Source organism: Mesoplodon mirus, assembly GCF_964341445.2.
Source record: "Mesoplodon mirus genome assembly, chromosome: 3".
Taxonomy (NCBI): domain Eukaryota; kingdom Metazoa; phylum Chordata; class Mammalia; order Artiodactyla; family Ziphiidae; genus Mesoplodon; species Mesoplodon mirus.
This window is the reverse complement of record NC_138978.1, coordinates 7,265,913-7,327,747: the sequence shown is the minus strand read 5'-3', so window position 1 is coordinate 7,327,747 and position 61,835 is coordinate 7,265,913. Positions and strand designations below refer to the sequence as shown.

Sequence of the window (61,835 nt, the reverse complement as noted above, 5' to 3'; positions counted from 1 at the left end):
GGGTGGGATCTTGGAATAGAAAAAGGACATTATGTAAAAACTAAGGTAGTCTGGATGAAGTATGAACTTTAGTTAATAGTCACGTACTTGTGACGAAAGTACCATCACAGTGTAAGATGTTAGCAATGGAGAAACTAGGTGTGGAATATATGAGAACTCCCTATACTATCTTTGCAACTTCTCTGTATATCTGAAACTATTCTAAAATTTAAAGTTTATTTATGGGACTTCCCTGGAGGTCCAGTGGTTAAGACTCCACACTTCCGATGCATGGGGCGTGGGTTTGATCCCTGGTTGGGGAACTGAGATCCCACATGCCACGTGCCACGGCCAAAAAAATAAATAAATTTGCAAATTTTGATTTAAAGAAAAAATATTAGAATGATGCTGGGGGGATGTGGGGAAGGACCAGGCTGAATGCCTTGGGGCCAGGAAGGATGTGCAGAAAGCAGGGGCATCGTGTTAAAAGCCTGGAGTACAATGATTTAGGCAGTTAGCCAGAGTCACAGAATGGGAGGGGTTGCAGCGCAGAAGGTTCAGAGGCAAGGCCTTTATTCTCTGGCCCTGGAGACTCAGCCTGTGGAGTCTGATGGGGCTGGGGGATGGGTATTCTGGAACCTTCTCTTCTGGGAGCCCTGAGACCCAGCCCTGCTCCCACATCGTCCAGTCTGTCTCCTCCTCTGTAAAATGATAATAAAAAGTTGTGATGCCAACCTCAGAGAGCTTGCGAGACTAAAAAGACGTGTTTCAGTGAAAGTGGTCTGGAGACAGACAACGCTTTGCAAATAGGGTGCAGAAGAGGCAGTGCTGGATGGAGCTGGGCCTTGCTCTCCCCCGACTACATCCCGGTACACACTTTACCCCCTGCTCTAAAAGCTTCTATCTGCCTAGAAAATGCGCCTCTAGATAGCTATCTTTAAAGGCGCCCACTCTGAGGAGAACTGCCACGTGAAACGCTAAAAACCTCAATGAGAAAACAACCAACTGGGTTCTTTTCCCACAGGCAGAAAAAGCATCAGTAAGAGAAGGACAGAGGAAGATTCGAGACAGACAAGCAGAGGACCCAGAGACGGGAATGGGAGAGGGCCACGTGAAGACGGAGGCAGAGACTGGAAGGATGTGGCCACCAGCCGAAGACCTCCTGCAGCCACCAGATGCTGGAAGAGGCCAGGAAGGACTCTCTCCTAGAGTCTACGGAGGGGGCGGCCCTGCTGACACTTTGAGTTTGAACTTCTGGAAGGAAGAAACTGAGGCAGTGCCTTGGGTAACTGGCCAAGGTCACCCAGTTGGCAGGTGGGATTAGCGGACCCGGTGTGCCTAGGTCAATAGCTTCACCACTAGGTGGCAGCCTTCCTATGACCCTGAAGTCAGATGACCCGGAGGGTGTGGAGTCTATCAGACAAGCAGCAGCAGTGAGTTGGCCCATGAACCAAAAATGAGAGGAAGAAAATGTGTCACCTCAGCATTGTGGAGGGTCTTCCCCTTGGCCAGAGCTGTCCGGAGGAAGGCATGGGCCATCCACTGAATGGAATAGTATGCAGCCACTGAAAATAGTGATTCTGAAGACCTGGGGCATCATGGGAAGTGATCCCATCAGGAAGTGAAAAGGGCTCAAGGCAGAATTGCCTCTGTGCTGGGTCACCACAGCATAAGTACCCCATACACGCACGTGCATAACAGGAGGTGACTTAGAACAGTGAAAGCTGTGTGGGAGGAGGGTGACAGATGTTTTTCTTTCTGTTTCATTTTCCGGTCACACTTTGCCGAATGTGTAATAAAAATGCAAAAACGTAAAACTTGATTTCCTCTCCCCAAGTCAGAGCTAATCCCTCTAACGGCTCTTTACATCAGGACATTAGATGAGCCATTGTTCCATCCTGCCTGGGCTCCACTCATATTGCACTGCAGCCAGATGGTCACATGTCTGCAAATGAGGAACAGGGGTGACCCTGTACAGGGATGAGCACCCAGGAGAAGGACTCCTTTGGGAATACAGGTGGCATCCGGGAACTCTGTCAGTGGATAGCAGGTCCTCAGCCAATGGGAGCTCCAATCCGGGGAGGCACCAGATGGCAAGGGCACCACGCTCTTCGGGTGCGTGTCCAGCTCCTTTCTCTAGAAGCACTCCCCGCCCAGTGCATCCCCGTGGCCATATCACAGTCTTGGTCAGGTGTGCTTGCCTTTGAGCCTGCCCAGGTTGATGGAACCAGGGGCGGTCGCCTGGTGCCAGGTTTGCCAAGCAGTGATCTTCCCCAGAATATGGGATTAGAACTAGGAGAATAGTGCTTCTTCAGGTACGTGGAGCCTGGGCGCTGTAACATGTGAGCTGGGGAGCTGTGGGGCCTCTTATGCCCATCGAAAGGACGCAAGAGGGAAATTCTTTAGTGGTCCCGTGGTTAAGACTCCGCACTTCCAACGCACGGGACGAAGGTTCGATCCCTGGTCGGGGAGCTAAGATCCCACATGCTGCACGACATGGCCCCCCACCCCCCGCCAAAAAAGAACTAAAGAAATCAGAGAGTCTGCTGTGCAGAGCAACGGAGGTTGAGAGAAGATTGTGAGGCAGGTGCATGGAGGGCAAGAGAGGATCACAGACAAGAGACAAGATTCGGGGCAACTTTTCAGCTCTCGGTCCGTGCATCTTTTTCAGGTCCCGTTGCATTCTTACCCTTGGGTTCTTCTGAAAGCCCCCTGCACCCTTAAGCCTTCCTCCCATATGCTGCTCAAAATCTGGACCCGTTTCCTAGAGCTGCTGTAACAAATTACCACAATCTGGGCAGTTTAAAACAACAGAAATTTATTCTTTCACAGTTCCAGAGGCTAGAAGTTCGAAATCAAGGTGTTGGCAGGGTGGATTCTCTCCAGAGGTTCTGAGGGAGAATCTATTCCAGGCCTCTCTCTTATCACCTGGGGGCTGCCTGCAATCCTTAGCATCCAACAGCTGGTACATGCATCACTCTAATCTCTACCCCTATCTTCAAAGGGTATTCTCCCTACGCATCTGTGTCTTTGTCCGAATTTCCCTCTTCTTATAAAGACACCCTCGTCCAGCATGACCTCATCTTAACTCATTAGATCTGCAAAAACCTATTACCAATTAAGGTCACATTCTGAGGTTCCAGGTGGGCATGAGTTTTAGGAGGACAATAGTCCACCCAGGACAAACTCTCTTGATTTAGGTTCTGTCATTTGAAACAAACAAACAAATCCCAAGTAATATAGAAATTGGTATCAGAAGGGGGGTGTCGAAAGAAACAGCTTTTCAAAGGAAGTATTGAAACTAGATATCTTTTTTAAAATTTTTATTGAAGTGTTGATTTACAATGTTGTGTTAATTTCATCTGTGCAGCAGAGAGACTCTAATATATATATTATATATAATATATATATATAATATGTATATATTCTTTTTCATATTCTTTTCCGTTATGGTTTGTCACAGGATTTTTTTAATAGATCTTTTTTGGAGTATAATTGCTTCACAATACTGCGTTAGTTTCTGTTGCACAGCAAAGCGAATCAGCCATATGCATACACGTCCCCATATCCCCTTCCCTCTTGAGCCTCCCTTCCACCTCCCTATCCCACCCCTCTAGGTCGTCGCAAAGCACCAAGCTGATCTCCCTGTGCTATGCTGCCACTTCCTACTAGCTATCTATTTTACATTTGGTAGTGTATATATGTCCATGCCACTCTCACTTCGCCCCAGCGTCCCCTCCCCGCCCCATGTCCTCAAGGCCATTCTCTGTGTCTGCGACTTTATTCCTGCCCTGCCACTAGGTTCATCAGTACCATTTTTTTAGATTCCATATATATGCGTTAGCATATGGTACTTGTTTTTCTCTTTCTGACTTACTTCACTCTGTATGACAAACTCTAGGTCCATACAAATAACTCAGTTTTATTTCTTTTTATGGCTGAGTAATATTCCATTGTATATATGTGTCACATCTTCTTTATCCATTCATCTGTCGATGGACACTTAGGTTGCTTCCATGTCCTGGCTATTGTAAATAGAGCTGCAATGAACATTGGGGTACATGACTCTTTTTGAATTATGGTTTTCTCAGGGTATATGCCCAGTAGTGGGATTGCTGGGTCATATGGTAGTTCTAGTTTTAGTTTTTTAAGGAACCTCCATACTGTTCTCCATAGTGGTTGTATCAATTTACATTCCCACCAACAGTGCAAGAGGGCTCCCTTTTCACCACACCCTTTCGAGCATTTATTGTTTCTAGATTTTTTGATAATGGGCATTCTGACCAACGTGAGGTGATCCCTCATTGTAGTTTTGATTTGCATTTCTCTAATAATTAGTGATGTTGAGCATCTTTTCATGTGCCTCTTGGCCATCTGTATGTCTTCCTTGGTGAAATGTCTATTTAGGTCTTCTGCCCATTTCTTAACTGGATTGTTTGTTTTTTTGATATTGAGCTCCATGAGCTGTTTGTATATTTTGGAGATTAATCCCCTGTCTGTTGTTTCATTTACAAATATCTTCTCCCATTCTGAGATTTGTCTCTTTGTCTTGTTTATGGTTTCCTTTGCTGTGCAAAACGTTTTAAGTTTAATTAAGTCCCATTTGTTTATTTTTGGTTTTATTTCCATTACTCTAGGAGGTGGGTCAAAAAAGATCTTGCTGTGGCTTATGTTAAAGAGTGTTTTTCCTATGTTTTCCTCTAAGAGCTTTAGAGTGTCTGCTCTTACCTTTAAGTCTTTAATCCATTTGGAGTTTATTTTTGTGTATGGTGTTGGGGAGTGTTCTAATTTCATTCTTTTACATGTAGCTGTCCAGTTTTCCCAGCACCACTTATTGAAGAGGCTGTCTTTTCTGCACTGTATGTTCTTGCCTCCTTTGTTGTAACTTAGGTGCCCATATGTGTGTGGGTTTATCTCTGGGCATTCTGTCTTGTACCATTGATCTATATTTCTGTTTTTGTCTTGATTATTGTAGCTTAGTGGTATAGTTTGAAGTCGGGGAGACTGATTTCTCCAACTCCGTTTTTCTTTCTCAAGATTGCTTTGGCTATTCGGGGTCTTTTGCATTTCCATACGAATTGTAAAATTTTTTGTTCTAATTCTGTGAAGAATGCCATTGGTAGTTTGATAGGGATTGCGTTGAATCTGTAGATTGCTTTGGGTAGTATGGTCATTTTCACAATATTGATTCTTCCAATCCAAGAACATGGTATATTTCTCCATCTGTTTATGTCATCTTTGATTTCTTTCATCAGTGTTTTATAGTTTTCTGAGTACAAGTCTTTCGCCTCCTTAGGCAGGGTTATTCCTAGGTATTTTATTCTTTTTGTTGCAGTGGTAAATGGGAGTGTTTCCTTAATTTCTCTTTCTGATTTTTCATTGTTGGTGTATAGGACTGCCAGAGATTTCTGTGCATTAATTTTGTATCCTGCAACTTTACCAAATTCATTGATTAGTTCTAGTAGTTTTCTGGTGGCATCTTTAGGATTTTCTATGTATAGTATCATGTCATCAGCAAACAGTGACAGTTTTACTCTTCTTTTCCAATTTGTATTCCTTCTATTTCCTTTTCTTCTCTGATTGCCGTGGCTAGGACTTCCAAAACTATGTTGAATAAGAGTGGTGAGAGTGGACATCCTTGTCTTGTTCCTGATCTTAGTGGAAATGCTTTCAGTTTTTCATCGTTGAGTATGATGTTTGCTGTGGATTTGTCATATATGACCTTTATTATGTTGAGGTAGGTTCCCTCTATGCCCATTTTCTGGAGAGTTTTTATCATAAATGGGTGTTGAATTTTGTCAAAAGCCTTTTCTGCATCTATTGAGATGATCATATTGTTTTTATTCTTCAACTTGTTGATATGGTGTATCACATTGATTGATTTGCGTATATTGAAGAATACTTCCATCCCTGGGATAAACCCCACTTGATCATGGTGTATGATCCTTTTAATGTGCTGTTGGATTCTGTTTGCTAGTATTTTGTTCAGGATTTTTTCATCTATGTTCATCAGTGATATCGGTCTATAATTTTCTTTTTTTGTGATATCTTTTTCTGGTTTTGGTATCAGGGTGATGGTGGCTTCATAGAATGAATTTGGGAGTGTTTCTCCCTCTGCAATTTTTTGAAAGAGTTTGAGAAGGATTGGTGTTAAGTCCTCTCTAAATGTTTGATAGAATTTTTGGTAGAACCTGTGAAGCCGTCTGGTCCTGAACTTCTGTTTGTTGGAAGATTTTTAATCACAGTTTCAATATCATTACTTGTGATTGGTCTGTTCATATTTTCTCTTTCTTCCTTGTTCAGTCTTGGAAGGTTATACCTTTCTAAGAACTTGTCCATTTCTTCCAGGTTGTCCATTTTATTGGCATAGAGTTGCTTGTCTCTTAGGATCCTTTGTATTTCTGCGGTGTCTGTTGTAACTTCTCCGTTTTCATTTCTAATTTTATTGATTTGCGTCCTCTCCCTTTTTTTCTTGATGAGTCTGTCTAAGGGTTTATCAATTTTCTTTATCTTCTCAGAGAACCAGCTTTTAGTTTTATGATCTTTGCTATTGTTTTCTAGGTTTCTATTTCATTTATTTCTGCTCTGATCTTTATGATTTCTTTCCTTCTACTAACTTTGGGTTTTCTTTGTTCTTCTTTCTTGAGTTGTTTTAAATGTAGGGTTAGACTGTTTATTTGAGATTTTTCTTGTTTCTTGACGTGAGATTGTGTTGCTCTAAACTTCCCTCTTAGAACTGCTTTTGCTGTGTCCCATAGGTTTTGGGTCATCGTGTTTTTGTTGTCATTTGTTTCTATGTATTTTTTTATTTCCTCTGATTTCTTCAGTGATCTCTTGGTTATTTAGTAGTGCACTGTTTAGCCTCCATGTATTTGTGTTTTTTACAGTCTTTTTCCTGTAATTGATTTCCAGTCTCATAGCGTTGTGTTCAGAAAAGATGCTTGATATGATTTCAATTTTCTTAAATTTACTGAGGCTTGATTTGTGACCCAAGGTGTGATCTATGCTGGAGAATGTTCCATGTGCACTTGAGAAGAAAGTGTATTCTGCCACTTTTGGGTGGAATGTTCTATAAATATCAATTAGATCTATCTGGTCTATTGTGTCATTTAAAGCTTGTGTTTCCTTATTTATTTTCTGTTTGGATGATGTGTCCATTGGTGTAAGTGGGGTGTTAAAGTCCCCTACTATTATTGTGTTACTGTTGATTTCTCCTTTCACGGTTGTTAGCATTTGCCTTATGTATTGAGGTGCTCCTATGTTGGGTGCATGAACATTTATAATTGTTATAGCTTCTTCTTGGATTGATCCTTTGATCATTATGTAGTGTCCTTCCTTATCTCTTATAACATTCTTTATTTTAAAGTCTATTTTATCTGATACAAGTATTGCTACCCCAGCTTTCTTTTGATTTCCATTTGCATGGAATTTCTTTTTCCATCCCTTCACTTTCAGTCTGTATGTGTCCCTAGGTTTGAAGTGGGTCTCTTGTAGACAGCATATATATGGGTCTTGTTTTTGTATCCATTCAGCCAGTCTGTGTCTTTTGGTTGGGGCATTTAATCCATTTACATTCAAGGTTATTATTGGTATGTATGTTCCTATTACCATTTTCTTAATTGTTTTGGGTTTGTTTTTGTGGGTCTTTTTCTTCTCTTGTGTTTCCTGCTTAGAGAAGTTTCTTTAGCATTTGTCGTAAAGCTGGTTTGGTGGTGCTGAAGTCTCTTAGCTTTTGCTTGTCTGAAAAGCTTTTGACTTGTCCATTGAATCTGTATGAGATCCTTGTTGCTGGGTAGAGTAACCTTGGTTGTAGGTTTCTCTCTTTCATCACTTTAAGTATATCCTGCCACTCCTTTCTGGCCTGCAGAGTTTCCACTGAAAAATCAGCTGATAACACTATGGGGATTCCTTTGTATGTTATTTTTTGTTTTTCCCTTGCTGTTTTTAATATTTTTTCTTTGAATTTAATTTTTGTTAGTTTGATTAATATGTGTCTTGGTGTGTTTTTCCTAGGGTTTATCCTGTATGGGACTCTCTGTGCTTCCTGGACTTGGGTGACTATTTCCTTTCCCATGTTAGGGAACTTTTCCATTATAATCTCTTCAAATATTTTCTCAGACCCTTTCGTTTTCTCTTCTTCTTCTGGGACCCCTATAATTCGAATGTTTGTGCGTTTAGTGTTGTCCCAGAGGTCTCTGAGATTGTCTTCAATTCTTTTCATTCTTTTTTCTTTATTCTGCTCCTTGGCAGTTATTTCCACCATTTTGTCTTCCAGCTCACTTATTCGTTCTTCTGCCTCAGTTATTCTCTTATTGATTCCTTCTAACGTATTTTTCATTCCAGTTATTGTGTTGTTCATCTCTGTTTGTTTGTTCTTTAGTTCTTCTAGATCTTTGTTAAACATTTCTTGTATTTTCTCAATCCATGCCTCCATTCTACTTCTGAGATTCTGGATCATCTTTACTATCATTACTCTGATTTCTTTTTCAGGTAGATTGCCTATTTCCTCTTCATTTATTTGGTCTTGTAGGTTTTTGCCTTGCTCCTTCATCTGTGACGTATTTTTTTGCCATCTCATTATTTTTTTGATGAGTTGGATTGTGTTCCTGTCTTACTGGTTGTTTGACCTGAGGCTTCCAACACCAGGGTTTGTAGCCTATTGGGTAGAGCTGGATCTTGTTGCTGAAATGAGGAGCTCCATGAGACCTCACTCCAATGAATATTCTCTGGAGTCTGAGGTTCTCTGTTAGTCCAGTGGTTCGGACTCAGAGCTCCCACTGCAGGAGCTTCGGCCAGACCCAGGGCTCATGAACCAAGATCCCGCAAGCCGCTGGTTCACTTTGGGGCTCCTTCCATCTCCTTGGGCGTCCAAGTCCCCCACCAGCGGCCAGCAGGTGCCCTAATTGTAGGGAGACACTAACTCTGCGTCTTCCCACACCACCATCTTGACTCTGCCTCCAGGATATTTTTTTAAACATTTTTTGGGGGGCCATGCCTCACAGCTTGTGGAATCTTAGTTCCCCGACCAGGGATCGAACCCAGGCTCCCAGCAGTGGAAGCACAGAGTCCTAACCACTGGACTGCCAGGGAAGTTCCCTGTCACAGGATACTGAATATTGAAACTAGGTGACCTGAGGTAGAGTGAGGGGCATTGAGGGTTCCCTATCCTGGGACAGGACACCGGCAGGTCTAGCTACATGGTAACAGATCAGTTAAATTACTTTCAATGGGACTTCCCCGATGGTGCAGTGGTTAAGAATCCACCTGCCAATACAGGGGACACAGGCTCGAGCCCTGGTCTGGGAAGATCCCACATGCCTTGGAGCAACTAAGCCCATGTGCCACAACTACTGAGCCTGTGCTCTAGAGCCTGAGAGCCACAACTACTGAGCCCGCATGTCACAACTACTGAGCCTGTGCTATACAGCCCACGAGCCACAACTACCGAGCCCAGGCACTGTAACTACTGAAGCCCGCACGCTATAGGGCCTGTGCTCCACAACAAGAGAAGCCACCGCAATGAGAAGCCCATGCACTGCAACAAGGAGTCGCCCCCGCTCGCCGCAACTAGAGAAAGCCCGTGTGCAGCAACAAAGACCTGACACAGCCATAAATAATTAAATAAATACATAAATACATAAATTTATTTTAAAAAATTACTTTCAATGGTCTCATGCGGCCCAGAACATGTACCAATCAAGGCTGATACTTCAGGAAATTTGGTAGCAAAATGTCCATGTGCGTTACTTCTAGCTGTCTTCAGAAGGTGCTACAAGATGAGTTCAATTCTGTTCAGTTCTGCTCAAGATCAGGAAAAAGCAGGGCAAATATTTAAGTCTGTCAAGGGAAATTCTTTTTTCCTATAGCTGGTGACTACCCAGGGTCTGCTAATCATGCACCTGCTCTAAGCGGCAGCCACATTCTCTGTCTCACCCTGTTTCTAACGCTCAGGGAGCACTGAACAGAAAAGTCTGTGAGCTTAGTGGTTGGAATGGGGATATCTGGGAAGAGCCACAGGAGTGAACAACCCTTAACCTCTGGTCCGTCTAAAGCCTCCTATTGTCAAGTGGCCGGAGGGCAGGCAGGGGTAACGTCCCAAGAGAATTTAGAGAAAAAGTCTTCCTTCCACCCCAAGTCAGATGATGATTCCTCTTCTCATCTTTAGGCTAAAAGAAGAAACTGGCCACCATGCTTGCTGCTAAGAAACCCCAGCCCTGGGGCACGGCCCAGCCTAAGGCTGAGTATTGAACTGGGCAGGATTTCATGGAATTGGATATTAGTAAATGATGCGACCCAAAATAAAATTGACAGGCAACCAACTAGGGTTTTATGGGAGTTGAAACTCCAGGAAACCCTAAAACTTGGAAGTTGGGGCTTGTGATGTCTTACCCTCTGGGCGACTCCCAGGCCCAAGTACTGGCACCAACAAGAAGCAGGCTGCCGGGGCAGCTGCATCCTCTTCTAGAAAAAGCCTTCCCAAGAACCTCTCAAGGACAGGCCTGAAAGACTGTAGATAAGGTGTCTCTTCCCAGTGGGCAGAACCTGGGGCAGCCACACTTGCCAACAGAGGAGCCGAGGTAGGTAACCAGCAGAGCAAACCCCACGTGATAGGTTTTTCCTAAAGTTTCACTTACTGTGCCCGTCTAGAAGGCCATGCTGTGTGCTCTGTACAGTGCTTCCCTTTTTTGCTCTATAGATCAAGTATGGTAGGGGAGGTTAAATTGATCATTTAGTCTATCAATCGAGGGGGATCCTGAGGGGACACCGTAGAGGAGATTCAGCAGAAATAGAGGTGGGTGGGGATCAGCTGGAGATGGCAGCTCTGAGGATGGAGCCCTGGGCACAATCGTTTGACAGGGCTTGGATTGCCTCACATTTGGTGTGGGGAGCGAAGCATCTGTGGTTGAGTTTGTGGTGTCAAGGTTAAGCAAAGGCAACTGGAACGGAGATGTCTGGGGAAAGCCGAAGGAGAACAGCAAGGCTGTGGGTACTGGGCAGGACAGACTGTCTATCCGGCCCCCTTTTCTGGTCACTCTCCCTTGTGTGGTCATGAGGACAGGCAACTCGGAGCAGAAACTTGACCACTAGCCATAGCTCTCTGGGCCAGAAGGGAGGCCTTGATCCAAGAGAGGATAGTCAACTCCTTCTCCGGAAATGGGCTTGGGACCTGGAAATGGTTCTCTTTGGGTGAAGGGATCCAGGATCCATCAGCTTGGCAGGTGCGATGCAGGTGGGCAAATGGGCACGAGCCAGCAGTGCTGAGAGAGTGTCCAGGGCTGTCTGGTCCCATCACCCCAAAGCTGGGCTGCGTCTCTGGGTCCCATGGGCACATCCTATACATCGGCCATGGAGTCCCCTTTCCTCTTGGAGCTAACGGCGCTGATTTCTGATTCTCGGAACCACACACATGGTGGGACAGTGGCCTATACTGGGGTATTTGGTGAGGCTGAGGATCAAGAACACAGTAGACATGGATAACCAGGGGAGCTGACACAGCTAGGCCCCCAGCGTTGCGGGCTGCCCTCCATGCTGTACCATGAGCTGTGACTTGCAGCTCCAGAGCAGCCCGGGCTTTCTCTCTGACTCTGGGCCTTTGCTCGTGCCGTTCCCCTCGCCTGGAGCATCTTCCCAGCTCCCCCTCCTGCCCCTACCCCATACTTTATATGCCTGGCTACTCAGCACAGGTGTTACCCACCTGGCTCCCTTGCCCAGAGGGGGTCCCCATCTTTACTCCAGGCTGTGCCATCCCCATTGCAGACTTGGTCTGCTCGACTGTGACTGCCTGTGTGCACGGCTGGTCCCTGGGATCAGGGGCTCTGCATGGATGTGGCCTGGCTCCCTGGCCCTGAGCTCCGTGTCGGGCACCCAGAGACTGTTGCAAGTGAGTCTGTAGAAATGCTGAATGAATCGGATGAATGAATGGCACAGTCACGGCTGGACAAGTCAGGCTTTGCCCGGGAGAAGGGTCAGGGGACTGTAGCCAAGGGAGAGGAAAGTTCTGGTCCCAGCCAGTATGGAAACAGCTCCTTCATTTCCTTCCAGCAGGAACCTGACACCCAGTGACACTGAAACTGGATGCTCAGAGGCCGGACAGCCTCAGGGAGGCAGGGAGGCTGGACTCACCTTTCAGAGTGGCCCCTCCGCCCCTCCTATCACCAGAGATGTGGCTTCAGCCTGGATCGGTCCATCCCTAGGTCCTGCCCCAAGCGTAGGAACAAATGCTGTTTCCCGATGGAGGATGAGGAGTAGGAACCCCTGCTCCTCCCGTCAGGCGGGCTCCTAGCCTCCCCCCACCAGCCTCCCAGGTTCTAGCATCCTTGTCTACGTGGAGCTGGAGCCCCCAGAGTCCAGAGCGTGTAGCTGGGTGGCAGGGTACGCCCCGCGCACCCCTCTCTCTGGCTTCCCCAGGTTGACTTCCCAGGCAGGCCTCCGCCTTCACCCCACCACCCACCAGCTCGCCCTGATGAAAGAGCAATGGTGCAAAATTCGTTGGGGAGAAAAACAGGAAGTGGAGCTGGAGAGCAAGGCTGCAGAAGCGCTACCAGTGGGGCCTGCGGCAGCCCCCTTCCACCCGCAGTCTTACAGGAAAGTGGTGAGCGGGCAGCCCCCGCCTGAGCATGGGGGTGAGGTCGGGGAGAATCCAGAAAGAGCCCTTTGCCCAGGAGGGGCTTTTTTTTAGACCAAACATCACACCTGCGTCCCGCATTTTACATCTTCTCTCACCATTTTTTTTTTTTTTTTTGCGGTACGCGTGCCTCTCACTGCTGTGGCCTCTCCCGTTGCGGAGCACAGGCTCCGGACGCGCAGGCCCAGTGGCCATGGCTCACGGGCCCAGCTGCTCCGCGGCATGTGGGATCTTCCCGGACCGGGGCACGAACCCGTGTCCCCTGCATTGGCAGGCGGACTCTCAACCACTGCGCCACCAGGGAAGCCCCTTCTCTCACTTTCTGATAACAACTCCTCGAGGAGGGTAACTTGACCCCATTTTACAGGTAAGCAAATAAACCCAGAGAAGTTAAGTGACTTGGTGGAGGCCACACAGCCTTTCCCACGGCTGGGTCATGGCTCCTTGATTCTTTCTCAGACTTCGATTTCTATTTGTGGTGTGTTTTTGTTCTGGGCCTGTGAGTGCGCAGTGGGTGAGGGGAGGGTGGGAGGGGGAGGGCTGTTTCTGGCTCCTGCATCTCAGCACATCTGAGCTGGTGGGAAGAATGGGGGCGGGGCCAGCAGCTGAGGGCCTAACCCTTGAGGTTCTGGTTCCTGGAATGTCTGAGCTGGGAGGACCAGAAGAGAAGAGGGGCGTCAGGGAGGGGAAGGCACCCAAACGACAGCCTCAGAGGGAGGGCACCGCCCCCCCAAATCCAAAATCAGGTGTTTATGACCTCAGCGGGCCCACGGTCCAAAGGACTCAGAACTTCAGGTGAGTTCAGAACTCGCTTTCCCTCGCAGGCCTGGAACTTGGGGTAGCCCCAATCCTCTCTCTCTATGTGTCTGAGAAGCATCATCAGAATGGGGCCCCAGGGAAAAGAGGCGGGACTCCAGGTGGCCTGAGCAGCGAGGTGATGGGGTGGGGAGGGCACCCCGCAAAGGCTGCTCCCCATCCGGGCCCTAGGCCTCACCTTGACCCCAGCTCTCCCCAACCCCAGGGTCGTGAAGCCCACCTCACCCTGCTTGCCCCACCCCAGGACAGACCCTGGCGGGAAAATGGGGGCTTCTGGGGACCCTCCCGACTGAGTCCCCACCCCCAAGCCTCTCCCTGGCCAAGCCCCCCGAGATCTTGACCCACGGGGTCTCCCCTGTGCTTCAGCCCCCTGTGCCGCACCCACCTGCTTCCTGGCCACCCCCTTACCTCCAGCTGCTGCTGGGCTTCCCCCCACCATTCCACAGAGCTCTCCCGCCCCTGCGGAAGGCACTGCTGCCCCGTGGTCCCTGAAGTGGGGACCGTGGCGTCGTGCTGTGGCCTTCGCTCACTGCCACACGCCACCGAGCGACCTCTGCCACGACAGGGGCCCCTTTCCCAGAGCCTCTGTGGCTGTGAGACCACACGGAGCCGGGTGCTCTCCCCGTGGGCAAGCAAGACGGGCTCCCGCCCTCAGCATCAAAGGCGGCCCCTCCTCTCCCTGCCCCCTGGGGGTAGCCGCCCCCCTCAGCAGCACCCAGGGGCCTCCTTTCCTCTGTGCAGGAGCCTCGGCCTCTGGTCCCCAGCCACTCCCGTGTAAGAGGGTGCTGTGAGAATGGGCTAGTTCAGGAGAGTGCTTAGAACAGTGCCGGGCCCTTAGGGAGTCTGCAGTAGATATTTATTATCATCACCCTCTCGTTTAATCCCACAACACGCCCCTGAAGTCTCAGCATTATGATCCTATTTAACAGGTGAGAAAACCGAGGCAGAGAGAGGAGAAGCCACATGCAGCACGAAGGGGCTGATCAGGGGTTTGAACCTAAGTCTGTTGGAAGCTGTGCTCTCAGTCACTGTACCTGGGGTTTTCCAGTCTCCTCTGGTTTAGGGGCCAGCTTTGGATGTACACACACTGCACACACACCCTGCACCCAAACACACCACTCTCGTGCCGCTCCCACCCCCACAGGAGGGCTGGATGGGATGCGATGCTGCACCCCGACAAAGAGGCTAAGGTGGCCCGGAGCGGAGCCTTCCGGTTGCCCACCGCCTTTTCCCCTGGCTCCCGCCGCCCCAGCCTCTGGGCCTCCTGTTTGGGCTCCAGGGGAGCACAGGCGCCACCTGGTGGCAATTTGGGGTAAACGCCACCTCTGTCCCAGCCGCGCCTCGCTGCGCTCAGCCCGCGCTCCCTGCGGCCGCTCCGGTTAAGTGCGTGGTGATTCTGCTAAGCTAATAAATTATAAGACAGGGAATTCACCTTCCTTTCTACCCAGCTCCCTCCAGGGATAGGAAAATGAGCACCCTCTGTGTTGCTGTGCCTGGGCTGCTGGTGGTTTGGGGCAGATATTTTGCGCCCCAATACATTGTGTACTTCCCCAAACTGCTTATTCTTTTCTCAATTCCTGTACGCAAGTGGCAGATTATTCCAGAGGCGCTTTCCCGGTTTAGCTTGGAGCCGGCGGCTCAGCCCAGCTCTTGCCTCTTCCCGTTGCTCAGCTCCTGTGCCTGGGGCGCCCGGCTGCAGCTCCTTCCCGGCTTTCCTCCCAAGTTCCCCGCTGGCTCTGCAGCAGCCTGGTGGCCTCTCCACCTGGGCACGCGGCAGTCGCCTCCAAGGAATCTGCCCCCAGCCCGACTTCCCATCAACCTGCCCTCATCCTGCATTTCCTTCCTGCTTTGGTGAAAGTTGTCCCACCCTAACCGCCCCGCAGTGGCCTAAGCAGAAACCTGCCTCACCGTCCACTTCTCTCTCTTCTCTGCCACATGCGGGTGTCACCTTCGAGGGCCAGGGGGCTACAGGTTTCACTCACTCATTTGACACGTTGTCAGATGCCACCAAACATGGTCCTATGCCCTGAGGATACAGGGTGATCAGCGTCCCCACCCTTGAGGACATTCTAAAGGTGGGCGGTTTGGGGGGAGGGGAGGGGCAGATGTTACAGGAAAAATACAAGAAACAGGCACATTCATAATACCTTGCAAGGCAGTATGCGCTATGCAAAAGAAAGCAGGGTAGGGGGCCGCCATCGACAGACCCCCAGGTGCCCTCCTCACCCTGCTTGGGCTCCACACCCCACATCAGGAGGCTGCTGCCCTGCCCGGCCTCCCTCCCTCACCGTGAAGCTCCCCAGCCTCTGGGACTGGGGAAGGGAGGAGTGTGAAGCTGGAGGCAAAGCAGGCCGGCTCCCACCTCCCCCTGGCCCAGGCCTCTTGGCTGAAGCTGGTTTGAGCCAGTTTCTTTCACTTTATCACCTTGAACATTTCACTGGAACCTTCTAAATGCAGCTTCTTATTAAAAATAGATTTATTTATTTATTTATTAACTTTGGCTGCATTGGGTCTTCGTTGCTGCACGCGGGCTTTCTCTAGTTGCGGCGAGCGGGGGCTACTCTTCGTTGCGGTGCGCAGGCTTCTCTTGTTGCGGAGCACGGGCTCTAGGCGCACGGGCTTCAGTAGTTGGGGCACGCGGGCTCGGTAGTTGTGGCTCGGGGGCTCTAGAGCGCAGGCTCAGTAGTTTTGGCGCATGGGCTTAGTTGCTCCGCGGCATGTAGGATCTTCCCAGACCCGGGCTCGAACCCGTGTTCCCTGCATTGGCAGGCAGATTCTTAACCACTGTGCCACTAGGGAAGCCCATAACTGCAGCTTCTTTCCTCTAATCCGTCTGCCCTCCTGTCCCAGCCAGATCCTATTTCCAGAAGAGTTCATTGCTCTACAGGCTAACTAGGCAAAGACAAAGTTCTGGAAAGTTCCAGGGTCCTGAGTGGGAGTGACCATAACCAGTGCTTACCAAGTACCAGGCACTGTTCTAAGCAATCCTCACCCAGTTAACTCATTCAGGTCTCACAGTGGTCCTTCACGCAGCCTCTACTGGGATTTCCACAGCACAGGGGAAAGGTGGGTGGGCAGACAGGGGGCTAAGGTGATGGACAGGCTGGGATCCAGACCCCCTGGGCCTGACTTGGTCCAGAAGCTGAAGGGCCCCGTGTTGCTGGATGGCACAGGAGGACGGGTGCTGGCAGGATCCGTGCGTAACGTGCAAAGGGGAAACGTACAAAGGGAAACCAAGAATTTCCAGATGGCTTTTCAAGCAGGGCATTAAACTGAACATCGGGCTTCTGATCACACTGGTCAGACACCCAGGAAGAGGGCGTGGTGGTAAAAAGAGACAGGAGGACCTTGGCTCAGGCCCTTAAGAAAGGGAGGTCCAGGGTGGGTTGTAGTAGGTGATGCTCGCGCTGCTGCCTTTGCCTTCCCACGGGGACCCCCCTCCCCAACTTTCCAGGGGCCCCTTGTTGAGACTAGAAAGGTCCTCTGGGTCCTGGACCCAGAAAGCAGGGGCAGGGGTGCAGCCCCGCATGAGAGGGGGGGGTTAGGGGTTTCCCGCTGGCTTTGACATGATCCTTCCTCCCTGTCCAAATCCCCTTCTCTGAACTCAAAATCACCAGAACCCAGGGGGAGTATGGTATCAGGACCAGCAGCTTCCTCCCACCCACACCTTCTCCCCACCCTAGGTCATTGGGGAGGGACATTTAAAATGTGCAGGGGTAGGACTTCCCTGGTGGCGCAGTGGTTGAGAGTCCGCCTGCCGACGCAGGGGACGCGGGCTCGTGCCCCGGTCCGGGAAGATCCCACATGCCGTGGAGCGGCTGGGCCCGTGAGCCATGGCCGCTGAGCCTGCGCGTCTGGAGCCTGTGCTCCGCAATGGAAGAGGCCACAGCAGTGAGAGGCACGCGTACCGCAAAAAAAAAAAAAAAAAAACGTGCAGGGGAAACTAAAGATCCCTCAAGCGGCAACGAAGACCTCATGTCCCTGCATGCCGCAACGAAGACCCGGCACAACCAAATACATACATACATACATACATACATACATACATACATACATACATACATAAATAGGGACTTCCCTGGTGGTGCAGTGGTTAAGAATCCGCCTGCCCATGCAGGGGACATGGGTTCGAGCCCTGGTCCGGGAAGATCCCACACGACGCGGAGCAGCTAAGCCCCTGTGCCACGACTACTGAAGTCCTCGGGCTCAAGGGCCCGCCTGCCGCAACTACTGAGCCCGCGTGCTGCCACTGCTGAAGCCTGCACGCCTAGAGCCCGTGCCCCGCAAGAAGAGAAGCTACCGCAATGAGATAGCCCGCGAGCGGCAACGAAGACCCAACACAGCCATAAATAAATAAATAAATATTTTTAAAAAACGTGCAGGAGATGTGTTCTGAGCATCCTTTACACACATAGGACTCGCTCTAACTCATCTTCCATTTAGCGAAGCTGCTTACTTTAATGAAGCCTGACGCTCAACAGCAGGGGATTGCTTTGAAAAAGTTAGGGTACCAAAGATGAAAAAGTGTGCTACCATCAGAATCGTGTAGAAGAATATTTAATGAAAAGGGAAAATGCTCAAGATGTGAGACATTTTTTTAAAAGCTGTCTTAAAAAAACAAAACCAGCATGCCCAGCATGATCTCAATTTTGTTAAACAAATATACACATTTTCACTCATTTATTCCTTCAACCAACATCTATCGAAAGAGGAGCCTCCTGTGAGCCAAGCCGACCCTGCAGGTGTGGGGGTGGGGGACGAGTGTGAGGAAACCGAGCTGCTCCAGCCTCACAGGTGAGCCGCAGTCTTGGCTGCCAGAAGAAAGTCCCAGGGGCTATGGGAAGGGTTGAAGGCTTCCTGGAGGATGTGGCACTGGAAGGAAAAGCTGCAGGACTGAGAGCTGGGCAGAAAAGGTGAGGGAGACCCAGAGGCTGCAGAGAGCTCACCAGTTTGGGAACGAGCCAGATAGATCCAAGCAGTGCTCGGGGCTGAATCGGGGATGCTGACCAGGACAGATGGGGCCCCGTGAGCCACCAGAACGGGAGTCACCCAAGGGCCTGGGTCCATCCAGCACCCGCCCATGACACACAGTCTTGCAAAGGAAATAAAAATGGGTGGGAATAGCGGGAATGGTCAGGGAAGGCCCCTCTGAGGAGGTGATGTCTGAGCAGAGACCTATAGGAAGAGTGTGGGGAGGGTTGTCCAGGCAGGAAGTGCCACGTGTCTGCGGGTGGAGGCCTGGAGGTGGGAGGGGCCTGAGATATTCCAGGAGCTGCAGAAAAATCACTGCACTGGAGCAGGGCTGCCCCCCGGTGTGCAGGGACCCCAGCAAGTGTTTACGGGGCTCCTGTCTGTATAAACAATTCTGAGGAATCCAGAATCAGCGTGGCGTCAGCATCCTTGCAGCCCAATCTCATGCAATCTCCCGAAGCAATGCCCTGCTGGCCAGTGGGAGCCACCCTTTACCAGGCTCCCTCCTGGGCTGACTGCATAGGTGTGAAGACCTGAACTCCTGGAAGCATCTGGGTGGTTAAGTGCCCCACCTAAATGACAATTCTGGCCGCTGTTGGTCTCGGGCACCCAGGAAGATGCTCTTTGAGGAAGCGGATCCAAAGTTTTGGGCACCCCTGAGGCACGGGGCCTGCGGTCCCCATACCCCCTTGTCTGGGCCTAAGGGTGGTACTGAGGTGGAGGGTGGGTGGAGAGCCAGGGAGCCAGGGACGGGGCAGGGGGAGGGAGGCAGGGTCGAAGGGGCTGGGCCTGCAGGGACTTGAAGCTAAGAACCCAGGGAAGCCAGCCCTGAGTGTCCACCACACCCTCTGGGTCCCAGGCATCGTGGAGCCATGAACAAGCCCGTCCCCACCCCTCTCTCCAAGAGCCGAAGTCCAGTCCCTCGTTGCACAAGCAGGACCAGTGAATGCAATGAAGTCCTGCCCCTGGGTTTTCAGGGTCTCCTAAGCAGCTGTCGCCAGGTTCCAGCGTGGGCCGTGTGGGGTCTTAGTGCAGGGCAGGAGGGGAGCCCCTCCTCACCTCTTCCCTCCTGGGAGTTAGCGGAGCAGCCCTCTCCTCAAACCTCTCCCTGGCGTGGGCCCCTCTGAAGGCAAAGGCCCCGAGGTGCCCTCTCTGCAGCCCCCGCTTGCCTGCCTGACCTTCTAGTGCGCTCAGCACCCAATGAACAAGCAAACAAATGTGGCCGCCTTGACGGAGTGTCTGCTCCTCCCTGGTCCCCCCGGGCTCCTGCCCACCCCGATGAAACACCGTGATGTGGCATCAACGCCCACACATTAGGAGACCCAGAGACCTTGTGCACGTTGCCCAAGCCCACCCAGATGATAAGGGGCAGAGAGGAGATTTGAGCCCAAATTCATCTGGTGACACCAAGTAACAGCACCAACCAACCTTCCTCGTGGGTCAACCCCATGCACCTAGCACTGCGTGGCTTCTGACCCACTGCAAGGTGTCTAAGCCTCGCCCTAGCTCTGGGGGGTCCAGATTCACCATCTCACAGCCACAGGGGTGTCCAGAGAGCCCTCCATTATCAAACCCATGAGTCATTCTGCAGGAGAATGTGTGGCTTGCAGGCAAAGCGTGAGGGGGACGGGCAGTGGGTGGGGAATCCAGATCATAGCCTCATCTCAGTTCAGGTCAGAGATTTAGCCAAGTGAGTTTGTACCAGACGTCAACACTTACCGTTTTCAGAGCTTTGGGGGCTTTGGAACTGACAATAAGGGATTGTGAGTCTGTACTGCCCCCATTTTATTGATGACAAAACTGAGGTCAATACAAAAGGGATCCAACTTTATGTGGGAGTTGGCTGAGTTGGAATTTATGTACTTTTTTTCTTGGTGGTGGTGGGTCACAGGTCGGCCGCGTTGCGCGGCTTACAGGATCTTAGTTCCCTGACCAGGGATTGAACCTAGGCCCGGGCAGTGAGAGCTCGGAGTCCTAACCACTGGACCACCAGGGAATTCCCTGAGTTGGGATTGAAATCAGGCCGTGTTGTCAGTTTCCGTGCTCTCCTGCCCCTCCCCATCCCCAACCCAGTAACTATGTAACAAGCACCTTTATACTACAGACTCAATCTTATAGCAGCCCGAAGAGGTAGAAAACAGGTTCCCAGTTTTTTCCAGGAGGGGCCTGAGTCTCAGGAGAGTGATTAATTTATCCAAGGTGAACGAGCCAGGTAGAGGCAGCATTTCACCCAGTTCTGCCCACTGCAAGCCCACGTTGTTTCCACGGGGCGGCTAGATTGTGTCCTGGATATACGTATACAAGTTGCAAGAGAACAAATGCTTGGAAACACGCATAGTGTACGGAAGGATACAAGAAATCCTGGCCTACTTTCTCTCTGCCCCAGTCCTGTTCCTCAGGGACCACCATTGCTGATAGTCTGGTAGGAGCTCCTTCCTGGCAGGAGGGGATACAGGACTGCAGGGCCCTGTGCAAAATTAAACTATGGGGCCCTTTGTTGAAAAAAAGATGAAGAATTTCAAGATGGTGAGCATTAAACCAAGTGGAGCATGGAGCCTTTCTGCCCATGGGGCTGTGTGCCACTGCATGGGTCTCACACCCAGGAAGCCAGCTCTGCTTCCTGCTTTGCTTCTTAAATACACTCCTAAGGAGGTGCAGGCCTTTAGATCTATACAAGAATTGTAATAATTGTAATAATTCTATTGTACATGTTACTCTGCAACCTGCTTTTCTCATCCATGAAGAATAACAAGTCATCCTACATACCAGCTCCTGTGCTAAGCACTTTATATGCTTATCTCACTTTCAATGCTGGGAGGTAGGTATTACAGGATATAGAATAAACTATTGCTATCCCCATTATACAGATGAGAGACCGGAGGCACAGGTCCAACTGATTTGTCCAAGGCCACAGTGCAAGCGGAAGATGGAGGATTCGCAGACAGGTGGTTTGGTCTGGAGTGTGCCCACCTAACCTCTCCCTCATCATACCTGACGCATGGGCTCTGGATGGTTGTCCGACTTCCAGATCAGCACGCACAGAGCTCTCTCCTTCCTTCCTTTTAGGAGCTGCCCGACACTCCAATGGATGGAAATGTGCCATATTTATCTGATCAGCCCCCGATGATGTACATGCATGTTGCTTCCAATTTTTTTTTATTGAAGTCTAGTTGATTTACAATATTGTGTTAGTTTCAGGTGTACAGCACAGCGATTCAGTTATATATATATTTAATATATATATTACATATATTTTATATACATATATATATATATTCTTCTTCAGAGTCCCTTCCCTTATAGGTTATTACAAAATATAGTTTCCTGTGCTATACAGTAGGTCCTTGTTGGTTGTCTATTTTATATACCGTAGTGTATATATGTTAACCCTAACCTCCTAATTTATCCCTACCCCACTGCTTCCAATTTCTTGATCATAAACCCAGCAGCGACCCGCCTTGGCCCCTACCCCTGCCAATTTCTGGAGAAAGACTGTTTCCACATTGTAGGCCAGGGGCTTGCGATCTAAGCTGAGCCCCAGCCAGTGGGAATGTAAGGTCCTCAGCAGCACGGGATGGCAGTGTCGGGGAGATGTTTCAGTTGGAACATCCAGGCTGAGAATGAGCGAGCGGCAGGTCCAGGTGTGAAGAATGTCTTGGCAGGTGTTGTGGAAGCTTCAGGGTCCTCAGGGGGAGGCTGGCACAGGGGCTGGGGGCCGGCATGTGCCACATGACAAAAATCACAGGGGCTCTGTCTCGGATTCCGAGTGGGTGAATCTGGGCTCAGCTTCACTTACTGCTCACCCTGAGGCTGCCCCAGCATCAATCCCCCATGATCCCCTGCAACCTGAGACACACACTGATAAAAAAGAAACCAGCCCCCAGTGTGGGGAGGGCAGCCCCTCCTGGGGTATTCCCACAGAGACACCAGGGAGGCGTCTGTATGAGTATCCTCTAGTTGCTGTAACAAGTTACAGCAAATGTAGTGGCTTAAAACAACACACATTTGTTGTCTCACAGGTCTGTGGGCAAAATGTGCGACATGGGTCTCCCTGGGCTAAAATCAAGGTTTTGAGAAGCTGTGTCCCTTCTGGAGGCTCTAGGTGAGAAGCTGCTTCCTCGCCTTTTCCAGCTTCTAGAGGTTCCCGCGTTCCTCGGCTCGTGGTCCTTTCTTCTGTCTTCAATGTCAGCAGTGTAGCTTCTTCCAACTCTGTTTGACTCTAACAGGTCCCAGGAATTAGGATATAGATTTCTTTGGGAGTCATTATTCTGCAGGCCTCCATCTCCTTTGAATGAATCTCACCCAAATGAAAAATTGGAACCACTTACCTGAGACACTGAAAAAGTCGTTTGTTTGTTTTTTTACAAGCCCTCCTTTTTAAAAAAAAAAAGTAAATAAACTTTTATTTTTTTATTTTTTGCGGTACGCGGGCCTCTCACTGTTGTGGCCTCTCCTGTTGCAGAGCACAGGCTCACGGGCCCAGCCGCTCCGCGGCATGTGGGATCTTCCCAGACTGGGGCACGAACCCATGTCCCCTGCATCAGCAGGTGGACTCTCAACCACTGCGCCACCAGGGAAGCCCTTTTTTTTTTTTTAAATAAACTTTTTAAAGATATAATTTATGTACTGCTACCGACATCCATTTACAGTATCCCATTGGCTGAGTTTTGGCAAACGTATTCACCCCAGAAACATTGTCTCTGTCAGGATGAAGAACATTCCCATCACCCCCAAAGATTCCTGGGGCCCCTCCATATCAATCCTTCCCTCCACTGCAGTCTCAGGCAGCCACTGATCTGTTTTGTTTTTTATCATCACTATGGATTAGTTTGCTTTCCTAGAATTTTACAAAAATGGGCTCATACTGTAGTATTGCTTTGTATCTAGCATCTTTTCCTTCACGTAATGATTTTGATACTCATTCTTGTTGTTGGTTGTATCAGTAGTTCATTCCTCTTTGCCAAGTACCATTCTATTTTGGGGATATGTCACATTTCGGTTATCCAGACATCTAGTAATGGATATTTGAGTTGTTTCTAGTTTTGTCTATTGTGAATAAAGCTGCTACGAAATTTCATGTACAAGTCTTTTTGTCACATATGTTTTCAATTCTCTTGGGTGTGTTTCTAGGAGTAGACTTTCTGGGTCATTTGGTGACTCTATGATTAACATTGAAATGTATGAGGGTTCCAGTTTCTCCAAATTCTCATCAATACTTGTTACTGTGTGTCTTTTTTTGTTATGGCCATGCTAGGTGTGAAGTAAGATCTCACTGTGGTTTTGATTTGCATTTCTCTAATGACTACACAGGGGACGGGTGAATGCTGATGGGCACAGGGTTTCTTTTTGGGATGATGAAAATGTTCTATAATTAGATAGTGATGATACTTATACAATGCTGTGAATTTACTAAAAATCACTGAATTGTACAATTTAAGATGATGAATTTTATAGTATGTAAATTATGTCTCAATAAAGACATTATTAAAAATAGAAGACTAGTATATAGAGTATAGGCAAAGTATGTGTCATAGACATTCATAAACTTTCAGTGACCTATAGGGTTTTTCCAATTATTAAATACAGCCTGATTCTAGGAACCAATAATGTCCTTAAAATGAGGCAGAGAAGCCCCTAGTTCCTTCATTCCCTACCCCAACTTGGACATGTTCAGGTTCTCTGCACCAGACTATGAAGAAAGGATCTCAATTTGATAGCGTTTGGGCTACTGCAGTGATCCTCAATCTTGTGTCTATATTAGAATAACCTGGGGAACTTTTAACGTTTTCAACTTTATACTGAACGATGTCATCTGTATTAGCTTGCTACTGCTGCTATAACAAAATATCACTGACTGGGTCGCTTAAACAACAGAAATTTATTGTCTCACATTTCTGGAAGCCGGAAATCCAAGATCAAGGTGTCAGCAGGTTTGCTTTCTCCTGAGGCCTCTCTCCTTGGCTTGCAGACGACCACCTCCTTGCTGTGTCCCCACATGGTTTTTCCTCTGTGCACATGCCTCCCTGGTGTCTTTCTCTCTTCTTAAAAGGACACCAGTCTTATTGGCTTAGAACTCTATTCTTATGACTTCATTTAACCTTAATTACCTTCTTAAAGGGGCTATCTCCAAATACAGTCACATCGAGGGTTAGGGCTCAACGTATGAATTTTAGGGGAACACAATTCAGTCCACAACATCATCCATACAGGAAAGCACACAAATCCTAAGTGTACAGCTTGGTAAGTTTTCACAAGCCATACCAACGGCATCCAGCTTAAGAAGTAGAACATTACAAGCACCCAGAGCCTCACCCCTCCAGGCCCCCTTCTAGGTACTTCCCATCCCTCAAAAGAGTAACTGATACCAAACCAAACTTGGGTCTGCTCACCCGACGCACAGGAAAGCCAACCTACTGATTCTGCGTTGTGGTGAAGGAAAGAACATACAGCGTTTAGGGCAAGGTGCCCAACATGTGGCCAAGCAAGGAGAACAGGCAGCTCATGCTCAAAAGACCCCAACTCCCCAGTGGCTTTTGGGGAAGGGATTTTAAAGGCAAGGTGAGGGAGAAGGTCGCGGGGCCTCTGATCAGTTTGTGGACATTCTTCTGATTGGTTGGTGGTAAGGTAACCGGGTGGTATTTTGGGAGTCAGCATCATCACCCTTCTGCTTCCAGCTGGTCTGGGGTCTACGTGCTGTGGTCAGCAAGAGGTTAACTTCTCCCACCTGGTGGGGGTTTTAGAATCCGCAAAACAGCTCAAAGGACATGGCTCATGATATTATCTACAGCCCTTGAGGAGGAACTGAATGTCCTTGACTTTGTTTTACGGCTAAACTATTATTATTCTGTCTTGCTTGACAGTTTTCTTTTGTTTCCGCATTTTCTCACTTCTCTGATTAAATCTGCTCTTTGGAACTCAGAGAAGGCTTAGGAGGCTAAAACTTTTATATAAACAAGAGGCCGGAGGGGGACACTGGGGTCTGTCCCCAGGAAGAGCCCACAGGGTCCTGCTTGGTTTTATAACCACTATTGTGATTCTAACCTTATAGATTATTGTTGTGTGATTTTGAACTTTTTATATAAATAAATATATATGTATGCATTTGTGTCTATCTTCTTTCATTCAGTGTTGTGTTATAAGTCCATCCATGCTGTTGCCTAGCAAAAATCTGCTCATTTCATTGCTGTGTCAATGTCCCCATGTGTAAATGTCCATGTTTGCTGTAATTTTTTATCCATTCTACTGTAGATGGACGTTTGGTTCGTTTCCTGTTTTGGGTCCTGCGGTAACTGCAGGAGAGTAAATAGGGACTACGCTAAATAAAGATCAACCTCTGAGAATCTAACAGGTGAAGGAATCAGACTTTTATTGAGCACCTACTATTGAGAAACATCTTCATATAGATTATTGCACTTGTTTATCTCTCCTTCCTCTGGGTCCCCAAGCTGCTTTGTTTGGAACTCTTGCGTTTATCTGTCTCCCTGTATTCCACCCCACTCCCCCAAGCTCAGTTAGCTCATCAGGGAACTTCCCTGGTGGCCAAGTGGATAAGACTCTGCGCTCCCAATGCAGGGGGCCCAGGTTCAGTCCCTGGTCAGGGAACTAGATCCCACATGCATGCCGCAACTAAGAGTTTGCATGCCACAACAAAGGAGCCCATGTGCCGCAACTAAGGAGCCTGCCTGCTGCAACTAAGACCCAGTGCAACCAAATAAGAAAAATAAATAAATAAATAAATAAATCGGCTCATGAGAATCTCTGGGGGTTGGAACCAGCATCAGCATTTTTAAAAGTTTACCAGGGGATTCCAATATCCTGTCCAGGTTGAGAATCAGTGAGTTAGACTCAAAATTTTAGGGCTGGGCTTCCCTGGTGGCGCAGTGGTTAAGAACCCGCCTGCCAATGCAGGGGACAGGGGTTCAAGCCCTGGTCCAGGAAGATCCCACATGCCACGGAGCAACTAAGCCTGTGTTCCACAACGACTGAGCCTGCGCTCTAGAGCCCGCAAGCCACAACTACTGAAGCCCGCGTGCCTAGAGCCCATGCTCTACAACAAGAGAAGCCACTGCAATGAGAAGCCCACACACCGCAAAGAAGAGTAGGCCCTGCTCACCGCAACTAGAGAAAGCCCGCGCACAGCAACCGACCCAATGCAACCAAAAATAAATAATAAATAAATAAATAAATATTTAAAAAAAAATATTTTAGGGCTATGTGTTAATAAGGCAGGGCAGTTCCAGCAGGCCTGTGGGTGTCACTTCGGTGGTCTTGGTGAGCCCTGCATCAGGTAGTGGGTTATAAATGCCAGCCTGGGATCAGAAGGAAGATTGGGGGCCGTGGGGAGCAGGTGCTGCCTCCTGGAAATGCCCTCAGGATCCCTTCTCCTGGTAACAGACTATGAGCAACATCTTTGGAGCACCACACCCTTGGGCACTTGCTGGAAATGCAGATTCCTGGGTCCCTCCCAAGATCTAAGGTTCAGACTTTTAATGAGTCCTGTGCACACAAAAGTTTGAAAACCACTGACTTAAAAAGTTGACAAGTTCAGGATCTGGAATCCAGAGCATGCATGAGATCCCTGCTGATGTTCTGTATTATCATGGGGAGAGGCAGTGCCTCAGTTTCCTCATCTGTAAAATGGGTCTTATGATCTCTAAGGTTGTTTCCTGCAAAAGGCTCTGGTCAAATTTGAACTGAGTCTGAATTAGTTATAAGTTGAAAGCTTTTAAGTTGCCATCAAGTGCTATGCTGATACTTTTAAAAAGATACTAATTTCAAAAATTTAGCTGGTGTGTTTCTACTTATGATTTAGGGACCAAGTGAAAGATTAGGGATGTTTATTAGGGGAAGAATGTATAAGAAAAATAACTAAAGCAACTGTTCCATTAAGCAGTGTTATTGTAATGGCCAAGGATTCCCCCAAGTTCTGTAAATAAATTTTTTTAAAATAACCTTTTTATTTTGGAACAATTTTATTTTTTTTAAAGTAAAAAAATATTTTAAGTGAAGAACTTTTAAAAATTAATTAATTAATTAATTTAGGCTGTGCCACGTCTTAGTTGCGGCATGTAGGATCTTTTTGCAGCATGTGGGATCTTTTAGTTGTGGCATATGCACTTCTTAGTTGCGGCATGCTTGTGGGATCTAGTCCCCCGACCAGGGATCGAACCCTGCACTGGGAACGGAGCGTCCTACCCACTGGACCGCCAGGGAAGTCCCTGGAACAATTTTAGATTTACAGAAACGATGGTACAGAGAGTTTCTGTATACCCCACATCTAGCTTCCCCTATTGCTAGCACTTCGCATAATGATGGTACAATCTTCACAACGAATGAACTGATATCACTACTAGAAAAACTCTATAATAAGGTTTTGTTTTTACATAGGTTAATAGTTTGGAAATCCATACCAATTCCATGTATTCTAGTGATTTTGTGGGGAAAAAAATACAGTTGAAAAGCAACTTCGGGCTGGTTACTGCTTACTCAGCATGGAAACAGAAAATGGGACCTGCTGATTTGGTCTCTTTCTATACTGCTCGGTTGTGCCTGAGGTCACTTGGGGCCATTTCTACCAGCCCTTCTATAAGGTCATCAGCTAATGCAGTTGGTGAATTGGCAGTGTGGAGTGACGGGCCAAATAAAAGTGAAATATTCAATCCAACTCCCCCACCCTTTTTGCTATTTATAAGGTCAAAATAGAGATCCATGTCCCTCAGGCTCCACCACAGTGAATTTGGGAGCTGCAAGTTCATGACAAGGTGTCAGTGTCTCTGAAAACAGAAAACCAAGTCTCTAGACAAAATCCCAACTCAGCAAACCTCTCAGCAGCTGCAAGGAGGTCTCAAGGTCATAAAATGCCTTGACCAGTGATAGACGGCTGCTCCATACTAGGCCTGGCAATAAAATCAACTTCAGAAAACCACGAACTTTTCCTTAAACCAATTAGCTTTCCTGCATTCTGTCTACAGCAAGTTGAAAGGGGGAAATCATGCATCTCCTCACCAGAAGGCAGTACCAGCAGTTCTTGGGGAATGTTCTGGCGATCTGGTGGGCAGGTCAGAGCTATGCCATGTGGACTTGTGCTAATACGTATAATTTAGATGGATTAACTTGGAGAGGTCCGCTAGTATTAAAAGGAAGAGTTCAGGTTGTTTAAGGAAATTCTATAAAATGCACCAAGTGGCCCCAGCAGCAATGCCCTGACACACAGGCTGCCTGATTCTGGCTAAGGTGCCACAGGCAGTGAGGAAGCCCCTACATATGTATTGCTATTAATTTCCACACGTGATTCAAGCTAAGTAGCAAATAATTCAGCTAAGTAGAGGAAAACACCAAACACAGAAAGTGCTGCTATGCTCATAAATCTTGGACTCAGATCTTGGTTCTCCAAAAACTGAACAACTTTTAGTTTAAAAAAAAAAGAAAAGAAAAGAAATCACCACCAGAAAACTCTTCCCACCTTCAGAATTGAGGGGAACAGTGAAAGGACCCCAGCAAAATTTCACCTGCACATTTAGCCCTGGGCAGTTAGGCTACTTAATGCACTGAGTGGGGTAGGTAAACCCCCTGGGACTCACACCCAAAGTTGCTTTCGGTGGGACTTCACTGGCAGTCCAGTGGTTAAGGCTCCTGCACTTCCACTGCAGGGGGCACGGGTTCAATACCTGGTCAGGGAACTAAGATCCCACATGCCCCACCATGTGGCCAAAAACAAACAAAAAAACCCCCAAAACAAAAACCAAACCAAACCAAACCACAAGTGCTTTAACCCCAAAAACATATAGTAGAAGTGTCACCATTTCTGCCCCAGGGGACTGTGTCTTTGCCATCGCATAGGATTTTCTGGGCAGCAAGGGCAGAGCTGAAACCCAGCCTCCCACTCAGTTTTTTTCCCCCTCAAATCCCAGGGCTTGGGCCCAGTGGGAGACTGTCCACTCTAAGCACGGTTATTGGTCCTTACTTGGTTTAGAAGGGGAAGGACAAATATCCCCAGAATCAGCGGCAGCTTCATCCCTGGTCCTGTCCAGGTCCAAAGCCAGCAGCTCTGCCCATCGCCACTGCCCACGGTCTGCTTGTGCCCCTGAGGTAGGAGGTTCCATCCCTGGGGCAGTGGATGGAACAGCCAGGGCTCGTGTCCCCACCTCTGAGGGGCGGCCTCCAGGTCCCTCCCCACAGCCCCCAGATCCAGCCTGGCCCCTTTGCCTTTGTTGGGGTGAGGGCAGGTTGGCGGGGTCACACCAGGCCAGATATTCGCAAATGCCCATCCGCATCCTCCTCATGAAGACTCCGCCTGGACTTCCCTGGTGGTGCAGTGGTTAAGAATCCGCCTGCCGATGCAGGGGACACGGGTTCGAGCCCGGGTCCGGGAAGATCCCACATGCCGCGGAGCAACTAAGCCCGTGTGCCACAACTGCTGAGCCTGTGCTCTAGAGCCCGCGAGCCACAACGACTGAGCCTTCGCACCACAACTACTGAAGCCCGCATGCCTAGAGCCCGTGCTCCGCAACAAAAGAAGCCACCGCAATAAGAAGCCCCTGCACCGCAACGAAGAGTAGCCCCTGCTCGCCGCAACTAGAGAAAGCCCGTGCGTAGCAATGAAGACCCAACGCAGCCAAAAATAAATAAATACATAAATTTATTTTTTAAAAAGGGGAAAAAAAAGATTCTGCCTACCCCGACCCCCAGCCCAGCCTTAAACCACACAGAGACCTCACCTCTGAGTGTGGGTGGCAGACATTTTCCTCCAGACGATCCAAGAAGACAAAACTCCTAAATCAGACCCATTCCCCAGTGACTTCCAGTACGAGGTTAGAGGTGGGCTTCTCTCCCACGCCTCCCCCAGCCCGGCCCTCACAGGGACCCTCTAGCATCCTGGTTCAGCTCAGAGAGGAGGGTCAGAGCTTGTGTCCCTCAAGCCTGAAGCGCCACCAAACCTGCAGGACCCCTTCTCGACAGTGGCTTCTGCCACCTTCTGCCTTCGCCTCCCCCCATCGTGAGCAGCCCTCCCCACCTACTCCAGGGTGATGGCTTCCTAGGTGGGAAGGGGCTTTGGATGCCTCCTGGCCTCTGTTGTCCTACCTGATGTTCCTCTATGACAGTAGTAATTTGTTACTGTGACTGTTCTTTGAATCCCGTCTCCTCCCCACCAGCACTGCACACCCTGGGGGCAGGGACCGTGTCCTCCCCTCCAGTGGAAATGGGATAGGTGTGACCCTTGCGGCTTCCCTGGGGATCTAGTCTCCGCTGGCCTCCTGCCCTGCCCACAAGTGCTCAGCCCAGGTTTCCCCTTCCCTTGTCTCTGCTCCTGGTCTGCCCTCCAGGTCCGTGAAAGACCCTCTCCAAAGGGGCTCTGAAGCCTAGCATCCAACACTCTCCCCCTGGCTTCAGGGAGCCCTAAATGTGTGTCCTTCCTGACACCTCTCCTTGGAGCTGAGACCCAGACATACCTGCATGCTGGCAGCCTGATGGACATTTCATTCATTATTCATTCATGCATCAACAGCTAATGAGCCTCAACTCCAAGCCAGGTTCTCTGCTCTCGTGGAAATTATGTTCTGAAGGGAGAGGCAGCCGAGTAAGTAATCTCAGTGGGCAAAACCACCACTTGTCATTCATGGAAGAAACCGTACGATAATGAGAGAATAATAGGGGAACCCATTCAGAGCGGGCCTCTCAAGGCGGCCTTTTAGTGGGACCTGAAGCTGTGCCGTCAGAGGAGGAGGGCTCCAGGCAGGGGCACAGTTGTCTCCAAAGGACCCCATGCAAATGCCCAAAGCCTATGCTATGCCCCTGCCACCACTCTAGTTTCCCTAGGTCGGGAGGGACCCCTTCAGCCAGCCAGTTGTGCTCACTAAAAACCCAGGGGTCAACCTGGACACTCTGCCCCTAACCTCCAATCACCAAGTCCTGTGGGTTGTCCCTGGAACCTGACAGTGTCACTCTGCCTCCATCCCGTCCCAGCTGCCACTTTCTCTCTCCTGAACCATGTAGCAGCCCCCCTCCCTGCCCCCAATGGTTCCCTGCTTTCGTTCTTGTGCTCTTCCTACCCATACTCGTTGTTCTGATAAATCATCTTTTGGAAATGCACGTTTGCTGGGACTTCCCTGGCGGTCCAGTGGTTAAGAGTCCGCGCTTCCACTGCAGGGGGCATGGGTTCGATCCCTGGTTGGGGAGCTAGGATCCAGCATACCACGTGGCACAGCCAAAAAATTTTTAAAAAAGCACATTTGCTCCTGTCCCTCCTTTGCTTATACTCGACACTGGCTTTCCCTTTTTTTTTTTTTTTTTTTTTGCGGTCCGCGGGCCTCTCACTGCTGTGGCCTCTCCCGTTGCGGAGCACAGGCTCCGGATGTGCAGGCTCAGCGGCCATGGCTCACGGGCCCAGCCGCTCCACGGCATGTGGGATCTTCCTGGACCGGGTCACAAACCCGCGTCCCCTGCATCGGCAGGCGGACTCTCAACCACTGCGCCACCAGGGAAGCCCTTTCCCTTTGTTTTTAGGATGAAATCTGAAATCCCTAACGTGCCCCTCACGGCACCCTTTGTGGGTGGCTTCTGCTCTCCTCCTGGGCTCACCTGGAGCTACTTGCTCCCTCCCTCCCTGGGTTCCTGCCGCACTAGCACTAACCTTTCGACTCCTTGAAAGCCGCCCCAGGGCCTTTGCATAAGCACTTACCCCCACTTACAGTGATACGTCTCATCTTGCCTTAAAGTTTCATCTCCAACCTCAAGGGGCCGTGACCCACGACCTCACAGCTCTTTCAGGTGTGTAATGATGTACTGGGTACTTACCTAAGCCCGCTCTCCTGCTCCAGGTAGGCTCTGGGGAGCAGGGGCATCTCTGTTCTGCCCATCATTGTAGCCCCAGTGCCTAGCACAGCCTGGCACATGCTAGGGGCACCACAATAATTATCGTGGAAATCTGGCTGGCAATGGATGAAGCTGCTGCGGAAATCCTGGATCTCTCGCCTCCTTCACTGTGATCCAGCTCGCTCTCACCTGCCAGACCCTTCGGGGACGGAGAGCAGCTTTCTCCACTTCTATACCCTTCAGCAAAACATCCTCAGAGCTGCTACCACAGAAAGCATTTTGCAGCAGTGGAGCCACTCTGGACCCCTCAAACGTCCTCTAATGGGGGGCTTCTGACTCTGATCGCCCCTTAGACCCTTCTAAGGAGGTCATCATCTAGGTCCTTCAGCTCTTGTTGCACGGAGGGGTCCAGGCATCACACGGTTGGTAAGGTAGCTGGTACGCTAGCAGTGATTTTCAGAACTTTTTCTTTTTAATCTGCAGAACTGTTTTCTGACATACAACCCAAGTGGAGCCCAGCACTTGAAAACTGAGCTTCTCTGCTAGACATGGTGCTGGGCACCCTGCTTGCCCCCCTTCATCCTCCACCAAGTCCCTCCCTGGAGCCTGAGGGGGTGGGGAACCGTCTCTTTACAAATGGGATCAGAACTTCGATCTTCTGATCATCTCTCCACCCCACCACATAAGCTGTCTGGTAAGCAGGTGCAGGTTTCCAAAGCAAAAGTCAGCTCAAGATTTTTGAACAAACAAAAAACAACTCATCATTTTCTGTAGCTTTCTAGAATGCAACCAGGCAATGCATATAAAAGGTTCAGAATCCTGAAAACCTTTGATAGAACAACTCAACTCTCAAGAATTATCCTAAGAAAGTGTTCAGTACAGACGACGTAGGTTCCTACTGTCCCAATTATAAAAGCAGGGAGAAATGATAAGCCTTCTAGATGCTCAGCAGTAAGGGAAGGTAAAATTACCTGCTTGTGCTCACGGGGAAGGCAGCCTTTAAGAGGGACGAGAAATCACACTTGATATGGAAATAGGCCCATGATGGTGTAAAGTGAGAAATAAAGTGACAAACTGTTGTGGACAGAAAGATCCCATTTTAGTAAAAGAAAAAAAAAAAAAAAAGAAGATATGTATGTAGAAAAAAAGGGTAGATGCCCATATTTTAATTGTGGGATTATGAGTCGTCTTCTTTTTTTTTTGCTCACTTGTACTTTTAGATTTTCTACAATAAACGTATTTCCCTTTTATACAAAAACAACAGGACTTCCTTGGTGGTCCAGTGGTTAAGAATCCGCCTTCCAATGCAGGGGGACACGGGTTTTGATCTCTGGTCGGAGAACTAAGATCCCACATGCCACAGGGCAACTAAGCCCGCACGCCACAACTACTGAGCCCGCACGCCGCAACTACTGAGCCCCCACGCCATAGCTAGAGAGAAGCCCGCATGGTACAATGAAGAGCCCGCGTGCTGCAACGGAAGATCCCATGAGCCACAACTAAGACCCAATGCAGCCCAATAAATAAATAAATAAATAAATATTAAAAAAAGAAAAAAAACAACAGATGACATTAGTAAGATAATAATAGACACACCTAAAGGAAGGAATACCTCACAGAAACAACTGTGGTTGAGCCTCCCCGCAGCCCCCTCAGCTGGGTTTCCTCTTCCCAGCACAGGGCTGGGTGGGAGCCCTGAGCAAGGGGACCCGCGTGACTTTTAAGGGAGCCTCTGGTTCTTCCTGGGCAGGCACCTCGCAGGCTCAACGGAGGAGAGGGCTCCTAAGTAGTGGGCCCTTTGGCCCCCTGAGGTCACAGCCTCAGGGGACATCACACCCCTGAGGTCAGTGAACTCAGGGTGTTTGTGGCTCCACCTGCAGGCAGCTTGGCCCTCCTGCCCCAGAAGGTCGGCCGTGACCCACGTGCGGTCGGAGTGAGCAGCCCAGCCCCGTCCCTTCCCATCTGCCCCGCCGGCCTCAGGGAGCCAAGCACCCACCACCCACCCTCCCCATGGGTGCTGGGCCCGAATGAGGCCCTCTGCATCGTGTGGTGCTTTAATTATCCCCAGCTCAACCCTGGATGGTGGGCTTGTTACTTCACAGCATCAAAATGAAGCCCATAAAAATGCAGACTCTGCAGTCACCAGGCAGCCTGGGCCCAGAACTTGTGCTGGGACGCTTAGGATGCTGGCCCGCTGGTTGGGACGGGATCTCGGAGAGACGGCTAAGCCCCTGCTCACGCTGTTTGCCCAGAGCCTCCCGTCTCTGCTCAGGAGACTCCGGTTCACCCTCCCGCCGCCCAGGCCCGTCCAGGTCGATAGCATCCTGTTCAAACCCTTCAGTCCGTCTGGGGACACTGCCACTCAGCACCCACCACCCCGGGCTCTGTATCCAAGAAACGAGTGAAATCACTTCCACGGCAGCCCGGGCTCCCCCGCCGCCGCCCCGGCCCCCAATCCAAGGCCTGGGCTGCCCAAGCAAAGAGAATAAAGACGAGACAGACTGAGGTATAGTTCAAAGGTTGGTATCTTTTTTGGTTTCCTTTTTTTTTTGCTTTTGTAAAGAAAAATAAGGTTGTGTTTTTTGTTTGAAAGAAAACATAAGTCAGCCCCCTCCCCGCCCAGCCTCTCCCCTGCCCCTGGGGGGACGCTAGGACCACCGGCCCTGGGCAGGAGGGGCCAGGCTGGCCCAGGCATGAGAGGAGGGGGCTGGGCACTCGGTCAGGGCTTCCTCAGAGCCAGAGAGGAAGGGCATTCGGGAATGGAATTTGGCTTGGTTAGGCAAACAGTAAAACTAAAAAACTCGACGCCCACGCCCACGGTACGAACGGGGGCCAAGAGGCACCACCTCCGAGCTGGAACCATCTCTGGCAGCTGGAGTCTGGGGCGTGGCGTGGCCCCCGATCCCCCTCGTTCTGGGGTGAGGGGCAGCAGGAAACAGTAGCTCTCAGGAGTGGGGGGATGTCAGAGCAACCTCCTTCCCCACATGGTAAAAAAAAATTACTAAAAAAGCACCCAAAGCTTAATAAAACTAAACCTCCCCGGCAGGGAGAACTGGGGGCATCCTGCTTCCCAGAATGCCTTACCTGGCAAAAATGTGTAGAAAAATAAAATTAAACTTTATCCCTGAATGACAGAGTGAAGATCCTTCCCCTGCCCTAATGACCCTCTCCCCACAATGAGTCTCAGAATTCACAGAGGCTGCCGCTTCCTCCTGAAGGGGCACGAACGCGTGCACTGACACGCACGAGTGTGCACGCACGCACGCACACACACACACAGCCCCACACCTGGGTCCAGGGCCCAGGGCAGCGGGACGGGGATTCTGACACCCACAGGCAGTCTCTCATTCGTCACGGCATCTTGAGGGTCCCTGTGCCAGACTGAGACCCATCCTTCCTCTTCTTGGGGGCAGGATGGGACCCCAGCACAAGGGCAGGTGTAGGGGGCAGACCTGCAGTATGGGTCGGAAGGGTAGTGGCAGGACCAAGGGGCGTGGGGTAGGAAGCAGGCTAGCCACAGTGGCCTGGAGACAGAGGTCACGCGGAGCCCACCGTGACAGCAGAATGCTGAGGGTGGGCGTGAGGGTCCAGTCTCATCAGAGACCTGCAGGCTGAGGGGTCAAACACAGCCCCTGTGGACAGCGCACGAGGGAGGGGCCTGGAAACGGGGCGGGGTGGGCCCTGGGTAGTGCTCTCACGGTTGCAGGGCTGCTGCCTGGGGAGGTCACCAGAGGTAATAAAATGGGGGCGCAAGCAGGGAGAAGTGAGTCTGGGGGGTGGTGCTTACACTAGTCCAGCTGGGCCCCTGAGACCCAGGAACTCTGAGGGGCCCTGGGCAGGAAACTCACCTGCCCACCCAGGAGAGCCAGAGGGAAGGCCTAGCCCACAGCCCACAGCAAGGGGCAGGACAACGGCAAAAGATGCCGGTCCTCAACGGGGCCTGCCAGGGGAGGTTTATCCTCCACCCGACTGGAGGCCTCCCCTCCCTCCTCCCCCAGGGAGCCTGAGGCGGCCCACAGGACAGAGGAGTACTGTACGAAGACGTAATCACAGCCCGCGGGGGCGGGGTCAGGGCCAGCTCCTGATCCCGTCACAGTAGTCGTGGCATTCCTGCCAGGCAGGGCTGGATGGTGGGGAGGGACCCCTGGCTTCAGGATCAGAGTGTCAGCACCAAACACACAACTGATGTCAGCCAAGGAGGTGGGCGGGGAGGGCTGTGACCCCCAAGACCATGCCCAGCCCCGCAGTCTGTTAGGTGGGGAGAAGGCTTCCGGGAACAGGACTCCCTCTGGCGAGGTCAAGGGCCCTGGAGAAAAGGGCGGAGGCGGCAGCCCCTCGAGGAGGGCCGAGGCTGGCAGTGGTGGAAGCGGCATGCACCTGGGCGCACCCTCCGAGAGTCTCTGGGTGCCGGGAGGCTGCGGACCGCGGGTCAGCGCAGGCTCTGGTACAGGTAGGCCGAGGTGAAGAGGGCGTTGACAGTCAGGCTCACGGCCAGGAGGCCCCGGATCAGGAAGGGGCCTAAACGACCTTCCAGAGAGAAAACGAGAGACCTGTGAGCGATGTGGGGCTGAGGCCCCGCCCCCAGGGAGGCTCTCCTGGGCTGAGACCCCGCCCCCAGGGAAGGTGCTCCTGGGCTGAGGTCCCACCCACCCCACTTCTTTCCGGGCACCCAGAGGCCTCCCCATCTGAAAAGACCCCGGAACGTCGGGTCCCTTGGTTAAATTCTGACTCCTTTTTTTTTTTTCGGCTGTGCTCCGCAGCTTGTGGGATGTTACTTCTCTGACCAGGTACTGAACCCGGGCCCTCAGCAGTGAAAGCGGAGTGCTAACCACTGGACCACCGGGGAATTCCCAAGTCCTGACTCCTTGAAGATGCCTCTTTTCCTGACCCTGTGCCACCAGGCAGGTACCGGGCTAGGGTGGTACACACCTGCACCTTGCCATGGGGGCACACCAGCTTTACAGACGGGACAGGATGAGTACCCTGCCCAGGCCTCAAAGGCGATAAGCTGCTGACTGGGGTCCCCCACCCCAAGTTGATGCTGCTGGGTCACATCCCAGACCCCACCTGATTTGGGAGCAGCACCCATTTCCAGTCAGCTCAAAATGATCATTCCAGGAGAATCCTCTGTCAACATACATGTCTCCCACACGTCTGGGGGGTGGGTACCAGGAGCTGACTGCTGGGCTTTACACTGAACTGGGATTTGACGTCACAGCCCGCCCCCATCCCGCAAGCAGAGGAGCCAGGATTTGAACCCAGGCAACTCGGTGCCCTGCGCAGCCTGCAGCCTCTGCACTGACCCCCAGGGCGCCCACGCTGACACCCTCCTGGGGAACTTTCTCCAAAGGTCAAAGCGTTCTGTATCTGTTCTGTCCAATCAAGCAGCCACAGGCCACACGCGGCAGTGGAGCGCCTGCGACGTGGCTGGTGCAGCTAAGCAAGTAGATTTTTATTGTTATTACATTTTAAATGTTAGATGTAAAGAGCCACCTGTGGCCAGAGGCCCCTGTAAGAGCGCAGACGCAGACCCTGATCTGAGCGGGGGTGTTGTCACAGACGGGGTCCAGGAGGCCTCGGGCGGGCCATCTCACCCTCTCCTGTCACCCAAGGGCCCTCGAGGGGCTGTTCTCGGACAGCTCTCAGGAGGCGGCTGCAGACCCGCAGACCCCGCGCGACCCTGCCCCCCTCCCGCACATCACGTGGGGCGCAGACCTCGCCAGGTGGGGGCCTCCTCCGCGCACCCTCTGGTGGTGGTGTCCACCACGCAGGAGGATGACTGGGACGAGTCGTCCTCTTTCTTGATGGAGCGGCTGCTGCACGTGCTGCCTCCCTCCGGCGCTGACTTCACGTCTGCAGGGAGAAGGGGCGTTTCAGTGGGAGCTCACGGCTCACCCCCAGGCACAGACGCGGGGCAGCTCCACCTCCAATCCCAGGATGGTCCTCGGACGTGGCCGGCCAGCCAGCCCTGCCGGTCCCAACTGGCTCGGCCCGCCCCGGGCAGTGGGCTGTGGGGGGCCGGGTCCTCATTCAGGTCCTGTCTGCGTAGCTGCCGTGAAGGGAGCTAGCTGGCTTTAGATCAGGAGCAGCAGACTCAAACACCGCCAGGCGGTGCAAGACGACGGCCACAGGCGAGGCTGCAGAGGGGGCAGGTCGGTGGGGCAGGGAGTGGCAGGGGCTGGGGCCTGGGACCTCAGCCTGCCCTTCCACCTGTCTGGCCCAGCGTGGCCAGATCTTCTGATATAATACGAGACACAGGAAATCCACACATTCATGTGGAAGTTCTAGATTTTAAGGGTTGAGGCTTAATTTAAAAAATTCTAAAATGCTTTGCAGAAAAACTTCATTTGAGCAAAACAAAAACCTCTGCACCCAGATGCAGCCTGATGCGTTTCCGATCCATCCCAAGGAACAGAGGCGCCTCCAAGTCAATTGCAAAAGAAGAAAATAAAAGCCAAAAAAGGGCAACGTCCTGAAGGGTTCAAGGTCACCAGAAGCCAGGCCAGGGATGTCTGGACTTGGGAGAGTGGCCACGCAGTCAGGTAAGAGCCAGGACAGGCCCCGTGTGACCTCTTGACGGTGTCCCCACCGCTGCACACTGACCAGAGGCCTCCCACGGCCCGCTGGGCTCTCCTGCCTCCGAGAGGGCGGTCAGAGGGCCGTACCCACGGTGTGCTTCGTGTCCCGCGCCGGCTGCCTCTGTGGGACGGGGGGCGGCTCGACGGTGAAGAGGCTGCCGTTGTGGGGCGAGTGTTCGTCGGAGCTGCTGGGGGTGTTAGGGGCCTCCCCAGGGGGCGACGGGAACAGCAGCAGCTTCTGCCCCTCCAGGTTGAGCCGGGCAGGGCTGATGAGGGGCCTGCGGTGGCGCAGAGAGCCAGAGCTGGAGGCCACTGAGCCAGCCACGGAGGGCGCTGGGGAAGGGACGGGGGAGGAGGGGCAGCTCCCCGACAGCAGAGAGAAGTAATCTGGAGGGTGGGAGGGTGACAGAAACAAAGAGGACAATATCGTGTCAATGTCTGCTCTGGTTATAGGAGCCGCTTTGATCCTGGTGCTTTTTCCTGTATTGACCCAGGGAGAAAGGCAAGGCTGGGCCTAGACTGGGAGCCAGAGGGGAGCCCTGCTGGGAACTGAGGGAGGAGGGGCCTGCACCCCACCAGGCACCCGAGAGAGGGGAGAGGATCCCGGAGCCTCAGCCATGCCCCCCCTGCCCCCTTCCCCCCGACTTCTATCCAAAGCCCCTGGTTCCTCCCTCAGCTGAGAGCAAGGCCCGGGGAGAAACCAACCCTGGAGACCTGAGGTCAGCGACCCTGAGCCCTGCTGACGCCGGCACCCCAAGTGCCGCCTCAGTCCGTCGCCACTGTAAGGACAGCATCGTAGCTGATCCTAGAAACTCTCACGCCCATTTCACAGAAGTGGAAACTGAGGCACAAGGGCATGAAGCACTTGCCCAGGGCTGCACAGCTGGGAGGCACAGGGCTGGGGTTTGAACACGATCCCCTCTGGGGGCCCGTCTGACCCCAAAGCTCACGCTTAATGCGGCTGCTGTCCCGCCCTGCACACGCTCTGGAAACGCCGGCCCACACGCTGCCCCGCCTGAGGCGGCTTCCCGGTCACTCGTCTTGGCGTTCTGTCCTCCTCACCTGAAACCGGAACCTCTCTGGATCGGGACACCTGAGATGGTGGGCGGCTCCCACTGAACAGATACCCTGAGTCTGGAGAGGAAAGAGAAAGGCAACACAGGTCCGTGCGGAGACAGGGCCCCGGCTCCAGCCCCCTCCCCCCTTTGCACAGATGCTCTGCCAAGACCGTCACCCAAGACCGTCACCCGCGTGGAGCTTTCACGAGGGCACGTTCCCACCTCGCAGGTGAGGAGACCGACACCCACAGCAGGCCGCATGGGAGGTCGCGTCCTGGTACCTGACCCGCGCCTTCTTTGCTTCAGCCATTTGGAGCCCTGCCCTGCTCCACTAACCCGTCGCCTGACCACCTGCGCTGGACCTTGGTGCGCAGAGCCCGCCGCCCCTTCCTCAGCCAAGTGCACCCCAAGGGCAGGGGCTCCATCTCATGAGCCCCTTGGTCCCCCAAGTGCCCCGCTGACAGCCAAGCGTGGAAAGACCCGGCGGCCTCCACGCGCCCGCATGGGGGCTGCTGCTCCACTGCCCGAAGGGCTCTGAGGGGTCCGTCGGCCACAGAGCCCCGCCTGCCCCTTCCACCCACCGGTCCAGGGACGCAGACCCAGGTCAACCCCCAAGTGACTGTGTGAGGATGGCCACGTGGCCCAAGCACACAGCCGGAGTGCTTTCAAGAACTGGGGAGGGGCCTTCCTGCTGGGGGTGAGCTGCAGGGACGCAGGGGTGAGGCCTGCAGCGAGAGGTGCAGAGGCAAGTAGAGCGGAGAGAGAGAGACGGGAAGATGGACCCTGGCACTGCGCCTGCGCCCCGGACCACCAGGGCCTCCTGACACCTGAGCCGAGGACCCGCCCCAGCAGTGGAGACTCCGGGATCCCACCCTGAGACCAGCCTGCGTTCCACAGAACTGCTCTGCCGCCCTCGGGGCAGGGGGCCTCCTGAGCCCTTGCCTTGGGCCTCCCAGAGCAACCGGGAGGCTGCCTGTTGACACGGTGTGCAGGGTCCACACCCGCGCTGTCCTGCAGAGGCTCAGGAGCTGGGGTCCCTGCCCCACCCTGGAGGCCTGGAAGCCTGGCGGGAAGCTCCAGAGAACACTGTTCTGGGGAAGGGCCCAGATTCCGGGCCCTCCAGGTCCCTGGGCCCCGGGCATTCCATGTCCACGCTGCTCCCCTCCCCCCGGCTCCAGCTGCTGTTCACGGAGGGCCCACAGAGGCTCTCTGTCCATCAGCCCCAGGGCCTGAGCTGGGACTCGCCGGCCACGGGCTCAGGAACTCTGCTGAATAGCCATTTCCAGAGGAGGGCAGGCAGCAGCCACCCTCGGCCAGCAACGTGGCTCACGTTTGGTGACACAGAAGTCCCTGGAGTCCAGGTCTCCGTACCACTCGGGGCTCTCACCCCTTCAATCCCAGCCTGAAGGCCTCAAACACTACCCACCGCTCAGCTCACGCGCTGTGTCCAGCGAGCCGCGTCTCCTGCAGTGTGGCCCACCCTCTACCTACGAGGACGCTGGACTGCACACAGCAGACGCTGGGCGAGTCCCGGAGGGAAACAGGTCCAGAGGGGTGTCGGACTGGAGGGGGAACCCCCTGCTTGGGGGAGCTGCTCAGGGGCTTAAGAGAGACACTGCACGTCAGCAAGCCCGGCTTAACCAAGATGCCGCCCACCTTCCTAGAGGCTGGATTCTGCCGCACAGCCCCGCACCCCAGGCCGCACCCCGAGGGTGAGGCAAACCCCATGGGCACCGGGTGGCTTCCCAAAGTGAGGAGGGTCGTCACGGAAGACCCCGCAGGGCTCCCGGGAAGACCCTGCTGGGGAAGCGGAGGGATGAGAAAGAGCCTCCCGTGACAGGGACCAGGCGCTGGTCACACCGGGGCTCCATAAATGCAGCAGACCTGAACCGAATCCCTGCCCTCTGGACCACACAGAAAGGCCGGGGGCAAAATTTCCAGCCCCCAGTGTCTCAAAACAGTTAATAATAACGGTGAGAACGGTGATGAAAGACAAAACCCCACGGGCGGGGACGTGGACCTACCGGATGCCTAAGCACTTTAAATACACCACCCGGTTTAACCCTCACGACCACCCACAGGGTGGGTTCCACTACTGGCCTCAATTTTTTTTGAGGGCAACTGAGGCTCAGCATGGTTAAGCCCCTTGGCTAAGGCAGCCAGCGAGTGGACACAGCAGGGTCTGAACCCAGTTCCGCCCGTCTCTACAGCAGAAGCACCACCACCCACCTCGGGCTCAGCCAGAGTCCCCGAGCCCAGCTGCCCCCAGCCCCGCGCTGCCCACCACTGCCCGAGCGCCACTTACCTGCTCGCGTCAGAGAGGGGATGGTTCCCAGCGAGAGGGCCCGGCTGAGGCGGCCGGGCAGCGAGGAGGGCGAGGCCCGGCGGGGAGACCGGAACAGCTGCTGGTTGGCAAGTGGCAGGAAGCCGGGCGGGGCAGGGATGAACAGAGCCGGCGAGGGGCCTGCGACGCTTGGGCAGGGGACGGCCAGGCTGGGGCCGGCAGGGAAGAGGCCGGCAGAGTCTCCCGGGAAGTACCTGCGAGAGAGAGCCCGGCGGGCATGGGAGAGGGGAGTGGGTCAGCCCCGGGGGCCTCCGGAGCGGCCTCCGCACGGCGGGCCCCCTCCCCTCCCACGGTGCGAGGTGGGGCACGAGTCGGGGTCCCAGAGGAGGCGTGTGTTAGTTGCAGCAGAAAAGCGGTCCGACCACATTCACGCCATTAGGAGCGGGTGGCTGGGAGGTGCCAGCGTGACCCACCCCTCCCGGCATGCCCCCTCCGATCCCCCTCAGCCTCACAGCAAACTAGGTCCACTACGAGTCTCGGTATTAAAGTGACACTGTCGCCCTCACCAGCCTCACGCCAACCCTTCACCTCGAAGCAAAAAACGCCCAGCCCTGCGCTGGCCGCTCAATCGGGCCGACGGCCTTGGGCTCCGCCGCGCCGCTTCCCGCTCGGGGCCCAGAGCCTCCTGGCAGCGGCCGAGCTCGGGGAGCCCCTGCTCCCCAGGGCCCGACCCTGGGAGTCCTGCCGCTGCCCTCTGGTCTCAGACACTCCTCGAAAGCCCCTGGAAGAGCGGAGCGGAAGGCAGCCAAGCTTGGGAATCTCCGGGAAGAGGCTCTGGCCGGACACCAACTTGAACTTAGAAAGACCCGTAACGATCGCAAGGCTGCCCGAAAGACGGAAGGTGACAGTGTCTCTTTAACTCGAGAATGGTACAGATCACACAACAGGACCCGGTGGCCCCAAGCCAGAATGTCAACCATGCTTCTGATTAAGGCAACCGATTACAGAGGGGGAGGGACAGAGGCAGTTAATACATGATTAGTCCGCCGTCTGGACGGAGCTGCGGGAGGTCTAGCCTTACCTCGGTCCCCAAGGGACAACTGAGCCCATGGATAATGTGCCGACGGACGGGCAGGCTGGCTCAGTCCCTGCAGCAGAGCCGGGGGGCTGCCTAAGGTACCCACCCCGTGCCCACCACGACCTTGAGCTCGGGGCACCGCTGGCCAAGCTCCACTCCACTGATTTCCCTATTTTTCATCCTTGTCCCTCTCTTTAAACAACTTTTACGAGGAAAGTGTGGGGTCAGCTGACGCCCTCCTGGAGAAACACGTGACCTCCTTAAAGCCTTCCAAAGCACCAGGAAGCCACCTGGACTTCAGAACCAAAGCCGGGGCCCAGTGTTTGGGGGACACGGGGAAATCAAGGCAGGAGCTCATCAAGCAAATCTACAGCGGAGCCTGGGCAACCTGGCTGGCCCCAGGCTGGACGCGCCTGCATTCCACCCGCTGACCCGTCCTGCCTAAGCCTGTCTGACCCCTACACCTCTTTTCCCCCAAGACGCCTGCGGAAGGTTCTGCCTCTAAATACAAGATACGATTTTGTGCTGTCATTTTAGAATGACATACCGTTTGGCAGGACAGACGACCTTGAGGAGGGGCCCAAGGTGGGGGGACACTCGGCACCTCAGTAAAGGGCAGTGAAGGTGCACTGGGACCTTTGGCCAACTTGCTCCCATCACGCACGAAGCCCCGCCCCCTGCTGGGGCCTGCACCTCCCAGAGGACCCTGTCTGCCCTGTGCAGCAGCACCCTGATGAGGGCAGGGCACGTGGGCCATGGCGGGGGCACGCCCGGGCCCTTCCAGCGGGTGGCAGCGCGACTCTGCCCGCACTGGGCTTCCTGTGCTGCCCCACCGGGCAGCCCACAGGCCAGGCCAGGCCGTGAGTCGGCCGAGGGCCACCTGCAGTCATCGGCAAGTAAGAGGGGAGGGTCCAAGTCGGGCTGCAGGTTTCAGAGGCGGCCAGCTGGGCCCGGGAGAAGCTGGGTCTCGTCAGCTCTTTCCTACTCTTCCCAGATCCTGCTCACACCTGGGGCTGCCCCAGAGCTTATAACCTGAGTCTCTCAGCCACCCGGCACAGGTGCTTTTCCAATCTCTGATGCTACTAAAAATGGCGGCACCGAGGGGGAGACGGCTCTTTGGTCTGACCCTCTCGCTGGGACATGCAGTGGCGTCCCTCACCTAGCAGATCCTTGTGAAGCGCCAAGCGTGAGCGCTTGTCCTGGCTCCGCAGAAGACAGGCCCCAGGAGGCCCCTGTCAAAGGAGCCCCATCTCCACCAGGCTCCCGAGCGCTGCACAGGGACCGACACTTCCTCTGGCGAGGCCCGCCCAGGCTGCCCGTGCCTTCAAGTCCCATCTCAGAGAGGCCCCGGCCCGGATCCAAGTCTGTGTGTCCGCCGGGACACAGGGGCTCCAGCGAGGGGGCCGGCGGCTGGCTGCACTGCCTCCCATCTGACACCGAGGGGGACCTTTGATTTTCCAAGCCAATCCCAGGCCAAGCCGGGAACAACAGGAGAGAGAGGACTACATCTTAAGCAGCAGTTTATGGAGATGAGAAGTACGAGCCAGCAGGGCACCCGAGGGTGGCGGGCCCTGAGCCGCTTGGTGCCCACGCTGCCAGCTCCCAAACCTGACTCTGGTGGGCACCCCCGCCCCCCGAAGCCCCCGCCCCCGGCACAGAAGCCTCTGAAGGAACGTGAAAGAAAAAAACCAGAAAAGACGTGGTGCCTGGCGCCCACCGGTCAAAGCAGGGCCCCGGAGGCATTTATTGAAAATACAGCATCAAAAACACTACATCTATGGCCGGGAGTTGCAGTTACAGTAATGAGAGGATCACTAGACAATCATCCACGTCTACACAAGAGAGGACGGGACACTCGGTGACAGCTGCAGGCGGAAGGGACACGCGCCCCTCCCGGCGGGCTCCTGGGCAAGCGTTACGAGTGAGCCTGCTCGGCCTGGGGCGGGGACCCCAGAGCTGGAGGGAGAAGATGGCCCCTTGATCCCGGATGGTCTGACTGTCGTCCCCAGCGGAGGGGAGAGAGGCCCCCAGCAGGGCCGACACATCCCCAGGTAATAAGCCACGATCCCAGTGGTGCCCGCACTTCCTCAGCTGTCGCCAGTAATGTCGGAAGGTGCTGGGATATGCTCTATGTAATGAAACTTTAAGGGACAGGTGGGTGATTTTAAAACATCACACCAAACACGAAAGAGGGCAGGAAGCCTTCCTCGATGAGCTCCATCCCAGTGACATGAAGGTGTCTTTCCGTCCCCACTAGAGGGCAGGAGCGACATCTGCTCAGCAGGCTCCTGGCCAGCAAGAGAGCTGGTTAGGGTCGTTATAAATAATTTAACTTAAATACACACGTACACACAGATGTCCTGCTTCTACTCAACACCAAGAAAAACAGTGATTAGCATCGCGCTGCCAGCTTCCTTGAGAACAGGAGATTCCGGACGGCAGGGCACGCACGGCCAACAGACACGGGCTCCCCGCCTGGCGCCCGCTGCCCCTTCTCCCCGAGGCTGGCCGCCGGGCCGAGGGACAGCCAGCCCGCTCCTCCTCTGCCTCGTCAGCGCTCTTCCACCTCACGCTCCACCCGGGCGCTCCCCACCCGGGCGCCGAGGGGTGAGTGGTGAGGGGCGGCCGCCTCGGAGCCCGAGAACCTGAGGACGGAGGGGCCTGGGCACGACTCCTGTTCCCCGGGGGCTCTGCGAGGGGCCTGAGCCGGGCACGCTCCACTTGCCCCTCAGGCTCAGCCAGCTGGTGGCCCTTCCCTGAGTGTGACCCGCACACGCGTGTGATCCGCTCTTGCCTTCCCTGGGCTCCCATGTGTACAGCGGAGGGGTTGGCGCACTTGGGGCCACACCTGGCGGGGGCTCGTGCCTGCAGCGAGGAGTGGCAGGACCCAGAGCCCTGGAGGGGCACACGGCCTTGGTCCAGCCTCCTGCCACGGCCCTGGGAGGGCAGCCCCCAGGCTGGGAACTGCCTCCAAACGTGGATGGCACGTCAGCCTCCAGAGCACATCCACGCCAAGGTCAGCACTCAGGGGCCCTGGAGAGGGGTCCAGCTCTCCCTCCACAGGCGGTAAACAGGCTGGCACAGCAGGGCCTGGCCCAGGGAGAGCGAGCCTGAAGCCCTGGGGGGTCTGCGGCTGCCCTACGGGGAAGTGGGAAGCAGGAGCTGTGGTGCCCTCCCTGAGGGGCTCTAGGGGCCAGGAGGAGGGCAGTGGCAGGCCAGAGAGGGACACGGTGACAATGACCTGGTGTCATGGGCCTGCGTGTCCCTTGGGCTCCTCACTCCATGCTAACCTTGGGCAGCTGGAACTCTTCCCAGGCATCATACTGGAGGAAGGGGGTGAGAGGAGGAAACCGGGGACACCCCTGGCATGGGGGGAAGGGAACAGGGCCGACGAGAGCAGTGCAGGCCCCGCGCTGCCTGCCTGTCGGGGCCGCCTCGGCCCAGGAAGCCTGAACCCCAGTCCCTGCAGGGAGCGAGTGGAGGGCTTGGCCATAAAGGCTGGGGTCCTGCCTTTCGAGGGCAGAGCCAGGGGCTTCCCAGGAGAGTGGGCAGAGTGTGTGTGCCCAGGGTCTGCCTAGCTGGCTCACAGTGGTGCCCAGAAGATAGAGAGGTAAAGGAGAGAGTATTTAGACCTTAGACCTCCCCCCAGCCCGGGCCAATTCTCACCACGGCCTGGCTGTTAAGACACCTGCTGACCACAGCAGAAGCAGGATTGCCTCCTGTCCACCTTGTGAAAGGCCCCACCCCACACACTCATGGTCAAAGCCTGTCTGGGCCTAAGAACTGCACTCTCCATTCCTGGGGAAGGAGGCTGAGGGATATCAGGGTCTCAGAGCAGGGAACCCAGGGGGCAGCCCTGTCTCCTGGTTTCACCAGCTGCACGGGGCTTACGGGGCAACGGGCAGGACCAAAGGGACAGACCAGAGAAGCGACGGTGGGACGAGGTAGGGGGCTCCGCTCTGGCCCCGGCTCAGCAGCACCTGCCCATGCCAAGCAGCCCGAGTGGTCAGGCCATGCGGCCAGGGCCCAGCCTGCAGCCACCATCACCAACCCACGTCAGGGGGCCCAGAGACGGGGCAAGGTGAGAGGAGAAGCAGGCAGCAGGCCTGCAACCCTCTTCCCGTGGTGTGTGAGCCAGGAAAAGGGCCGTGGCCAGCGTGGGGTGCCTGGAGCTGCCAGCAGGAAGCCACGGGTCAGAGGCAGGCAGCGTGGGTGCTGCCCGTGTTCCAGGCTCAGGACAGTGAGGGGGTCTTTGGCCAGAGAGGTGGTGGCGGTGAGCAGCTAGGGAGCACTCGGCGGGGTGGGGGCTGGGCTGGGGAATGGCTTAGTGGAGCCAGAAAGGAAAAGGGGGCAGGCCTGACTCCTCGGGGAAGTGGAGGGGCTGGGCCAGGACCGGGGGCCCTAGGCTGGGCGGGGGCGGAAGTGAGGCAGGTAAGAAAGATGCAAGACAGAGGGGCCCTGTCTGCGCTGCGGGCAAAGCCCTGGGCCTGTCCGTCCGTCTGTCCTCCCCCCGCAGTCACTGCTGCTTCTCTGACCTTCGGGGCCGGAACCTCCGTGGGCCCGTCGCCTTCCTCGTGGCCACGGCTGCTGTGAAGCCCACCAGGCAGCACAGGGACGTGGTGCTGAACTTGAGCGTGTCCAGCCAGCCGGGCGAGGCAGCCTGCAGGTACTGCTCGGCCAGGTGCAGCGCCAGCAGCAGGCCCCACAGGCCAGTGGAGAAGGCGTCGATCCTGCGGAGCCTGCGGGGAGAGCGGGAGTGAGGGCCCCGCGAGGCGGGTAAGCCGACCCCTCCCACTCTGCCACCTTCATCCACCCCCAGCCCTGCTCAGAGGACAGAACCCAGGGCCACGAGGAGAGCGTGGGCCTCCGAGTGCCGCTTCCAACAGTTACAGGCCGCGTGACTCTGAGTCAGTGTTTCTCTGAGCCTCAGTGTTCTAGTCTGTACGATGGGGCTAAGAAACCTCCCTCCGAGTCACTGGGAGATGATGTGGACACCGCCCGGTACAGGGTCTGCAACCGCACGGGGAAGCAGAGCAAAGGCCCAGGGGCGCCCACTCGACCCTCCAATAGCCCGTGAGCTAGGTTATCCTCACCCGGCTCTGCAGATGAGGAGCCTGAGGTGGAGCAGCGAGGCCGTGTGGCCCCAGGGGCCCCTCAGAGGCCCTCCCCTCCAGCCTGGAGCTTTGCTCCCACTGTGCCCCGCCCCGCCTGCCCCCCACGCACCTGATGCGGCCGGCCAGCAGCATGGCCAGCAGGCAGGTGAGCAGTCCCAGCCCCACGACGCCCATCTGGTGGCTCTGCCCAAAGGCCCAGGCCTCATGCAGCTTCTCTGCCGCGTGCTTGGGCAGCAGGCCCAGCAGCTGCCGCCAGCCCTCGGCCCCAGGGGCTGTGCTGTTGTCAGGCGGGGCTGAGCCATTGCTACCAGGTGGCAGGGCCGGGGGCAGGGGCGCCCCCGGGGCAAAGGGGTTGCTGGTGCCATAGAGCGCGGTGGTCAGCAGGAAGGCACAGGCCAGGAAGGCGAGGGCTCGGAGCACGATGACCTGGAGTGGGGCCTTCACCATGGACGAGCAGAAGCTCTGAGGGGGGGAGGGAGGGAGAGACTGGTCAGCAAGAGGGACAGAGCCACCGACGTCCATCCTGGTGCCCACCCTGTGCGCGGGGGTCTGGCCAGGGGCCCACTTGCTGCAGAACCCACCAGTTCCTGATGATCAGAGAGGCCCTAAATTCTCACACACTCCTGGCTTTGTTTCTGGTTCACCACTGGGTCCCATTACCCTGTCTCATGTCTGGGCCGTCACCCCACTGCGAGCTCCTGTGTGGGGAAGAACTGCGCTGCCACATTCTCTACAGAAATCCTTCTGATGTGACGGTGACCTCTTCTTTCAAGTACGCTGTTTTCACTCGTTTTCAAATTCTCATAAAAAATTCCTACTGCAGCTTTAACTGGAATTGTAATACGTATACAGATAACTCTGGCCAAAACTAAGTTTAAAAAAACAGCAGTAAGTTGTTCAGTCTGGGAACACGGTGGAGAGGAGGAAAGCAAGGGTCAGAGCATCCCACTGTGCAAATGGGCGTGTGGCTGGCGCGTGGCTGTGGTCGGGGGCCTGGCTGCAGACTGGAAACCACACACCAACCAGTCAGCGAGATGGCCACAACCAGCAGGGCACCTCTGGGGACCCAGGGGGTGGGTGGGAGTTTCTTTGGGGAGGATGGTTTTTACTTCTAAACCCACTTGCTACTTATATCACATTTTTTTAAGCGAGGACATTCCAGCATCTGAGTACAGTGATAAAAATTAACAATGGTTTTAGCCAGCCAGTCCTGGGCTCAAATCCTGGTGACACCACACACCAGGTACATGGCCCTCTGCAAGTGACTTAACCACCCCAAGTCTGGTTTCCACGGCGCCTTGGAGAGCACCCACCACGAAGGCGCTGGGAGGTGCCCAGGCTCAGCAGGGCAGCTCAGAAACCCGTCACGCACGCAAATAACAAGCATTCTCCTTAGGACCCCTGCTCCGCTCCGTGTCTGGGGACAGGTTGGGATGTGGCCCCACGGGACAGTTGTTGCCCCAGGGAAAAGGGCCTCAGCTCTGCAGAGCTGCCTCCCAGTCACTGGCCCAGCCCTCTGGGAAGGGGTTTCCTGCACAGACCCAAGGGCTGGGATGCCTGGAGTGCCCCATGGACGCCCCTCGGACCTGCGTGTGGGTCTGGTCGGCCTCCCGGCGCTTGAACTGGTGGCTGAGCAGCAGGGCGCGCAGCTGGCGGTTCTGGTGCTTGATGTAATGCTCGACGGCCGCCTGGCACGGCCGGCACAGCTTGTACATCTGCTCCAGGTGGTGCCGGTACACCTCGATCTCCTCGTCATATCTGCCCTGCGGAGGGGGATAGAGGCTCAGGGTCTCCAGGGGGCGACCGTGTGCAAGTTGGCCCCAACCTGCACCTGCTTCCCCCACTGCCCAGCAGGACAAATGGCTGGGAATAAGGGTCGTCCAGAGGCCGGGACACAGCAGGGCCCTCAGGTGACAGGAGACACTCCAGCCAATTCTGTCGCTCCGAAGGACGCACCTTGAGGCCAGAGTCTGGGACGTAGGCCCTGCTCCCGGACTCCCGAGCTCCAGGAAGGCAGGTGACCCGTGGGGGAAGGTAGCTCTGGGCTGACACCACCTGGACGCGGGCAGACGGACAACCCAGAGGTGGGGCTGCCTCCCCCCTTAAGCCCAGTGGTCTAGAAGACACTGGAGAGCCCCTGGCCGGGCCCTAGCAGAAACCAAAGGGCCTTTACGTTTCAGGAACAGCCCAGGAGACTCGAGTCCCCCCCTCCTCCCCCAAGAGATGCAGCAACACACCCCTCCCTCCCTGCTTCCAGGGGAGGGTGGGAGGGTTATCAGTTTGATCTCTCGCTGGGACTGAATGTGCCAGAAGAGGCGCCCTGGCTGCCTCATCGCACACGCCTGCCCTTCTCTCTGCAGCCTCCTTGCCTCTCCCCTCCCAGCCCCAGCTCACCTCCATTTCCCTCCCTCCCCCACTCCCAGGCTGGGCCTTGGGAAAGTCAGTGTCTCTGGGCTTCCGCTGGGATTTTCTCCTGAGGTCACGGAACCCCCCAGACTGGGCAAGGTGACATCAGCTAGATGACAAGGCTGATGGGCTCCACGGTGGACCCAGGGGAGGCAAAGCCCTAACACCAAGCCTCTCGGCAGCACCTGTCTCCCCCCTCCTCTCCCACAAGCCGGGACATCGTCCAACAACTCCAGAGCAAACTGCCCGCCAGCCAGTGGCTAAGACTGACTCAGAGGGACATGGACAGGATGGTCCAACAGGGCCCCAAGGACCCTACCTCCCCCTACCCAGGGACAAAGCCCTCTGGGCTGGCAGGAGCTGGGCTTTCCACGATGCTCCCAGGCTTGCGGCTCCCAGAGCAGTGACACGAGACAGGAAGAGCGAGAAGCGAGTGGCAGCTGAGATGAACTAGATCACACACGCGGAACGCAGGGCCAGCGTGGGGCTGGGGTGAGGAAGGGCCTCTCCTCCACGGCTCTAACCCCCAGCCCCTCCCACACCCCACTCACCTCATCGCGTGGCGAGAAGGCGGCCAGCTGCTTGATCTTGGTGGTCTGGTGGTGACTGCACCGCCGGCACAGCAGCACCTGGCTGCTCACCCACTGAGGGGGCTGCATGGGGGCCCGGGGGCCGGGCGCGCCGCTCACCACGTGGTTCAGGTGCTCCAGGTACTGGGCGGGGATCGGCTTGTTGTAGTCGCCGTTCTGGGGGGTGGGGGAGGACCTCAGTCAGGGGGAGCCCCTCCCTACGGGCAAGAGGCCCCCCATGGGTTCGGGCCAGGCGCCGGATGGAGGGCCCGCATGCCCACACTCCACAGAAGTGGATCGCTAACACTCCCTTGCTTTACGTGCAACGCAGAAGCTCTTCTTCCAAAAAAACTTCACGGGAACCCCCAACACAGGCAATACGCTGAGGGTGCAGCCTGGACCCCGCCCCCTGCCCACACTCCCACCTGACGTCCCTCCTCAGGACCCAACAGGGGCTGGCACAGGGGTCGGCAAACTCTGGCGATGGGCTGGCTGCCCACGTCTGTGAATAAAGCTTTCCTGGGCTTTATTCACAGCCACACGCGCTAAGCATGTCTGTGGAGGCTCTGCAGTGCCGAGCAGTCGCAAGAGACCGTGTGGCCTGCAAAGCCTGAACTCCTCATTGCCCGGCCCGCAGAGAGCCTGCTGACCCCGGCCTGGTGCAAGGCAGAGACTGGGCTTCAGAGCCAGAAAGATCTGGGTCTGAACCCAAACCTGCCAGTTTCAGAGCTGTGACTTTGCACCAGTCACCCTAGCTCCCCGAGCCTGTTTGGTCCTCCTCAAAGGAGGGGCCCAGGGTCAGGGGCCAGGGCCCACAGGTCCTGGATGGGAGGGTCGCACCTCCTGGAAGCCATTGTACTGTTCGCAGTGGGGGCAGTCCCAGCAGTTGCGGTTCCCATAGGGCACCACCGTGTCCTGGTTGCAGAACCAGCAGTTGACGACGGTGTGTGTCGGCTTCATCCTGTGGACGAGGAGAGTGGAATCAGTGGGAAGACCTCCATACCCAGGTGACAGGAGACCAGGGAGAGCGTGTGGGAAGCGGGATGGGGACCCCGAGCTGGACACGCAGGCAGGCGGAGGAGGGCAGGACGCTGTGTGTCCAATGGCAGGACCTGGGCTTCTCCTTGGCCTCTGAGGCCAAGCCTCCCCCGAGCTGGAGACGCACCAAGAACCCAGGGCCAGCCAGGCCACAGGGCCGACAGGGACCAGGCTCCAGGACCACCCACCCTCCCCGCAAGGCCCGCAGACCTGGGCCTATTCCCAGGATGCGGAAATGGTGCTCTCTGGGGAGTTTCCAGATGGAAGGCACCTCCTGGGCTTCACAGAAGTCCCCAGGAGAGCGAGGGCCAAGGAGGCCAAGGGGTAGGGACTGCAGAAGGCTGCTCAGCCTGGGGCCACCCCTCCCCGGCAGGGGGACGGGACAGGCGGGCCACAGTGGCCCTTGCCAGCCACACGTGTGCTGACAGGTGGGGTGTGCAGGATAATCCCGGCCCAGACACCGACGGATCTGTGCTCTAGGGCCCTCCATCCATCTCCCTGGCTGTTGGGGGTGTGTGTGTCCAGGGGGTTGGGGAATGGACAATGCAGCTACCAAGCAAACCCCTCCAGTCCCGAGAATCTAAAACAATGTGGGCGACAGGTGGCAGCTGCTTGAGCCCTGGGGTACTGGCCTTGCCACTCCTGTCTCCCTACCCACCCCCAGAGTCCACCTCCAGCTCTGGGGGTGCCGCCTGGGCCTTTGCTGGGATGGGCAGCCATACCACACACGGACACCTCTACTGTCCACAGGACGGCACGGCCCCGAGCTTCCGTGAGCCAGAGCCCCCGGTTCTGCCACCTTCTCCTCTCCCAGCCTCGGCCCGCATCTGCAAAGTGGGAGCGATCACAGAGCCAGGGCATCTGCGTGTTACAAGGACCCAATGACACAAGACACGTAAAGGTGCTTCGCAACGCAGGGCGCTGGCTGTGTCACTACCCTGTCCCCGGGATTGTCAGGGGCCTGGAAGAAAGGATGGCCCCCCGGGAAGCAGAGCTGCTGCTTCTGACACCGCTGATGCTTCCTGGCCTTGCCCTTCCACTGACCATGGGCAGGTCACTAGAGTTCTCCAAGCCTCAGTCTTCTCACCTGTCGACTGGGGACAAGACATGTCAAGTGTGGGAAGCGCTTACAGTGCCCAGCTAAATACCCAATAAATGACAGTTTACATGGGGAGGGCAGGGGAGGGGAGGAGAAAGCCCGGACAGAGACAAGGACATGAAACCAGATCTTGCAGGGAAGGGTCCCAGGGTCCACAGAGGGCACCTGCAGCTCCAGTTCAGGCCAAGGCCCTCAGAATGGACGACAAGGGACTGCACGTCTTCGGCATCACTGAACCAGAGGGCAAGGCCCAGAAACAGCAGCACTGGGCAGCGCGGCTCGTGGTCATGGTGTGGCCTTTGGGGAAAGTCATTTCTTTATCTGGCCAAGGGGGATAATGATAATCCCTGTCCCCAAAAGGCTGCTGAGGGGATCGGATGGAAGACACCTCCTGGGCTTCACAGAAGTCCCCAGGAGAGCAGCTGCCACCTGTCGCCCACATTGTTTTAGATTCTTGGGACTGGAGGGGTTTGCTTGGTAGTTGCCATGTCCATTCCCCAAATGAGAGAATTTAGGAAAGCGCTGAGCTGGGCAGGTGATCAGCGGAGGCATTTTGACAGCTTCACTGGGCTTCAGGCAAAGAGCAGTGGAAGGAGGCGGCTAGCGGTATGGGAACCTGCTCTGCTGAGAAGCCGGCACTTGGCATTCCTGGGCAATTAAGCACTTGGCTTTCTCTTTGTTAATCTGTACCTGCTTTACAGGCTTCTCTGTTAGAGTGCACAGTGGCGTGTCCAAAGGGGTGATGAGGCGGGCCGGAAAACCTCTCCCCTCTGCCCCCTTCACCCCAGAAGCTCACCGCACCACACCCCGCCTCTGTAGAGAAGCCAGCAGAAGAGCTGGCAGCCCACGAATAAAGAGAGATGGGAAGGGAATAAAGACGACCGGTGGCAGGCGAGCAGGAACTGAGGCTTTGGTCCAGGGGGCCAGGCACGAAGCCCCTCGGCCCAGGAGGTCATCATTTCCACCCTGAACCTCCAGCTCTGTTGCTAGAGAAGTGAGCCTGGCCTGGAAGGAGAGGCTGGGGATGAGTCCTGGTCCCTGGGCCAGCGGCTCTGGCTTGGTAATCCCTGCCCAGGGTTGGCGGGGTGAGGGTCCTCTCTCGCGGACAGGGCAGCTGCCTGCCACCTTGGCCAGATGGGGTCCCCGTGCCAGGAAGTCACCTCCCACAGCTTCCATGGGGTGAGCCCTGAAAGCGCGTGCAGGCCTGTGAGCGGCAGACAGACCAGCAAAGCTACGGGGAGCTGGGTGTGAATGTCAGCTCCCCAAGCACCAGCGCCGCTGCCGCCCGCCCGAAGCGTCACGCGCCAGACACGTGGATGAAGTGACTCACATTCACGGGCTGCACTTGACGGCTGACTTCACAGCTCGTACGTACTGTCCCCACAGCCACGGGGCGGGCCTGGCCTCTGGGCCTGCACCCACCTCTACCAGGCCTGGCGCGGGAGCCCCTGGGTCAGCCTATTCTGTGCCCGCTTAGCCGGGGTCCTGCTGCTGCTCAGGGAAACGCCCCTCCAGCCTGCTCCCCTCCTGTCCCTCACCCGCTTCTCCCGCAAGCCAACAACCTCCGTCCCCAGTGAGGCTCTGCGTCAAACCACTCTTCGTGGTGGACAAGATCTGAGGGGACAAGACAGAATGTCCCTGTGACACAGGCAGGAGCAAATTAGATGGGTCCAGGCCAGGCCACCTCAGGTAGAAGGTTGGGCCCCAGGGGGTGAGTGGCCGGGAGGGTCTGGAAGGTGCTCACTCAGCTCCTGCTACCTGTGTGCTGAGCTCTCAGGCTCTGCGGGGGTTGGAGGAGGCCTGAGGCAGCCAAGGGCAGGATGGGCCCCTGGTGGGGGGGGGAGCCAGGGGCAGCTGCATGCTCTGGAACCGTCCCTCCACAAGCCCCAAACCCACAGCGGGGAAGAAAAGATGAACACAGGCGTGCAACAATGGTATCGCCCCCTCAGCCCCAAACACGGACAGTTAGTTACAACAGAGCTCGTGCCCTGGCATCCCGCCGTGCCCTACAGGTCTGGTGGGAGCGGGGGGCGTCAGTTCTAGCCCACCACTGGCCCACCTCTCTGAGGGCTGCAGCTCCAGGCCCTCGGCCCAGGACCCTGCCAGGGGGCGGGCACCTGCTGTGAGCCCAGCACTGTGCCACATGGAAGAGACACTGCATGGGGCTCAGTCCCTGTTGGGGGGCGGGGGGTGCTCAGAATCTGGGGGAGGCCCATGCGTCCACCAGTCTCCGTCGGGCCCTGAGAAGTTCCCCGAGAGGGTCTGGCACACAGTCTGTGACCCTGGGCACCACGTGCTGGCCTGGCGGGGTCTGGAAGATTGTCTCTGCGAGTCAGGCTGGTTCCCTCGGGGGCCGAGAGGTCAGCCTCCAGCAGGGCCCCGAGGGGATCCCAGGACAGGCTCACAGGCGAGGGGTCCTTGTTGGACCCCACACGGCTCCTCCCTTGCTCCTCTGTGCCCTGAGTGCTGTCCAATCCACCAGAGAGAATCCAAGGAGCAGCCTCCTGGGCAGCGGGACAGCGGCACCAATGTGCAACTCAGTGCCACCAGGACCCAGCGGGCCTCCAGCCGCCCGCGCCGGCCTCAAGGCAAATCACACTTAGGCCCACAGCAGTCCAGCCAACACCAAGACAGAAAGCCCGGATCCGCCCTCGGTGGACCACGCCGTCCCTCAGCACAGCCCCCGCTGGCTGGGCACACGCTGGATCGCAGGGAGGCAGAGACGAGCGAGGCTCTCCACTCCTGACCCGGACACAAGGACGAGAATGACGACCTCCCAGGGCAGCTGGTGACAGGTGCCACAGGAGAGAGCCAACAAGTGGCGCATTTGCCGTCACCCGGGTTTGCCGGCCAGCAAGGCAAACGAGCAGGTGGCCCTCAAACAGATGGACTGCGGGCAAGGGGGGCACCACCCGGCACGCGTGCAGAGAGCAGGGTCCCCCCCCCGTCCCCAGAGTGCGCAGCACCAGGAGAGCCTGGCGAGAGGTGAGCGGGAACCAGGGACCCTGGACGCCAGGCCGAGGCTCTGCTCCTTTACCCGGGAGGCTGCATGCTCTCCACCTCCAAACACCAGAAAGTGGACAATCCAATAACCACCTATGGCGGCCTCCAGAGGTCTTGAGTAGGGATGTGCTGGCAGGAGATGGACACGACGGCAAGTGGCACAGCCCCGGGGTGGGAGTTTGGGTGGGGGAGGCACAGGAAGCCACCAAGACGGCCTGGGTACAGGGCGCGCCGGCCTGGGGAAGTGTAACTGGGGCTTCCACCTGGCCTCCTATGGGTGCAGAGCGACAGCCAAGGTGCTCAGTGAGGACCCAGAGCACGAGGCTTGGTGAGGGGCTGAAGGGCAGGAGTGAGGCAGGGCTCTGCCGTTTAGCAACTTGGTGTCATAGGGCAGGAAGCCCAATCTCCCTGGGCCTCTGTTTCCTCATCTGTAGAATGGGGCCAACAGCAGCTCCTGCCCGCACCCCCCCGCCCCCAGGTCACAACACACGGTCCGGTCAAGAGGACTCCGCAGGTGGGAAGCCAGGGTTGGCCCTGCCTGAGGCTCTGGGGACCACAGCCCTTCAGAGAAGTGGGCTCTTCCCCCCGCTCCCCGGCCGATCCTCCGTCCAGGGCCCTCCATCTCTGTGCTGAGCCCCCAAACACCCAGCCGGCCAAGTCCATTTCCAGAAACAACTCTCCTCACATGCCCTCCCCAGGGTCACTCAAAAGCCACTCCTCACTGTCACTGTTTCCCCCACAGAGGGAGAAGGACTCAGCCTGGTCTTGCTTCTGAATCGTGACAGTGGCTAATTTATGACCCCCAGACAAAAGCCAGCGCTCTGGTAGAATCTCAGAGCCTCCTGGGAAAGGGCTGGTCCTTCTCAACCAAAAGATCCCAGCGCCACACCACGACTCTGGTGTCACGCCACACTGGTACCCTCCTGGCTCCCCTCGAAGCAGCTCGCCCAACACTGCACCAAGGCCTCAGACTCCTGTCTCCGGGAGAGGGAAAGCTGTGGCTGGCAGCCCAGGTGGGGAGACGGGACCCCCAGGAACAGCCGCAGCACAAGACGGGAGCTTGAGGCACAGTGAGCAAACCCAGTGCGAATCCAGCCACACCAACACAAGTGAGAGCTGTAAAGCCTGGAGACAAGGCCCGGCCCAGGCTCGGATCCTTGGGCTGACATTCCCTGCCCCCGGTAAACTGGGAGGCAAACCAGGCTCTGGACACACCTCTGCTGTCGACACGCTCTGGGAATCTGAGCAACAGCAAGCAGCATGCACCTCTGCGCCTCAGTTCCCTCGTGCATAAGATGACTGGTTTGAACCAGTTGGTCCGGCAAGCCCCTCCAGCTTCCAAATTTTGGGCAGAAGCTGGGACACGTGGAGCTGTGCGTTGTCAGGGACCCCTTGAGGCCGCCCCCTCCTCAGCCTGCCAGTCTGGCTCATCCTGCAGACACAGCTGATGTCCCTCCTACCCCTTCCTCCCCCGGGAAGCCTGTGACTCAGTCGCCCTCACTTCTTTTCCCTTTGGGTGAGAAGCAGTACACGGTGGTGGCTAAGGAAGAACAGGTTCAAGTCCCAGCTCCCCCGCTTGCTGCCAAGTGACCGTGGGCAAGTTCCTTCGCTTCTCCCACCTAAGAGCTGCGCTTCCACATCCCCTGCTGAAGCTACAAGCCCACCCATGCTGTCTCCAGAATGTTCTCACAACCCCACCTTTTTCCCCTATCCCCTGGGAAGGCGGATCAAGTGGGGAGACAGTGGGGCTGCCCCTGAGGTCCTCCTGAAGCAAGAGGCCGTTAAGCTTTTATCCCTGACCATGGAGGCCAGCTGTGCACAGGGGGGTCAGCATGATCTCGGAGCCAGGGTCGGGGGTGGAGCGCCGCCACTGAACCCGCTCGGCAGCCCAGCCCGGCTTAAACACCTCTTAAGTATGTCAGGCTTGCCTGCTCTTGGAGGCTGTGGAGCCCGGGAGTTAGGGATGCAGGCTCCAGGGTCAGGATGCTTCAGCTCACACCCTGACTCGTCTAATTAATAACAATTTATGTAGCTCTTTTGTCCCTCAGCTTCTCTAGACAGAGCAGAGACTGTGACTCTGAAATGGGTTTATGTGAGATTAGAACAACGCCCGAGACAGCGTGTGCGGCTCAGAAACCACCGGCCGGTGTCCACGCGACCCAACGTGCTCCTAAGGACCAGGGATCGGGGCTCAAGACGAAAGGAGCAAGGCCCGACCCCCGCTCGACGCTCCCGCAGGGTTTGGGGGCCCTGCAGACCCTGCGGCTGGGCCAGCGCAGATCTCCGCGGGGGAGGAAGTTCGTACGTCAAGCGCTGGCAGTCCCCGCCCGCCCCACATTCCTGGGGTCCCCCAACCCACTCCTCAGCCGCTTCCCGACTGGGGATCCCCAGCCCGGTTTTCTTTCCGGGGGCGGGGCGTGCACGGTGGGTCTCGGCGCGGGGACACGCGGGCCGGGCCCCACCGCCGCGCCGCGGCCTCGCCGCGCACGGACAGCGAGGCGCGGGCGGCCCCGGAGCCGGCGGGCTTGGGAGGACGGCGGGCGGAGGGCGGGGCGCGGGCGTGATACTAGCCGGCCGCGTGGGCCGCGCGCACTCACCTCCGTGCGATCCGGTAGAGCAGCACGCCGGCGGCGGCGCACGCCGTGACCCCCAGGCCGCCGGCCAGGCCGGCCGTTGGGTAGCGGGCCAGCAGCGCGCTCATTCCCTCCATGGCTCCTGGCGCGGGCGATGGGCGGTGGGCGGCGGCAGGCGGCAGGCGGTAGGCGGCGGCAGTGGCTCTGGCGGCGGGGCCGAGGGCCGCGGGCGGGACGCGGAGCGGCGGCGCGCGCCTCCACCCGCCGTGACCTTCGCCGCTTTGTAGCCGGCGCGGGCCCGCCCCTTGACTCGGCGCGCTCCCGCCGCGCAGCCAATCGGAGCGTGGGGCGAGCCCGGTGGGCGGGGCGCCGGCGGAAGTCGCCGTACCGTCCAGAGCGCGCCCTCCCGCGGCCAGAGTGGGGAGGTGGCGCGGGGCCCGGCCCGGCACTTCTCCGCTCCCGCTTCGCTCGCCCGGCGCCCCAACTTCAGCATCCCGGACTAATAAGTCTTTCCCCGGCTAGTCCTGTCTTCCCAACGCCTAGCGAAACCGGGCCTATGCGCGCGACGCTGTTTTACGGCAAGTCGGAACTTCTTAAACCGCTTCCACTGAAGCCACTCCAATGGCCAAAAAATTAGTTTGCATAAACATGAACCCCGCCCCCTCCCGCCATAGGGAAGAAGGTAACTAGATCATGGGACAGCCATGCTACGGACCGTAATTCAACTATTAGAATGTCAGAGCTATAGGTATTGGCCTAGAGGGATGAAACACTTAAAAAAAAAAAGCAACATGCACATTAATTTTGATAATACCTGTTTGAATAAACTCCTATAATACGTGTACGTTTATTGGAATAGACGATGGTTAACATTGAACTGCAAACAGCTACCTCGGGGGGTGAAGATTCGCTTCACGAAAGTGTTTTAGTATTATTGGTTTGTGCTAAATTACTTTTATAACTTAAAAAAAAAGCTTAAGTTGGGAATATTTATATTTAATTCCGCAATATCTATTTCAGTGTTCCACAACTATTCGTGTTTTTTGAGGTCAACATTAGAATCCTTACCGTCCTGGACAGTGATGGGTGATTTAGCAGCAAATGTTACCTGTTTCCTGTTGCTGGTTAATCTGTCCCACATCCTAGTCCTGTGCCTTCACCAGGAACTGCAGACAAGGGAGCAGGGCACGAAGCCTGGGCAGTGATGAGAGTCTGCCTGGACGCTCCACTTTCTTGGAAGTGGAGCCACAAATGAACGAATAGCAGTGAAGCTTCCCTTCAAAATGTGAGGCGTTGTATTTAAGCACCATTCTCTTTCCAAGGAAGATTGTCTGTAGAACGTCCCACTCAAAGGAAGGGCTCTGTGATCTATGTGGACAAAGAATGCACCCAACAGTTCTGTCCTGGGCATGACTGGAAGCTCACCTTGACTGGGGTGGAATCGTAATCCTTAAGTGAATTGAATGGAATGGTTTGCTGGACCTTAGCTTCAGAGTCAGATCATTGCGTAGGCTCGGATGCCCATTCCACCTTACATTCTTACATTCTTACATACTCAGCAAGCAGCACAAACACACGACTGGTCCAGTTTACTACTTACCTCCGGCGAGACAGGCAAGTCTCAGAGCCTCTCTCATTTGTAAAATGTGCATGATGGTAATACGTGCCTCACAAGTTTGTCAGAATTAATTTAAACGAGAAAGTAACACCTTGCACAGTGCATGGCACACACGGGTAAGCAATGAGGGTTTTAAAAGTCTTATACATGACTACTGAAAAATGGTGAAATGTCAGTGACTAAGCTTGTGGAAAAGAGATAAATCAATCATGGGATTTTTCCATTAACAGCTCAGTGATATATGCCACTTCAAAATCCAATAAGCCCCTTTATAGAGGAAGCATCACTTTCTTCCTGCTTGTTCTCTTCCTACTGCTGGTACTCAACGTTTCTTTCATTTCAATGCCCTGGTGCAGAAGCAGAGAACTAAATTATACCAGCTTAACGTCAAACTTATTACCTCAAGAATGTGTAAGTGAAAATTTCCAAATAATTCTCATACCCAACTAGTGAATATTAAGCAACCTAACTTTTGACCTTCATATTAGATAAAATCTTGAGGAAAAATTCAGGCTTTCGTATGAACATTAAAATAGGAAGGTGTTGCTAAGTGCCACTATTAAACAGTTAAAATGAGCTTCTGGAATAGAAATATCTTTGCTACAATATCACGCATTGTAGAATCACTGAAGTTTGACTAAAGACATTTATTTTGACGTCCATTTAGTGTTCACAGTTGTAGCAAATTATGCTAGAGGGCTCAGAAACACCAACCAGCCTCCTTTATGACCAAAGGTGAAGAGAATTAAACTCAACTGTATTTCAACTTGAAAATATCCTCTTCTCATCCCTACCAGAGTATCTGCCACTGAATCTGAAGTGACAGTGCATCAGTGATTAGAATCAAGTACCTTTCTAGATATTCAGATTGAAAAATAACCTTAATGTACAGTCTGTGCAAATTCCAGTGAAAGAGTTCATGGGAAGACCATCTATCTCACCTGCCTTCTGTCTTATTATCTTTCTGTCCTTTATTAAATTTCCTTTAAAAATGGGGGGGGTTTAAAACTCTGGTGATTTCTCATTTCTAGGATTTTTTTTTTAACCTTAAATTCTAGGGTATTTAAACACCACCAATGCCTCCTGTCAGAATAAAAGAGCACTCCCCTAGGGGTGGGCAGTCAACCGTGCTCCCCGCCCCTCTTCTCCAGTGGTGGAGCCCCGAGAACAGGGCTGCAGACGCGCCACGCTCCACACTCACAGCTGACTCGGGA

At 54.7% G+C, this 61,835-nt stretch overlaps 1 protein-coding gene across 1 annotated transcript; it reads right to left on the bottom strand.

Moving 5' to 3' along the window:
- Positions 1-34,697: 34,697 nt before the first annotated feature.
- TMEM201 (transmembrane protein 201) lies at positions 34,698-59,295 on the bottom strand. Its single transcript, XM_082612608.1, has 11 exons — positions 59,028-59,295; positions 52,131-52,251; positions 51,273-51,467; positions 49,902-50,078; positions 48,425-48,777; positions 47,737-47,940; positions 42,145-42,377; positions 39,844-39,915; positions 38,869-39,168; positions 37,919-38,056; positions 34,698-36,730 (listed from the first exon to the last, which is right to left on the bottom strand). The coding sequence occupies exons 1-11, from the start codon at positions 59,138-59,140 to the stop codon at positions 36,633-36,635; spliced, it is 2,004 nt and encodes a 667-aa protein (XP_082468734.1). The 5' UTR covers positions 59,141-59,295; the 3' UTR covers positions 34,698-36,632.
- Positions 59,296-61,835: the final 2,540 nt, after the last annotated feature.

Coding starts and splice junctions, on each gene's coding strand:
- TMEM201 (XM_082612608.1), bottom strand. CDS start 59,140: ATGGAGGGAATGAGCGCGCTGCTGGCCCGCTACCCAACGGCCGGCCTG. Junction 42,378..47,736: donor CGGAGGTTCCGGCCCCGAAG/GTCAGAGAAGCA, acceptor TCTCTCTCGCAG/GTACTTCCCGGGAGACTCTG. Junction 38,057..38,868: donor GGACACGAAGCACACCGTGG/GTACGGCCCTCT, acceptor TTCTCCCTGCAG/ACGTGAAGTCAGCGCCGGAG.